The following is a 72089-nucleotide window of genomic DNA, read 5'->3' as shown; positions in this document are numbered from 1 at the left end:
AAATGGAAAGTGATGAATTTCCAGATCAGCACAGACATGCTGAGATAAGAGTCTGGATTTCTGGAAATGACAGAGCTATCAGCACTTGTTGACAGAACTGAAGGGGGGAATGCATAACCTGCTATAATAGACTTAGCTTTAGACTCCAGTTCTGCATAAGACAGAAAACTAAGAACATGTTGTCAGTATTTCAACCCCTCTCTATGAAGTTTGTGAAGATATAATAAAGGCCGTATTTGATCTCTGTGGGATGGAGCATTTTAGTTGCTAATTGCTTTGGACAAAGGTGCAACTTAATTGTCATGAACCACACAGTTCAGCTGTGTGCTGCTCAGTGCTTCTGAAAAGCTCCCTTCAAAGGTGTCCTCTACAGCTCTTTTTGAAGGTAGATTTGCTAACCAGTGTTCTCCAGCCAAAAACAAAACCAAACAAAACAATGCAGCTGGTTGTCAGGTGGCCCCTCATGACTGAGGGTGAGGAGTAGATAGGGAATTGTTTTATGTACTTTGGGATTATTGAGCAAAAAAAGTGGCTGTTGTTCACATCTGCTGGAAACTCAGGAAAAGTTCAGCCTTTTCTGAGGATGACAATGAAAAAACATTTTTTTGCTACTAAGCAAAATTTCTATGGAAATCAAATAGAACAAAACCTCCTGTGTTCTCATGCTTGTGGGAGAAGTTAATTTTTTTTCCTTTAGCAAGAAATGGTCTTTGTTTTGTTCTGCTTTTGTTTGAAAATCCCTGCTGTTTTACCAAAGCATGTTCTTTTGAAAAATCCTTTGGAAAAAGACCAGAATTTAAGTTGAGTTTGAAAATGTCTGCATGAGGGGACTTGGGAAAGCGTAGGGCATGTTCTGACAGCCCTGCTGAATAGCCTTGGAGCAGCAGATGAATTGGAGGGGGTGAAAGGCTGGAGGAGCTGGCCTGGCCAGCACCATAGGAGAGGAACTGGAGAATGAGGCTGAGACAGGTCAGCCAACACAGGGAACATAAACAGGGAAAATGAGCAGAAAACCACCTTGTTCCAGTAGACCTCAGAGCTATGAGCAGAAATGAGATGTGTGTGGTTGTTCCTTTCCTTTCTGTCAACCAAACCGCTAATGAGTGATGACTGATCACCTGTTTGGAGCTCAAACTTCTGCAACATGGACCCAGGCTTTGAGCCCCTTTAATAACTCCCCATTGAATTTTTCCATAGATTCTTCTTATTTATTTATTTATTTATTTATTTTATTTATTTATTTTTTATCAAGAAGTTATCGACCATTCATACTCAGAATGCTCTAATTCAGAAATCTTGAGAAATTTCAAAGTTAAAAAGAACATACCTCTGTTGGACTCTCTCAGCACATGCATTGCTATTCTTTTGATGGGAGATCATTGTTGTCCAAAACAATGGAATATTTGCCCTTAAACAGCCCTTCTAGACATCCAAGCAGTGCCAAGGATTATGTAAGGTACCACATATCCAAACAGGTTTGTGTCATCTGGCTCCATCTGGCACCCAAAATTCATAGGTACTTGTGACCTTCATGTCTCTCTGCCTTGGCTCTTTTTATAGTATCTGCTTATCACACAGCTGTGTTGTAACACAGATGTGTGTTTACAAAGCACTTGGATGCTATTTTGAACTCTCAAGAATAAAATAAATACTTAATTCATTAGGATAATGGCATGCAATAGATTGCATGCTGGCCATCTAGCAGCTAAAGGGAAAAAAAAGAAATATAGTTACCTGAGCATGTATATTTTAATATGTGAAAGGATACAATTGAAAGACATGGAAATAGCATGCCTTTATTTTAAGTCAGAGATGTTAATTGCATTACTTTGAGTTTTTATGGGCTTATTCAGGTGCTTAATTTGACTTTAATAAAATAGACTTATCAAATTAGCACTCACTTATTTGATAGAAATAAATTTGAATATCACACTATTTAAAATCTGACAGTCAGGAAGCATCCATCAAACATAGCGCTAGTGTCACGCTGCATGTGTTGCCTACCAAAATCATTATGCTCTGTGCTTCCCGTTTACTCACTTATTTGCTTGTGCAAGTTGACTTTTAAAGCTACTTTTGAGACTGATTCAATTTTGAGATGAGAGGGGACTTTTTTGTTGTACGCAGCAGGGCTTGAATGAGGTCCTGGCTCTGCAGTTCATTGTAGTGGAAAGGATGGAGGATTCCCGAGGTGAGCTTGGCTCCAGAGCTAGCAAATAGCAATGGAGAGATCAAGGCTCATCTCCTTCTGTCTCGAAGTGTTAGCCATCATGGCCAGTATGGGAATGTTTTTTTTCTCTTCATTCTGTTTTCTTCTTTTATTTTGGTAAGCGATACAGAGGCATCATATGTTGCAAAGATGTTTTATGAGTACTGTCTTCAGGGGAAAAACTGGAATTGTGTATAGAGACCATTTTTACCAGAAATATCTCACTGAGATGACTCAAACCCTTTGATATTTCACCAGTTCAGCCAAAATTCTAGATTGTGACAGCCTGTCCAAAGTCAAGTTAACTTTCTTTGTCAACTCTTTTCAACTCTTCTTATTTCCCATTTCCTGACATGCTTCTCAATTATTGTCATTATTTTTTTTTGTTTGTTTTAATTCATTTATGCAGTTACTTGAAGTTGGGTGGCAGAACTGTTGACTTGATGTGTCTAAGGCAAGTGTAAGGCCAGATGTGCTGTGCATGTTCTGCTGTAAGCTTAGTGCCAAGGCTGCTGGAGTGAGAAGTTCTGTAGGATTTCCTTCACAAGAATGTAACACTTCTTTGGGATTTCATGGTCATCAAAATGAATGGACACAGGGACCTTTATTGAGCTTTTTGTATAATATTTGTGTGCCAGGAATATAATCTTCCTTAAGTTCTTCATTTGTCCATATCACCATCCTCTTAGTGTTCTTTTTTTGGAATAGGATCGTTCCTTCCCACTCATAACCACACTATGTTCAGGAGTGTCGTGGAAAGGATTATATTGAATTTATTTATTTTTAAGGCAGTAATGGTAATTCATAGTTATTTGCTGAATAACTGAGTAGTAAACAGAAAATGTAGCTCTAATTCAGAAGTTTGATTAAACACAAGAGCCTGTAAGGACCAAAAATTCTGGTGGGTTTCTTGCTGTGGTTCGGGAACCTGTGCTACCAATTTGAGAAGTTCATTGGAAAAGAATCAGTCTTTTACCTTCAAACCTCTTATCCAAAGGCTGAAGATGCTTTTGAAGGGAGACACAGCTTTCACTCAAATACTTTGTGCCCCCAAATGCTTCCTGAATTGCGATATTCAATCACAAGATGGCACTTCTGCGTCACAGATAAAGTGGCTTGATTTTGGTCCAGCTATGAAAATGCCAGTGTGCATCTGGCTAAATGCCCTTTTATTTCCCAAATATAAATATTTCTTAGACTCTGAAAGAGAACTTGTTAGTGTACTGGTGGGTTTCAACTCCAGTTCAATCCTATAATGAATATACATAGTATAACTATTAATAGAACTCAGGTTGCAAAGCTGCTTAATTTTCTTAGAGCTGCAGTCCACATCATGAATTTTCATTAAAACGATTAATGTCAAAGTTGCTAAAACTTCTCCTATGGGTGCTTTTATAATTGTGGTCACAGATGAATTATCTGTTTATCTTATCTGGATGTTATTAATCTTTAGATCCTCTTCTTGCTTCCATACCGAGCCTGTCCCAGTGGCAGGCTGTGAGCAGCTGAAGGGAAGATGGTGCATTCAAAGGCATCACTTTAATGGCAGTAAACTTGTGCCATGATCAGAGCACAGGTATAACATAACTTCCTGAGTGATATTTAACAGTTGCGTTGATTTTTAGCAGGAATCACAGGCTTGCATAACTATCATGTGAGCTGTTGTAGGATTTGGGCTTTTTTCCTCTTCGTTTCTGAATTTTTTCAGTCCTTTAGGAGTTGAAAACCTTCAGCTGGTTCTGTGTCCCCTTTGGCTCTTGTCTTTGAAGTTAATTCGTTCCTCACATGAAAATCAGCTTGCTATGGCTTTGGAAACAGAAACTTTTCATTTTGGAGTCCGCTTCTGTGGTTGCACTTGGAGCACAGGAGCCAAAATCAACAAATAGGTCTTGAAAGCACTGCAGGAAAGGAGGTGTAGCTGGCTCTTGCACACCACCTGTGGCAGTACGTTATTGCAATTACTTAGTATAATTTTTCTCCCCCAGAAGAACTTGCTTTTGACTGGGGAAAAAAAAAAATAATCAAAACAAGTCACAGCGAGAAAGCCTGCAGCAGCTTTTAACTCCAATGCTTCCCCACAGTGAGAGCTTTGGTTTTCTCCTTCCAGGAAATTCGGTGTAGTCACAACTGTTCACTTGCAACTTAACAATTGTTTAAAAGAAAACCAAAGGTGACCTTTTCCACTCAGCAGAGCTGACTAAAAGCAATACTTAGCATGATGCCCAAGACGGCATCTGCCTTCAGTCAGGGCTCCAGCAGGACTGCACTTAGTGCAAGCCCTCCAACAGGGGACAGCAGGGGACATCCAGCTCTCCAGTCCCCCCCATTTGTCCTTATTTCATTGCTTCCTCCCTGAATACATATGTAAAGGCTGTCATTTAATGGTACCAAACGGCAGCATCTCAGTACCTGATGATTGTATGAGTGCCCAAACCATCCCTTTTGGCTTTTAGTCACCACTACTAGCCTGCTCTGCTGTGTCGCTTCAGCAGCTATTGCCTCAGCGCTGCATCTTGGGCTGCTGCACCCAACATAATAATTTAAAATAATAATTTGTTCACTAAACACTTCTGACCCCATTTCTCCTGAAGAGAGTGTGAATAAACTTGCTAATCCTCTATTATGATGATGATAAGGCATCAAATAGATGTCTTTTTTCACTTGATATTCATGTACTACTCATTCCCTTATGTCCCCATTCTGGGTGTGGTGGACCTCCAATACCAGACTCCCATCCCCATTAAATGGAGGCTATGGTCATGATCTCACCTTGCTCACAAGGAGTATATATGGGCCTCAGTAACTCTTAACCTAAACAATTCAGTGTGCCTAACTGCAGCATATGCTTTACTGAGAGGCAGCTGACTCATGGTGGGAGAAGCTGAGCTCCGTGGGTAGTGTGATGGGATATCACACAACTGGTAGGCACAAGGCAGTGCCAGAAGTCAGCTCTGTAGGCTGCTTGTAGCTCAAAAGCTGTCTGCCTGTTTTTTGGGGCTTTCTCAGATGCTTCCTTTTTCCTCAGAGCAAATCCAATGTTTTTCCAAGCAATGTTTGTCTAAACAAAGCCCATGGTGTGTTGTAATTCAACCTCACTGTGCTGCTATACAGAGATTACCATATTTTCCCAGCAATAACTTCTTAAAATAACTTTCTGTTCCCTTATATTCTGTGTGGATTTCTTGAATCAGGCAGAATCAATGTTTCCATTTTACTGAGCTGTGGGTACCAGAAATCACTCATTGTGGAGATGGCAGCACATGTGAGTGTTGTGCCCAGGTCAGCAAATAACCTGAACTGTGCTGAGATGTGATTCCCAGAAAGCACCACACCTCCTTCATACAGCATGAAACACCAGAGCTATGCAGAATGGCTTCAGTAGCTTAATTTGTTCACGTACTAACAAGCAGCCTCAGGTTGTGTGGTTCCTTATGCAGCTATAGACTTTGCTGTGTGGAATAAGCGTAAAACTGTCTTTGTGGTATTTACATGGCTTTATATCTGGTTGTGGAACATATGTGGTATTTCTCCTTAGTGATGCATATGTTTTTGCTAAATCAAAGGAACTGACATTTAAATTGTTTCAAATCTTGGTTAAGTTCAGTTTGACCAGGTGATGTCAAGGTTAACGTTTGATTAAACCACTAAGAATGAAAAACTCAGAGAAGTGAGATGCACAAAGTGTTTGCTTAACTTTTTGTCTTTTATGTTTTTGTTTTTGTTTTTTTGTGTTTGTTTTTTTAACTTACTTTTCTGGAGAGCTTGTATTTCCTTTTTTCCTTGTCCACCTAAAAATTCTCATGAGGATTTTCCTGCATGATTCCAGCATCCACGTCTCACGGCCTTGCAGTAAGGATAAAGTGTCAGTGCCAATAGATAGGAAATCACCCCTACGGTACCTCTGCCCTGAAGCATGCCATCAGGATATTTATGCTCCTGAGATGATGGATGATTAGACACCAGGAGCACTGGGCACCCTGCTCTACGCATGTGACTGCAGAAAGAACTGCTGGACATTGCTTGGTTTTATGAAACAGCTCAGGCTCAGCGGACTCATCTAAACCCTGATATCTCTAAACATTGTTTCCTAGTGGTAAGAAATCTTCTTTAACGATCTCATGTGGGTATTATTGTCAAAGCATTTATTTACTCACTCATAAATCAGGCAGAGGTGTAGCTTGCTGCTGGTCCTACAGGCACTGGAGTGAATGCAGGAGAAATTGGTCTGTGGTTTCTCCCCTGGTTGAAAAGGCTCCAGGCTGATGTACCTGCTCAGGTTGCTCTGCTTGTTTGGAATGAAACTCTTCAATGCTTGGGACAATATTTGAAGGAATATCTTAATCTTGCTCTACTTGCAGTGCGCGGGTTTGGATCTGGACCTAAATGACTCCAAACAACTTACATAGAAGGAGTTTTGTCCAACTCAAAGGAGGATTTCTTTCTGTGTTTCTCTAAGGTTTTTGCTTTGAAAAAATGACCTATAAATGTCCAGTTCTTTGCCGGGCAATGTTTTTGCCTTTCACTTAGGGTCTTTGTTATCCCTACTGGTAGAACAGTGTCTGAGGAACTGTTGTTTGCTCGTGGTTGATTTATAAAGCTGTGTGATGGCATGGGAAGATTCAGGCTGTTTAAACAGGCAGAAGTAGTGCAATTATTTTTAAGTGCCCCTGAAACTACCAAAAAATCTTTTTCTGGCTGTTAGATGCGTGAAACTACTGAGAAATATCAATTGGACATTTTTGCATATCTATAAAACAGATTTTTCAATCATGAATTTTGCTGCACCAACTTTCCATTGATTATTATTTTTTTTTAATTACATTTTATTTGTGGGTTTTTTTTGTTTGTTCATAGAATAGAATCAAATGAAGCTTTGAAAAACGTGTAATAAGTTTACCCTCTAAGAACAATCTTTTGTCATACCTTCTTGCATTGCAAACGTCACACATCCTGCTCCTGTACTACAACATATGCTTTGCTCCATGATTCCAAGGCTGCTTGTCAGCACAGAGACACATACAGTAAATAGTTGGTAAGAAAATAATTGTGCCATATGGTTTCAGTGTTGTTGCAAAACTTGTGATTTTTAAATCCTTCCTTTTTTTTTTTTTCCTGTTTAACTTTAAGCATATGGTAGCAGTGAGCATGCTATAACTTCTGCCATAATGCAAACATAGGTTAATGCCAAGTATATCTGCCATATGTATATTCATGGTATCATTACACCAGTATTAGTTAGAGAGATAATAAACATCCACAAAAATAGCTACAACCATATTTTTCCCCATGGAAGAGTTGCTCGTTAAAACACTGAGGAGTAATGATTGCTTGTGATTCTCTCCTCTCCAAGTTCTGCATAATGGAGTACTACACACTTTCAGTGTAAGAATAATATATCCCCATCTACATTTATTACGAAAATGACAAATTGTGTTTTCCAGTTTTGTCTAAGTGTGCTCTGGGTGTATTGCCTTGGAAAATTAGTATTTGAAAACCTGGTGTGAGGTAGATTCTATCATAGTACGTTAAGAATGGACAGCACTGTTTGATGGAATGATCTTGGTTTGTAGTGTTCTGGGCTCATAAAAATAATCTCAGCACTGATAATATTTATGTGAGCACTAAGAACCCTGACAGAGCGCTGTAACTAAATTGATTTTATTAATAATACAATAGATCATTAACGACAATCGTGCTTGAAAGGAACATAGAAATAGTGTAAATGAGGTTTCCCTCTGTCTCGCTTACCATGCTGCTGTTTTAAAATTACTTACCTTATTAAGGAGAATAACAAGTAAATACATAATGAGAATGCACACAGGCACCTTATGAGAAGTGCTGCAGAGTAATGGTGCGCTTAAACTGAGTTATGTGTGGCAGTTCCCTGCGTTTTGTCCTCCAGCAGTAGCAGGCTGCTTTTAGTGCTACAGAGAAGGCAGCTTTTCTGGCTGGAGCAGGTCTTGGCCTAATAATCTTTTTTGATTATTTCATTACTTGGAGGAGTGTATTTTTAAATGTAATCCACAGTGCAGCATTGTGGTGGTGCTGTGCTTTCAGAGGTGAATGGGAGAAATACCTCTCACAGCCTCTTGTGCTCTTCCAACTGCTGTGCCTGGATGGCACTGGGTGTTGTACCTGATATTTGGGAAAATAAAATGTAAGCTAGTGAGAAAAAAAAGGTAACAGATAACATTAACCCTTTCAGTGCTTTGTCAGGTCAGACTTGAAGCCACGAAGAATATTTTGAATGAAAAAAATTTAACTAAGGTGAGCTAGAAGGGACTCTTAAAAGGATGAGTATATGTATTGGGCTTTAAATTCATGGGCCTTGTCCAATTCCTTGATAATTAATTTTCATGGAAAAATTTATCACATTTAAAATGAAATGAAAGATTCTGGTGCACTTAGGGTTTCTTTCTTGAAGCACCTTTTCCAGTAAACCACATGTAGAAATGAACAAAAGGTTTTGGACAAAAATAGGCAAAATAATTGATTCTGAAAACTGGGCTTTGATAGAGAAGAAGGAAAGCAGACAAGATCTGACCCAGACCTGCTGAAGGTGGCCAACAGATCTCACCAAAAGCTGTTGAGATGGCAGAAAACACAAAAAGAAGTAGTTGGGGGGGGTGGGAAGGTGTGGGGAAGGTAAGGTTATGTACAGGTTATGCTGAGGTGAACACTCAAACCTCTAGCTGCCCTGTATGTTTCCAAAAAGTGTTGTGGAAGTGTAGAAAGTGAGTGGTTATACACTTCCTGAAGGGATTGTGTGTACAGAAGTGCAGAGGTAATTAAAACCAGTGTGACACTATTGATTATTTAGGGTTGGGAAAGGATCTTGGTTTATAGCCCAAGCGCAGGGAAATGAAAGAGAGAAAAGTACGTGCTGTTGTGACCTGATTTTCTGACAGCTCTAAAAGGGGGAAAGTTTAAGAACAAAAAACACAAAATGCTTCAGTCTTCCTGAAAATTAAGAGATATGTCTTTATTCACATGACACCTGTATATGTATGAGTACATTATCTCTTTATATAAACACATAAAGTGGAAGGATTGATGCATGTGTAAACTATATTCCTCCTCATGGGCAACTGTATCCAGATAACCTTGCTCCAAGTCTTGCTAGCAGTTAATAATCAGGTAAATTTGTTGACCGTATGTCATGGTTGGCACAAAATGGCACAAGTGACATCGGTGTGTCTTTGCACCAAGTACAAGATGTCATGTATATGGCCCTCGTAACTGAGCCAAGTGGTTTCATGTCTGTGGCTCAAGCCTGAAGCTTTAATCACCTTTAGGAATGGTGTCACCGAAAGTAAGGCCACCAAAAAGTTTGTACAATGTGCAGAATTAAAACTGAGCTCAGCCTCTGTGTGCTCATGCTGACTGTGGGGAGACCTTGACCTTCAGGAAAAATCCTTCCTGATAAATACTGTATGCCCCATGCAGTGATGCCATGGGTGTGGGAGTGTGATATGTCCAAGAGCCTCACTTCCCTGCTATGCAAATATTTCACATCCAGCATGCTGCAAATATTTTTCCATAACAGAATGTTGTTATAAACTACGTATTTGAAAAAGAGGGGACGAAGGCCCTCAAAAGGTGCATCTTTGTTGTCCTGGAGAAGATTCTGAAAACCAAGGTGAAACTGGGAGGCAGGTAAATAAGATTAGTGAAAGACACAGTATTATGGACCAGCACAGTGACAGAGACTGATTATAGCTGAAAAAATTCTGTCCTTAAAAAAAAAAAAGGGGGGGGGGGGTTGGGAGGTGAAAAAGTGCCAACCATTCATTCAGAACAGTTGAAAATTACACAGTAATTCACACGTTCTCTGGAGCTCTGGTACTCCTCACTCTGCCTCAAGTCTTCAGTAGATTTTGGTTTTGATGAGAAGTCTTACTAACACAAAAAAGTGCTGGGTTTTGTTTTAAATTGGTTTTAAATAAAATTCTCTCTGGTGTTTCTTTTATTTCTTTTTCTTTCCTTCTTTTCCCTTTTCTCCCCTTCCTGTCCTGTTGGCTGCATGTTGGTGACAGCCTAGTCCACTGTAGAGGAGGTGGGTCATGCCGGGTTCCACTGTGTGAAAGTGCCGCTTCTAAATTGCATCGTGGAGAGCCCTTGTCCTGATGGCACTTACTGGTTTGTATGCTGAGGAAAACGCAGGTTCATGCTAATGTTGTGATTTCCATTTGTTTATGTTTAGAAAGCCTAGCCTGGGCTTTAGATGTTAGTTCTCCAGCACTTTGCTTAGCAAAACAGGATGCTGCAGATGCAACTTGTTTTTGTTTCTGTATCTTTGAACAACTGATTTTATAGCTGCTTGAATGTGAATTTTGGCAGATGAGAGGGTTGCTTGGCAACTAGACTGCACTATTTGTGCTGGTACCTGCCACATGGCTTCCTGGCTTCCCGGGGTGAGCACAGCGTGGGGCTGCAATGTTTCTGTTCCTATTTATTGCCCATGCTGCTGTGTACTGAGGGCCGATATTGGTCCTTGCTGCATATCACGCTCACCAGCATGATGGACCCTCCTGCAGAGGTTTTATGGAGTTCAGCAATCGTGGTGCTGAATATTCCATAAAGTAGGATGGAGCTGATGGTTCACCTCTTCTTCTCTTTAAGTTGTAACCTGTCTGACTTTCCAACCAGGAAATGCAGGTCTGTGGTGATGATCTTTTGGAATGATCATTAATTCCAAGAGTTGATGTTGGGTAAATAGTTATTGAAGGAGTGAGATTACTGTTTCTGAAAGAAGACATAATATTGGATCTGTCCACAAAGCACTGTTGCCAACATTGCCGTGCATGCATGGCCAATTGGTGTACCTGTCTATCCTTAAGGAAAAGCCAATCACATAAAGACAAAAAGTCTAGTATAATGGCACATGGATCCCCTGCTTCAAGATGCACAGTACACAGTGCCAAGGGAAGTACCCTTCATGTGCTCTGTGCTGTTCCCTTAGCTTTACCCATAAGTCTTTTAAAAAATAAGAAGAAGAAGGAAAAACAGGTACAAGTGTTATTTTCTTTCTCAACCCAAGCACTTTGGTGTGAAGGGGTTTGGTAATTAGCTAGGGTTAGTTTCAGGAGGTGAACTGATTGCTACCTCCTACTTCATCCTCCTGAGGGAAATTTTGATCATAAAATTCAAAGGCTGACCTTGGTTTGAATTTTATAAGGAATATTGCATTCAGTTTGACCTTCACGATCTAGATTGAAAAAGATGAAAGGATTAGCTGGAATTGCACACTATGCCTAACGTCCAAGGAGGGGAAAAAATAGCTAAAATCCTGTACCTATAAATTATACATGAGAAGCCTTGTATGCTAATGCTGTAATCTTATGTCACCAGGCTTCTTGCATTAGCTGGATGTGTAGGACTCCTATTAGGTGAATAGTAACAGTTGCTTTAAAAATAACGCATGCAATGAATAGGCCTGGGGGGAGGAGATATAATTTTTATAAAGTGAAAAACCTAAACCGTATAAAATATTTGCAACAGCATCTAGTTTTGTAGAAGTACAAGATTTGAAAAGCATTAAAGCACTACAGCTTACTGTCAAGCTTTTTTTTTTTTTGCTTTTTTTTTTTTTTGGATAGCAGTAGCAAAATTCATGATTCTGGTTTTAATGGGGGGAATGCACTGTGCTCCCCATGCCCTCTGGTTAATGCCATCAGCAGAAGGTGGTGCTTTGCTGCTGCTGTTCCCTGCTCAGATACCTGAGGTCTCTCCCAGCATGTGTTGGCATGGTCCTAAGGAAGGTACTTTCAGTGATTAACTTAATTGATGGTCTCTGTCAAACAGCTAGTTCTGCTGTTAGCCCTGTGAACTGCTACTGAAATCCTTCATGTGAGGAAAGGTGAATAAAATCTGACCCTAAATAACTTCAAGGTCCACAGACAGCTCATGTTTTGAACAAATGATGCCCCTTCCCTATTGCCCCTTGGGTCTGGGTGGTGATGCTACTTTGAAGGGATGAATTGGTTCTCACAGATTGGATTTTTATTTCTTTTATGTACAGTTTTGTTGTTTTTTTCTTTTAAAATTGATGATACCAACATAAATATGATAACTATTGAACGAAGAGAAACATCAATGTAGAATATTGACCGGTAAGGAATAGGGGGTCTTGTACAACATCTATTGATTTGATTTATGGATGAAAAAAAGTGTTTCTGTAGAACTTATTGCTGCTTATTACAGAGAAAAACCCACACATTAAAGCTATTTTGGTACTAACCTTTTTTTCTGTTTTTCAGGGTCCACTCAGTGTCATCTGATGATAACAGTAAGTAGAGCTATTGCTCTATTTAAATACCGGCTGCTAACAGAATATCATTAATCTGACAATTTCATTTCATCACTCACCTGTTAATTTGAAAAATCTGAACTCAAATTATTGGAACCACTCTTCAGTAACTGAGGAGCAGTTCTTATTGCAGCATGCCTGATTTTCCTCTAAATCTTTTACCTTCATTATTGATGTTTATTCTCTGCACTCCAAAGCATGTCCTCCTGTCCTGAAGCCTTCTACTCCTACACCAGGTACCAGTGTTTTCGTGGAGCTGGGTGTACACCCCCAGCTCCATAGAGCTGAATATAATGTAATTCTGAAATGCAAATTGTCTGGCTGTTCTTTCTAATGAATATTGGAATAGAATGTCAGTAATTTTAAGGACATTTCTCAGTGTTTTCCAGCTTTTGCTGTTCATCCTACTGCTGTAATAACATCCAGAGAGCAACTTCATTTTCTGGGTGCAGTAGTCCAATAACTTCTTGAATCAACATAAGGTTGTGTCTTAGCCTGCTCTGTTGTGACCACTGAGCAGGCTGTTTGTCACTAGCTTGAATAGTCCCGTTTATTGGGAAGACCAAGATGTGGGACCCTCTTCAGTACTTGGGCAGGTTAAAGTTCTAGACATCGTCTTTTGGTGGACAATGATTTTTTTTTTATTTTATTTTTTTCCCCAGTGGTATAAACTTGGGTGAAATTGCTCCCACCTTTCTGCTTCCACTCAGTTAAACAATTCCAAACAGATTGGAGCATACACAAAGCCAACTGGGGGAGCACGTGAGGCCCAGATTGCTCAGTTTTCCTGTGTTGTAGATACTCCAAGTTTCAAATCTTGGTTCTATCAAATGATTGGGAATCTTGGTTTGCTTCAGTGCCTGTAAAAATGTGTAAGGAAGGTCCGTGAGATGCTCAAAATAAGCTGTTTCTTTATGCTCACTCTAAGTGATGTTCAGGGTGCTCTGGGAGATTGTTCTAGGAAAAGAAATCTAAATGGTGCAAGAAGCTGGCATTTATTTTGGCAGCCTTGCTCCTTGTGTGAAATTCTTCACAACCTGTAGATGAATATATAGGTGTATGTATTTTTTCTTTTTCTGTGAGGCTCATCTAATTTTGAAAAACTTTTGGTCTTGTGCTAATTTTGCTTCAAAATCTGGCATTTTCAGGATTTGGGATAGTGCTTGGAAAGGCATTGAAGGGGCTTTTGCTCATGGCCGTGACAGTAGTGCAGATTGCACAGCTGCCATGCAGAGGCTGGTGTTGATTTTCCTACTCTGAATAAAATGTAAGGGAATTCTGGTAGGTATTTCTTTCAAGTATTTTAAATGCATGAATTATTGTTCTGTGCTCATTTAATAACAAGCCTGTTCCTTTTGAATACCTTTTTTAAAAGTATTTTTCTTTTGAACTCCATGAGAGGTGCTCTCAAATCAATGTCTATTATTCTCTCCATTTTCTAATGTTCTTTCAAGTATATATATTTTCTGAGACAAAGATTAAAACCCATTCCTGATATTTGCCTTTACCCATTCAGACTCCATTCTGCTCTGAAGTTTCTTGAGTTCAGAAGCTAATCACTAAGTAATCATCTATCTGTTACTGCGAAGAGGTGAAAGCTGCCTTTTGTCATTGGTGGGAAATGTTCATTTGTATAAGAATAACATAAATAATGTAATTACCTGCTTAATTTGAATTTCAGATTTCCGTAATTGGAAATGAATGTATATTCAGATTTCATGTGTAGTTACAGTTGCTCTAAGGTACATGATTTCAGGTACCCTGATTCTGAGCCCTTGCATGTACCTTTGTAAACATAGAAAATTTTTTAAGTGTGGGTGAGAACCTTTGGTATCGTGATAATCTGCCTTTTTATATCTTGTCTATGTGCACAAGTCTGTTTAAAGTAGGAGGAAAATGAAAAATATTAGTGGGGTCACTTAAAGAATTCTAGTTTCAGAATTCAGAATTCACTCAAAGAATTCAGATAATGCACTAAACTGGACCAAAACTTTGCAGGCTGAACTGCACTTTACTGTACCATTCCACATCTGCAACTCAAACTGCATCCAGCATGAACTCAAAAATGGAAATGGATCAGCTTCCACAGAATTTGGACTTAGAAATCTATTTTGTTGAGGTTTCAGGTTCAAATTGCTTCAAAAATTTCTTGATTTACATCGTCCTTTGTTTCAAAAGAAAGTAATAGACCCATCCTTTCGCCCATGATTCCTAACTCTCTGCATATATCAGAATATCATGAATATTTCTAGCTAGAAATAATAATATTTGCAATTATGAGAAGTAGTTCAGAATTAAAAATGGAAGCACTTGAAGTTAATTGATTATCGAAAGATTGTCAATGGGCTCTAGTAATATTGCCTGAGATTATTTTTTGTGGACATCCAAAAAACCTGTGCTGCTAGCTCACACCAGAGCCATCGAGATCTGTTGGCACCAGAGTTTCTTCTTGTGGAAGAGAAAGTTAATGCAAAAGATAAAAAGAAATAAGGTCAGTCAGTCCAACTACTTGAATTCCTGCTTTGTTCCCTTAAAAAATAGTCCAGACACTTTAATTCTAGTCTGTATTACTAGAAAAATCTATGGTAATTCATATTAAATATAACTGCAGTGTTTCCATAGAGATGATGTTTAGCATAAAAATAGCTGAAACATTTTGACATTGATTCTGAGGCTACAGTTCATAACATCTTATTTTACTACTGTTACCCTCAGCAATGCTAAAGTATAGAACTAAATCCTTTTCAAATGGTATAACAAAATGTGTAAAGGTAAGAAAAATTAGCAAAATAATAACAGATTCACTTGTCTATAAATGGCTGTACGTAACTTAGCTTCTTAGAACAGAGATGTGTTAAAATGAAATTTTAATGAAAATTTTCTCAAATTATAGGTCTGTGGGGTTGGACAAGGGGAGAAAAAATGTTAGTTAATAGAGACATATGAGTTTTGTGGAAAAAGTGAGAAACATTGATTTTGGTTGGTTTGTGTTATTGGCACTGACTGCAGGAATATTTTCAGTATAGCTTAAGGTGTTTCTAGAGGTGAAACAAAATTATCTCCCTGAACAGTCTAGTGAGCAGCCGATGAGAACAGAGAGATTTTTTGGGCTTCATCCTAAAAAAGGAGCCAAATCTGATGAACGGAGGTGAAACTGAAGACTCAGTGATTATAATATCATTACACAGGAAATTTAGTTTGGGCTATTTGCATTTCATGGTAGATTTTTAGCAAGGTAGAGTTGGAAAGGCAAGCAGAAGGAAATCCACAAAGTTAAAGTTATGGGACAAAGAATGTCTCTGAATCAGAAGGGGATGAAATGAAACCTGCAGCGTTGTGATGCTGCCAAAAGGTATAACCAGGATATGAGAGGCTGGTAAGAAAGGCTCTTTTAGACTTCATTATTAGGCAGCTCAGGGCTTGGGTAGTTCTTCACAGTTGCAGGTGCAATTGAATGACGAGAATAATTTAAACAGATTCAACTCTGATTAAGTAAGGAATAGAGAAATGCTGAATTACTGATGGAAGTACTTTACCATAATTTTTGCATACAATCCATAATTTGTATGCATTTGAAAAGCCTGGCTGAAATTTAACAACACATACTTGGCTGAACCACGTGTATGTTCAACCAGTTTTGTACAGGTGCAAATCTGGTGGGAAATGGTTTATAAAATTTGGTGTTGCTATACCATGATGAATCTCTAGTTGACTGTAACAAAGGGCTGTTTAATTTGCTTGCATTAAATACCATACATTCCATATATAGTGCCAAACGCTATACCAAACGTTTGCATACTGTTGTAAATAATACATTCTTTAGGAGTAATGCCGTGTGATTTAAATACCCACTCTGTGCAGCTCTTCTCAGTTTCAGCAAAATGTATTGCACAGAAACAGCTTAAGCCAAGTAGCAAATTGACTTTTCTTCCTTTTGAGTGCCAAAGTACCTCCATAATTCAGGCTGTCAAAAATGTTCATAGGTATGTCAGCAGTATACCACTGTTACTTGGATGCGTGTTTTTGTTTTTTTTTCCATTATTTGCTTCACTTTCAAAATGCCACAGTATTCAAACTGAAACTCTTTCCTAAGGAAAAAAATGCACTTCCTTTTTTAACTACATATCCTGATTCAAACTAATATCCTGCTGTGCACAACTCCCAAAACTATGAATTAAATGGTTTTGGCTTCAGGACAGGAAGACCGTCAAGCCATTAGTGGACTGTACAACTCATTAGGGCACTTGACTTTCATTCCCAGTGAACACCAATGACCAGTTAATTTCTGCATTTGTGAAATAGATGCAGCTATCTCCAAGGAACTCACCAAGGGTGCCATAAATGCTTTGGGATCCCTTGTTAGAACACTTCAACCTCTGTTTGTCCCATCTCCACTTCACTGAAGAAAGCAGGAGAGGTAACCTTGTTTGAGGACCAATGGGAAATCCAGTTAAAAAAAGCAGGTGTTGGGAGAGCACCTCCCCTAAGCTCCTCCTAGGGACTGAAATTCTAGCTATGTGCTGACAAACAAATTGTGCAATCTTGTTTACATGTGATTTTTTTTACTGTTCTCTGCAATGATTTCACTTAGTTTTCTGCACTTGACGTATGCATGCTTCTCATTGCCTTAGATATTGACATGCTGGACGAGGTGGAAGCAGATCCAGGAAGTATTTGTACTAAAAGTATTCACTATTTGACTTTTTTTTCTTTCTTTCTTTTTTTTTTTTTTTTTTTTGTAATAAGTTTTAAGTTGAAACTGAATACAGTCCAAACTGTAGACACCTTGAAATGTGTAGTTTTTAGGAAAAAAGTCTGAAAAAGCCACTAATTAAGGCTGAAAGCAATGCTTTGCTGACTCTCTTTGGATGCAAAGGGGGGCTCCACGAATTCAGCTTTTCCAGAATTGAGGTGTGTGCTTATTTATAGTGATCCTTGGTTATCTGCAGTAACAATGCAGATAGGTAATGTAATTGTGAAAGGTTCAGCTGTGTAAAGCATCAGAACTGCAGGGTTTGAGGTGCTGGGGCTGTGGGTCTCCCCTCTATCTAAGGATTTCAAGAAAAACAACAGATCCAAGCAGTATAGTTAGGAAGCTTTCTTCTATTAGTCTCAGAGATTGCAGTGTGATGTTGAACTGTTTTCAACCGAGCAATGAGAAGCGCTGTGCCTAAAAATGCACAGCCATTTTTTCCTCTTTATTTTTTTATTTTTATTTTTTGTGTATGGTAATGCAGTTACTGGCATCCACAGCTCCTTTGAGATAATGCAGAAGAAACCCTGTAGATACAGTGACAGAAATGGCAATTATATCAACACCGGAGCAGAGACGTCTCCATCAATCACATCATGTTCAAGTGTCAGGAGCTGCAGATTTGGAAAAGGTGCCCCAAGGGAGGGAATTGCAAAAGGAAAAACAAGTGGCTAGATTGGACCATGAGGACCAAATGTCTTTTCTTAGTGATGAATTCTGTGCTGGCAGATGTGGGGAAAAAGCCTAGCACATGCGATACAGAGCAAACTATACAATGTGGTGCAAGAAAGGCATGAGTCTTCATAGGATTAGGTAAATGAATTCAGGGAGTATTTCTTAGGCTGGAGCAGGAAGCGAGACTCTGAAGGAAGTTCTGAGGATCTCATGTGAATGGAGTTCTGAAAAACTTTGGGGAATTTGTTAATGAAATCAAGAAATACCCAGAAATTCTACAGTTGGCCTAAGTAACATACATAGGACAAACAAACAAATTTCTGTTATAACTAGATGGTGGAATTACTTTCAAGAATCTTTATTCCATAAACCTGATTTTGCAATGACTGTAGCAACTCTTTAAGTGGGCAGCTCCCTCCCATTATTGCAAGCAGCTCTGAGGAATTGTGCATTCCAGGACAATAGCAAGACACGCTGTCTTTAATATTATGTTTTGAAGTGTCTTTTTATTAACAAATTGCCATCACTTGTTTTTTAAAGTGCTGGTCAGCAATGATGAATCTCACAAGCCCAGGGTTATTGTTAAAGCAGAGACAGTGACCTTCTGCTCACTTCATTTGTAGGTTCACCCACTGCAGACTCCCTTGGGATGGAAGATTGTTTCCATGTCAGTTTTGGGAAGTATCACAGCTCCTGGTGAGCTCAGCTGCATGCACTGGTAATGCTGCAGCAGGGGCTGGCTGGCCATCACTGCTCAAGCACTGCATTTGGTTGAAATAATTCCCTGGAAGGACAAACTCAGGGCCATAACTGAGCTTGGCACAGTGAGATACCTGGTCCTTTTGCATAATGCTGCTTGATTATTGTTTCTGAACTGTAGCCTTGAACTATGCTTTCCTCTTCCATTTGCCTCTTAACTTGCTGCTTGTGAGACTGGATGAGAGAGAGCACAGGCGCTCCCTTCTTAGGAGGTACAATTTCTGCAGCTGCTTCTACTTCTGTCCTAGAAGCTTTGAGGAAAACAATGTAGAAAGTCTCCTTGTGATAGCTGTGTGTAATTTGTGCTACTGCCTCAGGAGTTCATTTGACAAGCTCAGCCTTTGCTGCAGCAGAGGCTCCATCTCACAAACCCAAGCATGTCCATATGCTTACATGTAGATCTGACACACTGCAATGTTCCTGCAATTAACTTCACTGTTAAGATAAAGCAAGTTAGTACCCTTTAATTTGGTATATCTGACTTTGACTATTATCAAAAATTTAGTGTGTTAGTAAATAATAAAGTAGCTTTGTTTTCTTCCCAGCTCCACAGAATGAAGAGATGGGGAGAGGGTGAGGGGAAACAAGAGCATTAATTTTTAATCTCTTTTTTTTTTTGTCCAGCCTGATGGGGAACAGAAAGGGATGAATCCAGGGAGCTCAGTCAAGAAACAATGCTTTTCCTGCATATTTTTATGCATGCTTCTCCTGCACTGGGTATGAGGAACATACATAGTGCTGAGGCTGGGGATCTGGCTGAGACAGGCAGCAGGGCTTCCACTTGCACTTTGCAGCAGAAAGTCCCCATTTTCCAGACTTGCCTCTTGCTCTTTAACACATCCAAGTTCAAACAACCTCAACCAGGCTTAGCAAAAGGAGAGTGAGTTACATCTTGTTCCAGGGGTGAAAAATGATTTTTCCTATGTTCTTCTGGCCCTGACTGTGGCCAGTCAGAAAAGCCAGTGTCCCTCTGTGAGTTCTGCCACAGCTGCTGTCTGAAGGCCATATCTATGACTCTGATTTTTGCTGGGCTTTATCTGCTTTGACCACCTTTGAATCAGTCTGTGCAAGTAGTATAAAGAGTAAACAGGGATATTATACATTGATTTTTATATCAAATCCAGTACTACCTCAAGTAGAGAAGGCTTTTTATTATTATGAAACTGTAATTTTGAAATAACCTATTGGGCTGGTGTTGAAATTCGGTTGGTATTGGTCTGAATCCTGACATCTGGTCATAGAGAGGTGGGTCATGGATGCTGATGCCCAGAGCCTGAGAGAAGTGTTTCACCACGTGGGACAGGGAACCCGAATCTTGCTGTTAGTGCTGTGCTTGGAGCAGGCAGCTCGTAGAGGTAGGGCTTGAGCATATTCATTGCTTTCATGTGGCCATGATCCATATCCATGAGTTCCATATCCAAGTTAGCAGTGGTGAGTTCTCCTGTATGGGTCCTCTCGGGGCTTTGCTGTATGAGACTGACATAGGAAGCAGGCACATGCTGCCATGTGGGGAAGTCCTGAATCTGTGCCTACCACCAGCATGGTTAAAAGAAGAGCCAGTAAATAAATATATATTTTATTAAGAAAAAAGGCTGGGTGAGGTCAGCGCAGTGGCAGCCCTGGTGCAGCTTCCTGCTTTGTGCAGGCACTGCAGTCTGTGAAACTGGGCTTTTTATCCTCTCTTAGAAGTTATTTTGGCTCTGCTAGAAAACAGGTCTTTTAAAGAAGAAACGAAAAGAGTGAAGGAGCAACCGTGAGAATGATAATGAGTTTCATATTCCACAAAGATCAAAGTCTGATAGACTTAAAAAAACCATCAGGTACCGGAACATTTCAGGTATTTAAAGATGATGCAGCTGTAGTTCTGTTTGGAGACAGTCTAATTTCTTTGTAACCAAAACATCAGCTCCTGTTTGAAGCATTTTGTCCAAAGTATAAAGATGTTTCCCACTCTGGCAATTTCCCATAAGCTGCTGTTTGAATTGCTCAGTAGCAATACACTGTGCACTGCTGCTCGCTTTTCAGTTTGTACGAGCGGGCATCTGCATTTCCTTCTGCCCACTGCCTCTACAAATTGCTTTCCCTGTAAATCAAAGTGAAATCTGAGCAGCGATTTTTCTGATTCTGTTTACAGCCCTGAGGTTTGTGGCCCTTTCTGGATGTCACACTTGCAATGTCTTTCCCATGAAGAATGCAGAAGTGCTTGTCTATAGCCACAGGGAGCTGCCAACAATATGTGCGCATATATAGATATGTGTATATGTATATTCACACATATATTCCCTCTCCTATTGGTAAAAATAAAGAAGAGGTGTACTGCAAGGCTCTAAAAGTAGCCTAATTTGTAATTTCCATAGTTACTTAGTCTTCCTTGTTATTTCTTTATGCACTAATCTGAGCTTGGTAGAAATTAGATAAGTCTTTAGATGATTTCAGCAAGTTTTAGATTATTTCTTCAAAGCAAGATTTCCTGAAGAGCTGCAGGATAACCATTTGTTGTACAGTTATGGGTGAGGTCAAGCAGAGAAAATGTAGTGAAGAGAGCACAAGGCATGGGGCAGAAGGATGGGGAAAGAGGGATCCCTGTGGTGTCGTTTACAGAAATAGGAAAGTAGATGTCAGTGCTCCACCTGTAAACATGATCCAATCTGAGTGTATAGGTTAGACAGTATTTAATTAGCAGTTGGAAGTGCATGAAGGACAGAGGCTCTGGGAAAAACCTCCCAGGAAAAGCTTATTCCTTTTTTCTTCAGTGGAGCGATTTATGAGTTGTTGAACCTGTTCCTTTGTGATGCTTCACAGTTTGTGCGGTTTTATTGATTAAAACAAGCTGATAAAAATTTATGCTTGCTTAGTGGATGGTCCAGACCCTTTCACTTACAGATATCAAGGTAAAATGTAGGGGGAACAGTATGTGTCTGAGCTTCAGGGAGAGCTAAGAATACAGCATACCCATGCAGCACAAATCCTGATTTGTTCTTTCTTGGAAGGAAGTTCTCAGTTCAACAGGTAATATTTACTTATTTTTTTCTAAAAGTAAAAATACATTTTTAATTGCAACCAATCTAGTTTGATTGCTTTTATTTTAGAGCTTCTGATGATGAATCTTGCTGAGATAATTGGCTTGAATAAACTGCCCCTACCTACCTAAATAAAAGATGGAAAAATTGGATCTATTCTAAACATCTGGCTCTTAGGCAGTAGGAAAGCTTCAAGTGATCCTGAGGCTGAAGTCTAAGATTAGTACTCAACATCAGAACTTATTAGTGCTCTTTTTATTTTACTATAGCAAAATATGCTAGGGAGGTTTTCACCCTTATAGTGATCGGCAGTGCTGTAAATACAGCCATCATCCCCATTGAGCAATGAGTAAAGTCTAGAATAAGTTCTGAATATTGTGCAATTGCCCTCCTCTTCCTAAACTGTTGATAATGTGTGTGGGAGACTTGCTGAGGACAAATACTGCTTAGAGTTTTAGTCTACGATGACTTGCTGCTGAAGGTTTTAATTTTGTGGGGGTGTATTTATAAGATTTAAGACCATTTCTGGAAATCTAATCACAGTGCACTAATACAATTTTATTTTACTTTAAAGTTTGAAGGGCTGTCAAGGCATTTGCAGACTTTTCTCCTTTGCATAGAAATTAATTTACTGTTCCTGACTGAACTGAAGATGACCACTTCCAGAGAGCCCAATTCATGTAACAGTCCTCATCTCCGTGTGAACAAACAGCTCCAGGTATTTTCTAAGCATGTGAAGTACAACTGCTGTTGTGCAAATGGTAAGCACAGCTTTTGTTCTGGCACCCCTTGTGACTGCAGCAAGGTTCTTAACCTATTTCCACATTGTGACATGCTACTTCTATCTACAAGGCATAAATGTGTTCCCAGCACAGATCTCCTTCCTTCCTTCCATGCAGGAGTAGTTTAGGATACAGCTAGAACGTGAAACATAAGAAGCAAAGCTGTTAGAGGATGAGCATCAGAGATTATTCAAGTATTTCTGGAGACAAATGATTGGAATTAAAGATTTTCAGATAACCACTTGTGTTATGCTGTGATAATAAATTCTTTGTGCACCTTCTTAAATCATTATATCCTACCTGCCTTTTGTATTAGAAATCTTAGGTGGGAAGGCAGCAAAATCTCAGCATTTAGGATGAAGTTAATGAGCTGGACTAGTGTTATATGAAGAAAAGAATACTCAGTAGATGACAAATTATTAGTACTAGAGAGTGGGTCCTTTTCATAATTATTTTTCTTTGCACAATACAGGAGAGTCTAGAGGTTCATAATAGATTTTTATAACAATAAAGGGAAAATTTAAATCCTTACCAGTAATCAAGTGATACTGCTGTACAGTAATGTGATAAATGAGGTCTGAAAGGAGAGCTATCATTCTGAGCCAGCAGCCCCATGAAAGATTAAAATAGCTTAGATAGAAAGCATCAGAAAGTCACGACTGTGGATGAATGAAAAAGGATGAATACAAGTTACCTGCCAAATGAACAGGGAGAAATAGGAAACAGAATAAATGGCAAAGGGAAAAGTAAGTGCGAAGAGTTGAGAAGGATGCTGGAGCTGTTGTACCAGACCTAACTTGTGATGGAAATGGAAACAAGATCACATGGCAGTTGGTTTTAATAGCAATGGTTGGCCCAGTGCTTGCAACTGTATTTGCTTTCTAACAAAATACAATTTGATTGATTTCCTAGTGTGCTGTATTGCAAAGAATAATTGCTGAAATGTAATGCAAGTGAAACTGGAGTTGAATGTGTGGTCCAACAGGTTTGAAAGTCTAAATTATTTCTAGGAGAGGCTATGTCAGAAGGTCTGCACAATCAGGTTGAGCTTAGAGACCATTGAGGCAAGAGCATCAGCTTGTGAAATAGTGTTCCTTGCTCAACTATGGGATTTCATGTTTAAAGATTGTCGATGCATTGAATGCAGAGCTGATATTTATGGCTACATACAATTTTCACTTAAAAATCCTTCCTTTTTCTGGTTTTTCCATCTCAATTGCTCTACCATTAGGGAAATGAGCAGAGGTATGGCAGCAGAAGCCTCTGTACTCCTGGGCTTGCAGCATCACCATGAAGCCACTGGATGGTCACAACATGAGGATGTCCACCCCAGCAACAGGTATGGCTGCATCTGGCCTGTCAGCACAGGGGGACACCTGAGAGCAGAGGCTCTCAGGACTGGTGCACCAGGAGGGTATTTCAGCAGGATGGCAGTGCAGTTAGGTGGTTGGAATCTGTCCTTAAAGTTTCTGCTTTGATGGATGCTGACCTTAGAGAGAGGGATTGAGCTGTTGGATACACATGGTTCCGGCTCCTTTGCTTCTTTTATTTTTTTTAACCCAAATGGGTAAAATGCTGGTGCCTCTTACAGGACTGAGGTAGCCAGTGTTTGTACACTATTCAGGCATACCTTTGAACAGGGGCTGTGAAGCAGGGCTTGAAGCTCACTCTTTTAGTCCCATTCAAAATCTGTCTATTCCTCTCGGTTCTGTGTCAGTCACTTGCATTCAATTTGTGCCTCAAAGACCAAATTGCTGAGTGAAGGGCTGGAGAGCCTGGCTTAGACAGTCATATGTGTCTGTGACTAAGCTGCGTGCGAAGAACTGAAATAAATGATTTTTTAATTTGATGTTCTTCCTGTTTGAATTCTGAGAATCATTTTCCTCTTTATTCACCTTTGGTTTTTTTTGTGTCCTTTCAGAGACCAGATGAATAAAGAGCTGTGGCAAATATTGAAGGTTTAGAATTCAGAAGGTGGTTCATAAAAGTATCTCTCTGAGTTTATAAATTGTATTGTACATGTGAAAGATTTTGGTCTAATGACTTGAAACAAATGGAAGTCTGAGGTGTTTTTCAAGGAGTGTTCGTTTTCTCTGTGAACAACAAAATAGCTGAACACAGTACTGTTGCTTTCGGCAGCAGCTAAATACACTGAAAGGAGAACAATTGATTGAGAACCCCACATGTTCCATGTCCTCCTTCAGATCAATGAAAGAACTGCTGAAGATGTCATTATTAACTTCAAGTAGGTATACTGCTCTTCCAGAAAAAGGTGGTTTATGCAGACTGAATTATTTCTGTGATGTTCTTTTCTTCCAACTAACTTAGCCAGCTCCTTTGTACATTACCATCATTCATTGGAATGGGTGGCCAGTGTCCAGCAGCTACAGCTGGAGAAGAGGCAAAACCATCATGGCTGTGGCATCTGCACGTGTGACCACTGCCCATCTGAGCACTGAGTAACACCCCAGTGTCACAAACAGCTGCAACTATGTGTGAATGTGTTTAACATCGGATCTACATCAATTGCACAGGTTCTGTTTCATACAGCAGACTGTAAGTAAAATCAACAGTTCTGATTTGTGTTAGGAGTTGAGAGCTGCTGCAAACTGGATGTTTTAACATTCCTTTCCTCCCACGGTTGTAGAATTGTTTGAGTGGGAAGAGACCCTTAAAAGCCATCAGTTCTGTTTCTTTTAATGCACAAGGACGCCCACAGCTCTACCAGTGCTCAGAGCCCATCCCCTGACTGTGGGCATCTGCAGGAATGGGGCACCCACCCCTCTGGAGAACTCTGCTGGCACTTCACTGCTCCTATGGTAAACATCTTTTTCCTTATACAATCTAAATCTTTCCTCTCTTATCTTCGAGGCAATCTCAGTGCAGTCCTTTCAAATACACTGGAATAGCATTTCACATTCATTCGCCACCTGGGGTTAAAGCCCGCACTATCCATTAAATGCGCACATACCCTTGACCCAACGCTTTGTTTCTGGTATGAAACCACAAGCACAGTGATCAGCTGTGTCTGCTCCTAATGTATGAAGCGTTTGAGTTGATTACATGCTTTAAAAAACAAAACAAAACTGGCAAATTGTTTTGAAGTGTGCACTTATGTGAGACACAGAAAATACATCCTCAAGAACAGGTTGACATTGCACAAGAAGTGAGCAGGAAGGAGAGTGCTGGCTTCTGAGAGAGGTAACAAATGGGGTAATGGTATTCACGTGTTATTTCTTACATTTTTCTACAGACAGAGCATGTCCACAACAAGGAGATAATAAATCAAGCTTTTTTGTTGTTGTTTTGTTTTGTTTTTTTGTTTTGTAGTTGGGCACGAGCACATCAGAGAAAAACGTAAAGAAACTTGACCTCTGTGTTCCCTGTCCCAGCTTAGATGTTGCTGTGGCCTGTGCATCATCAGCACCACCCAATGGTGCCTGTTCTTCTTTCTTTCCCTTTTTTCTGCTGCTCCCACAAAGTTCCATGTCACTGAACGCATCTTGTCCATAGTGCTGATGTCTTTTCTTCCTGAGGACAACAGCAAAGTGGTCCTATTCTTCCAATGCTTCGGTCCCAGCTGAGAGATTCCAGCCTATTTCTTGGACCATGGTCTGTGATTCTATTTAGTTATGGATGCTGCAGTCACTTCCCTACTGCTTGTGATGCTCCTGCCAGCCCTCTGCAGCCTCTCCAATGAAACAGCTTCTGTGATTCTTCCCTTCACCTGTTTCCACCATTAATGGAAGTCTATTCTTTCCCTGATCCGCTGATGAGTTATTTCCTTTGAGGAATTAAGATCAAGAGCACAGCTCATGGAATGTGGCAGTCTGCTTTCTGTCCCGAGGAGCTGTGTGTGAGTAGTGCATTGTCAGGATTTAATTGCAGCTTATTCTTAGCCTCGTCTCAGCAGCTCTCAGGATTTTGATTGAAGGCAGAGGTAAGAGGGCATCAGGGAAGGCAGACAAATGAAGTCTCTACATGCAAAACAGAGAGAGCTCGATAACCCTCAGAAAGCACAAATCCCCCTGTGTGGAATTCCTTTTATTTATTTTTTTTAAGGTTGTCACAGCACAATTGATACCAAATTCATTTTTTTGCACAGGTCTCAACTTAACTCTCCTGGCTGATAAAATCATGAAACGAGATCAAACCAGATTTTCATCACGGTCAGTTTTTTGGGTTTCTTCTGCTGTTTATCTGTTGTCTATATATCTTTGTGTGTGTATTTATTGGTGGGTTATATTTTACTTGGTCAATTTCTTGCGTGCTTGTCTAATTTCATGACTAACTAATGTTCTGGGCCACTGGGATGGAAGTAACAAAGAAGGTTCTGTGCACACCACTCCCCTGAGTTTCTTGCAAGCCTTATGAAGGATATTACATCTCGATGAACAGATCTCCATGAGGAAGAGGAGGCTGTACAATGAAAGAAGCTGGTGATGGTGGTATGGCCGTGAGAATCTGTTTGAATTTGTCACTGCGTTTTCCTTAGCTGCAAGGAAGTGAAAGGAAACTCAATGAAAAATAGAGTAACTTATCCTATAAAATAACAGGAAATGATGCCCTGTAGCCTAATGATGATGGGAGGTGAAGCTGAGTGACAACCTAGCAGCAGCCAATTAGGTCAACCAGCAGGTTTTCCATTTATTTGTTTTAGGCAACCTTTAAAAGAGGATGAGAAAGAGGATCCGTATGGGAATTGCTGCAGGAGGAAGCTGTAACTTGGCATGGTGGATGAATGCAGCGTAATCAAATGCTATGAACAAAATTATCATTAATAAAGAGAGATTTGACACTTGGCTGAATCAGAGTGCACAAGTAATAATAAACTGGAGGAATGAAAGCTGATGTATTGAGCAGATTCTCCTGGAAAACACAGGAAAAAATAGAGGAGTATGGAGGCAACAAGGCTGGGGCAAGGAGGAGGAACAAAAAGCAGGTGAGGAGAAAATTGAGGTTATCTCGGTGGTAACCATTAAAATGGGACTGTTGCCAAGACCTCCTACTGTAAGATAGGCAATGAGTTTTCTGGACCAGGAATGTTCTTACATTCTTCTGTACAGCACTCCTACCAATGAGCAGTAGCACTAAAGATGCACCTATCAGCACTCTAAAAGTTGCTAACGTGGAAACATTGTGGTATTCTACGCTCATTGTTTTATCACCATAGCAGAGAAGGATCTCAAATGACTAAATTGAAAAAAGAAACAGTGGCTATATTTAGCTCTTGCACAGAGTTCAATGTGGGACAGAATAAACCCAGCATATTTAGGAGAGCCCTGAGGCTTTTCCAGTGCATGAAGGATGCCTGATGCACATTTTGAAATTCAGCAAATAATGTTTTTCCATTGCTGTTAACAGTCTAAAGATAACTGTGCTCCTCCCTATATTTTTTTTCTTGATGTTAGTCCTGATAAGTATGTATTTCTTGTTAGGACTAGGACCTAAAGGACCAGTCCTCCTGAAAGTTGCCTTATATATGTTTTCAATTGCAATTCAAACAGTCACAGTCCTATCAGACCTCATGCAGCACTGCAGCTATTATGGACGGAATCGGTCATCCAGGAAGCAAAGGTAAGTTTTCTGTATGCCTTTTTGTGCTCTAGTCATTAAGAACACTTCACACGTAATTTATCAAATCTGGTAGTGAAAATTAACCACCCTCAGAATGGATGAGGAAATTATTTGAAACCTGATGACTTTGCACAAGATGGAACAGCATGGCAAACTGTTTCCCTGGGACCACCTTTCTGCTCTCTCCTTCCCCAAAAGGTCAGAAAGGTGATAGAGGGTTTGCTGTCCCTTTTCCCTAATATATACCTTTTTTCCCCTCCCTGATGCGAGTCAAAATTCCAAAGCAGACTGTGGTTGTCTTTAAAGCTTAGAAATGAAAACAGGAAGACTCCAGCAGCGACTTCTGGGATCCTACATCTTTTTGCAGTAACTTGAAGTAATACCATGTTCTTGCTTGCTCTGCTGCTTATAAGAACAGCAGATTTCATTGCAAAAGAAAGCAAAACTGAAGAGGCGGGGATGTTCACAAAAAAACCACCTGCTAAAATTCACATTGGGCAGAGAACCAAATCAATACATTATTCACACAGTTCTAGTTCCAGGACTTTCTTTTTAAATCTGGGAACAGTTTGATTTAAATTGCCTGTTCTGCAAAATATTGTTGGTAAATTTATCTTGCACAGGATGGAAGGTGCTTCAATAGAAGACTTACGTGTGACTCCTTGTTATATTTTTGTTAAATACTTCCTCTGTTATTTGGTGGGAAAATTGGTGGTTGAACACAAGTGAACAGCCCAGTTTCTTGCCTGCATCTGTTTGGGAGGAGGTGGTTGCTTGGCCATCTGGAAAGTGATGAGAGAGGATCTGCAGGGCCACAAGCAGTGGAGCAGATGTCAGGGCTGTACAGAGGGGCTGGGAGATATCTATCCTCCTGCTCCTGAGGAGACTGTACAGCTGGCATTAGGGTTTTTAAACCTCTCTAGGACTGCCCAGCTGCTAGGAGTAGACAGCCTCAAGATAAAGAAAGTTCTTGGATTATTAAGGGAATTTGTCACCGGAAATATATCCAAGAGAAGTTTGTTTCTTTGCTGTTGTGGAAGGGAACAGGGTTGCTGGGTTTGGCTCAGTTGTCTGGAGAATTCTCACCAGGTTTGGCACAGACCCCCTACTTCTTCTGATGTTTGTAAAGGGTGAAGTCTATTTCGTTACAGTACACATTCTCTTTCAACAATCAGAAACATTTAATAATCCAATAGAAATCTACAAAAAATAAATACCAGAAGGATTTCTTTAAGTTTCTTTAGGAAAATCATTATGAAGATGTGTTTTATGTCGATATTTTGATAGGATAAACAGTTTTCTTGTATTATTATTATTTTTCTTTTTGATAAAAGATTGGAGACACTGTATGCCTACCATGGAGATCTATAGGGAGAGTCAAGAAAGGTTATTATCTACTCTTGTAATTCTACTAATGTTGTTGCTTTTGCAATTTCTATTCAATTCAAGCAAGTGCTTGAAGTTTTGAATACTTCTTTTATTTTTTATTTTTTTGCCATCAATAAGAAAAGACACACAGATTCCAAACATCTGTATGCAGAAGGGCTGCAGGAAGCAGAATGAGCTCAGCTATCCTCAGAGAAGGGCCAAGAGTTCTCTGCCCCTCTTTGCAGCAGCCCCTTTCCCGCTAAGCAGTGTTTGTGCATCCCATAAAGGAAGCTCAGACACTTACTAAAATAGAGCCTTCTTTTTTTTTTCTGTCTTCTTACATGTAAGCAGTCAGAAAAACACACTTTCCTGAACTGCTAATTGTTATTTTCTTTAAAACCAGGTGTGTAAATACATTATTTTTCCATGAAAATGTTTTAGACGTAGCACTGAATAAAACTGAATTTTGCTTGAGAAATGAGGATTGGCACAACATGTAGAGAATTTGTGGTCAGGTCTAATGCTCTGAGCCATCTTTTTACACATATCTGTTAGGGACAAAGGAGAAAGGTATTTTTCTGGAAGGTTAACTTCATGCTGCTGCTAAGCCTGCTGTTTGGCTTTTATACAACCACTGTAAAAAAGAAAAGACAAGTAGCAATACAAATAAAAAGGAGTCTCGTTTCTACTTGTGCTTTGTGATTAATGTGATGGAAACTGATTCACAGCTCTCTGAAATCAACACAAAATACGCCTTTATTTTTTTCCCCATTGATTTCAACAGATGCTAGTTCTAGGTCCTTAGGATTTCACATTGGGAAACCGACTTCTGTTATCTTTTCAGACAAAAAGAAATGACCTGTTCTTAAATATTAAGTCAATTTGCTTCTAATATTGTTAAGAAGGGTAGAACATAATGTCTACCTGCCCAAGTACTCATCTCTGTGGTCTGCTTTGCTATTTCTGAGTGACGCCTGTCAATTAGCTCAGGGCTGCTGCACTGGCTGACTCACAAAATGCCATTGCAGGGGAAAATACAAAAGCATTGTGGATAATAATATTGATGGGAACCATGATCAAACAGTAGTGTCTGGAAAATAAAGCTGCACGTTCAAATCCCCTTAGAAAAGTTTGGTAGAGGACACAGGAACTGGCTGACTTCTTTTAGTGGATAGGGACACACTTTGTTCTTCTGCATGCCCTTGCAAAATAATGTTTACTTTTTGAATGCCTTCTAAAATTACTTCGACTGGTTGGCTGTTTGCAACTGCCTAATATTCTCCCATTTGAAGTCTTTTTATTTCTTCTTCTGTTTTATTTGTTTATTTATTTATTTATTTATTGCATCCATTCCTCTTCTTTTGTTTGTCCTTGGTAAGACATTTCCTTTTTGTTCCAACTTCATATTCATTTCCTCAGGAGAGATGTTATATCTGTTTTTATTTTCTTGTCTGTTGTTTTCCTAAGCTAATCTCTTTGTTTTCTTTTTGGTTTGTCGCTGTCTTTGCTATTTATACTTGCTCTTATATGTATCTTCACTTACAAGCCTGCCTTTATCCCATTTTCTTTAGAAGAATTGCTCATTTTGGGTACAATTTTGAGACCGTGTCTATTCTTGCTTATATATTTTTTTATTACCATGGCAAATCTTTTTATTTAATGGTGTCTTGTTAACAGGAAGAGCATCTTGTTATCTTTGTTGCTGCATGTCCTCAGTGGGCTTAAGACTTCTCTACTGAGTTTGCTCATGCATATTGTATCATCTTCTGCAAGCTGTAACTCGTGAGGGATGTGCAAGTTGACTTGTGCTAACCAATAACATCTCTCTCTGATTTTTCATTTAAAGTGTATGTCTTTGAATTATCTGCTGCAGAAATTGTGGTTATGCAGGCGCTAAAAATGGGCTTGTGCATTGAGTAGAGGAGTGTGATGACTGTCACATGGCCAAAATGCTGAGTCAGCCCTCAGTAGATATTCACATCATTCTACATGCTAACAACTACCTAATCAAATTTTAAGCAAAAATCTAAACGCTTCCTTGAAGATCCATTCAGAAACGTATCCTTTCTCTTAACGCTGAAAACTTTCCAGTTTTCTTTTTGTTTTTAAGTGATTATTTTCCTTAATTTTCTACCCTATGTCCATTCTCTGTTCTTAATTGTTTTTCTTTCTTCTTTTCAATTCTCAGCTCTAGTTACTTTCAAGAGGCAATCAAAGCTAGTGTTGAATCAGAAAAGACCTTAGGCTCCACTCTTTTGCTCTGCTGGGAGTGGTGAAGAGGCAGTGTAAATGAGGTTAAATCATGCATTCAAAATTATGAAACTCCTAATTTATAAAATAAGTAGTGCACAGAATTTTGGGTTTTTTTCGTGCACAGTTATTCACTTCTCTGACTTAATCTTGTGTAGGGTGGATAAAACACTTGGCTTAAGCTCAACCAAATTATGATGCTTCTGATTTGCTAAGAATCTGTCCAAACACATTTTCCTACATCTTGTATTGATCTCTGATTTCATAATTCATTATTGAATATCTAGTGAAGGTTTCACGATTGGCTTTTCTTGTCTGAATGCAACTGTGTAGTTTTTGAGAAACTTTTATGACTCAGCTTCCATAAATATCCATTTATATATGGTATTTTTATTGATAAATATGGTATGCACATAATGCACTCCTATTTAATTATTGTCCACTTAGGAAGTCCTTACTTCAAAACAGCTTCATTACTAGTCTGATTGTATCTCTCCTTTAATGATTTTTTTTTTATATGCCTATTCCCACAAATATAAATCTAAGCACTTAAATATTTTGATAAATCAGGAGTTGCAAATGGAATTATAGGGAACACTCATGCAAAGAAGACTTTGATAAACAGTGCTTTTAAAGGAACTGTTGGAGGGGAAAAAAGTGTCCTTTAAGTTGTACAGTGAACTACACTTGAACTTAACTTTACTGGAAGTTCATATTATCATGCCCAGTGCCATGTGAAATGGTTCATTCTGGTGGTGAAAATGAGCCTGTGTATCTTCATCTCTGGCTGCAAAGGAAAAAAGGGTTTTCAGCTGCCTCTGATTGTGTTGGATATAGTTCACAATAATTTATTTTAGCCAGCACATGCAAAGCATACATATCTATTGGAGCAGTGAGTACTGAGCTAGGTCTGGCATGAAGCAGCATCAGAAGCTTGAGGTTTTTACTGCAGAAATTGAAGCTCACATCTAAAAGATGTCAAAATTCTTCTGGAATCTCACAATCTCACATTTCACTTGCTCTCAAACTAAAGCCCTTATTCAAACAAGAACTTTTATTTTATTAATGTTTTTAAGGCTTTATTAATGTTGGGTGAAACTTCAGTGTTTATGAAACACGAGGGAATATTGTAGCTAGTTTTGTGACCAAAGTTTTCCCCTATATGTTTAGTACTGCTGGTTATAGCAGCTCTTTGCTCTCTGCCCAGTCTGCAGCTCAGCTCATTGGTGTATGTACCAAGGGGACCTTGTTCCTCGAGGTTTCTTTATAGACATGTTGGGCTTTGTCAGGTGTTAGGCTCATTCCCTGATGAACAGCCTGTCATATTTCGGGATCAATGTGCAACGTGTGAGAGAACAGCAATTTTGTGATGTGGAAATTATTCTCAAGTAGTTCCCCAAATGAGCAACATATCTGATTGAGAGGGAATGATCTCTCTGTACCACAGGGCTGTAACCTCAGTGGGACATGTTGAGGTGGCCAAGGTAGCACTAAGAGCTGGAGATGTGCTGCCAACACCTCTGACAAGATGAGCAATGAGAGGAAATTGGGCTCCCCTGTTGATCAGCGGGCTGATGAGAGAGCTGCCATGGAAACATGGGAAACACATTGTTTTCATCCTTCATTCACCTCCCTGAGCTTGACCCAGAGTCATATGGGGTGCAGAGGTGTTTGTTCAGTTCTTTTCCACAGGATGTTCAGCAAATACTTTAAAATATAATTGCATTGTACTTTGTCCTTTGAACTCTTGCACATCCCATTGCACGTCTCATTTCAATTCTGTTTTGCTGCCAATGTGATTTATAAAGGTGCACTGAATTGTTTCCTTGTTTTTTAATTTGTCTCTGAAGCTGTAGCTGTTGAGGACTCCTTCAGACCAAGGAGAAGCTGAAGTCTGGGAGTGACCTGTCAGCAATAAAAAGGGTTTTCTCATAAAGCCGACAGGTATAAGGTCCTGTCAGAATGACTGCTCCTTCAGAAAAATCCATTAATTAACACTTGTCATCTGTGACAGTCACAGGTAATTCTCACGCTGACAGGTCTTTGCATGCGACAAATGGATTCCCGTTATTCCTTTGACAACTGGACCATGAAATCTAATTTTGCCAGGACGGTAAATGGTATCACTGTTTATGCCAGCTTTTGAAATTCATCAAAATGAGCAGAATGTTCTTGCAGATGGAGGAAGAAGAAGCTGCAGTGCACAAGGAACACAGGATTGCTCTTCTCAGGACAAAAAGCATCTCTCTGACTAATAGCAGCTAGTAATTACAAACGGTAAATTGACCTCACTGGATAAGACTTGAGGTCACAACAAAAAAAAGAAATAACCCAAATTAAACCCAAACCTAATGATTCTACAATTTCACTGACTGATTTTTAGCCACAAGGAGTTAATAAATTAATGTATGCTTAAAAAACCAACAGAAAACAACATTTCCATCCCTCTCTACTTATTGTGGGTGTGCAGCCTCATCTTGAGTATCGTCTGCCATTCTGGTCTCCACGACATAAGAAAGGATGTTAAGGTCTGTGAAAGCATCCAGAGGAAGTCAAGGAAGTTTTACGCAGATATGGAATTAACAATGATGTAAGTAGAAATTCAAGAAAAATAAACTGTTGTTTGCAGGATCAGATTTATGCATCTAAAACCATACATGTAACCTACAAACGTTGCTTAGACACTACAATTTCAAATATCCCAGCAACATCTGAGAAAAATTCACACCCCGTTGAATCTGATGAATTTTTGTCCTTGGTTTCAGAAAGGCCAAGATTGCCTTTCTGAAGTGTATGCATTTGTGCTGGACTTGGGTAAGCTTCAGAACCTTCAGAAATAACTATGCTCTAGTCCATGCAGTCTTCCCGAGGCTTAATTACCTTTGTTGTTTCATCAGCACTGGCTTTTTCCCTGATATAACTGGTCAGATGTGTTTTGGAATGCTTCCAATTCTTATTTCAATTTATAATATGCAACTGAGTGCATGCTTTTGATTCTCTTGAAGAACAAGTACAGCATAAGGGCTCAAATAAGGCACAAGCATGTGTTAACTACACTGATGGAAACGGCATGGGCATGAGCTTCTTTGCATGGATAACATTGCTTTTCTGTACAAGTTTGTATTTCAAGATGCATGATGCAACTGACAATAAATTTGGGATATTACATGGTTATTCTGTAAACCAAAAGACTATTTACTCTAAAAGGTAAGATCTAATTCGTAACAGAGCTCTCCTGAGGATTTTTCTGAAGGACGAATGTCGAGGCTTATCCTAACTATTCAGAAGGGAGTGAAATTGGACAGTAGGATGAAAAAGTTCTTCAAATACTATTGTAAAGTGACTTTCTACTATATAACTTCTCTGTAATGGATTCTCTGTTCTCCTTCGTCACCTATTTCTTGGTGTGCCTATCTGCACTGGTGTCTTGCAGATAGGTATTCTGATGCTACATGGTACTCCTGAAAAAACTAGTAATACAACACTGTATTACTCCTACAAGACAGCTGATGCTGGATTTGATACATTTTTCTACTTTATCAGTATACTAATGCCAATGCTATCTCTCTTGCACCTACCATCATAGTTATCAGCAATTCCTGTAATACGTGGCTTCACTATTCCTTTTCTTGTCTATTATTTCTGCAACTTTCAAGTTTTCCCAGTGTTAACTTTATCATATTCCATAAGATAGCAACTTTGCACTTTATATTTTAGAATTTCCTAGTGCTGAAGTTGTAGCAGCGTATATATCTTATATGTGTCAGGCATAAGTATACTGCTGCCGTCCTTGATTGATGTACTTCTATCTCCTTTAAATTGTTGCATCTTGCTTACTTTCTCCCCCCTCTGTTTTCATGAACAGGAGAGACTGGCTACTTCTCTCCCATAAAAATACTTTATGTATCAATCAATGATATATGTGAATTTGGTCTTCACATCAGTGAAAAGTGTAGTCTGTGATGATGTTCAGAGAATGTCTAAAACTGCCTAAAAGTTTGTTCCAACCTGCAGCCCATATATATCTATTTTCCCCATTTATATGTATGTGTGGTGTGTATATGTGTGTGTTTTGTTATAGATTTACAATGCTCTATCTGAGGAACATAAGGGCTCAAGTTACTCCATAAAATTTTTGAAGGAATTTCTCTTAATCCAACTTTGATTTCTGTGTGTTCACCTTATTTTTGCGCTCATTAATGCTATTTTATACTTTTTTGTTTTGTTTTGTTGTAGTGTTCTTTATTTCACTAGGAAGGTGGATAATTTTTCTTGCTTTTATATGAGATATGTGTGTGGATTAAAAAAAAAAGAATATTAAGTAAAAAATAGAATATTACACTTGCCCCAACCTGTTTTTCATTTTGCCATCTGCAAGCCTTTTAAAATATCTGTACTGTGGGAAGAAGGCATTCATTTTGCAAAGGCAGTTTTTCAATTAAGTTTCTTGATCAAACTTAGCTATTCAGGACTTTGCTGTCTTAGAAAAGAGACTTTATTGAAAATCATACTCTTTGGAAATTCTAGAAATACCTGCTACTCACATCATGCAAAGGTTTTTAATATATTTCTGAAATTCACCCTAAGCCCTGACATATGCTATGAGGCTTTTTTTGAGACAGAGTGTTATGATTTATCTTAGAGGTAAATCAACCAGGTAAGAAGAACAAAGCAAAAAGGACTTGTGTAATCTTTGATTTTTCCTTCCTTGCATTTTTTTCTGTAGCATTCAACTATGCTTCCAGGCGTTCACTGCATCATATCAAAGATGTCTAACAATATATCAATTAAGAGAGTGCTGAAAAACAGAAGATACTGAGAGTTCACTGATTATTTTTCTGCATGATGAAGGTTTCAGAAAGAGAATATCTAGTTTTCTTCTAGGGTATCTGGGTTTAAAGATGCTTTTAATAAACTGGGGAAGAACGGCTAACAGTAGAAGTAAAAAACCCACACTTTACAATTAATTATGTTTATCTAACAGGATGGGAAAAAGATGCTGGAGAGATATGGAAGAGCTGGAAGAAATGGTAGGAGGGTAAAACAGAAAACAAGTGCTGCTAGAAAAGAAGTTCTTATACACTGGAAGAAATGATTTGAAACACGCAGTTACCTTTTACATGGTTATCACATGGGTAATGAATTTGGAGTGGAAAAATGGACTGGCAGTGCTGGATGCACAATAAGGTAAAGATTTTTTTTTTGTCTATTTTAATGCTGCTTAGAAAAATTAACAATGTTTAGACAGCTCATAGAAAGGAAATAGTACCTCAGTTATTATAGCTTGTGAATCAACAGCAGACCGTTTTCAATTCAGAAAAACTTAAGAAAGGTGATACTCATATTTTGGAGGTGTTTGTGGTAAAAAAGAATAGAAATTTCTCATGCTTGCTATGTTTTATAATTCAGGAGATGTGGGAGACCCAATCTGAACAGCAGCAAGAGTAAGATCAATTAAAGGATATTTTTTGCAGTGACAGTGGGAGATGTAACAGATTTAGGTCAGAGACAGATTCATAATCCTACTGTCTGAAAACTACTCTCATATCTAGGACAGGCAATCATTCTCAGGAGCACGTGCAACATCACAGATGGTCAGTGAAAGGTTCTTTCTCTTTTGTAGATTCTGCCATCTCTTCCAGGTGTTGTCATGACCTCCATCCTTGAGCATGTTTCTTCCTCCTGCACACCAGGTCCTTCTAGAATCTAGACACAGAAGATGCTAGTTGGATATGAGATTATCTGCTATTGCGAGTGCCCCTATTTTTACAAGCCTTGATTTTAGCTTCCCCTAAAAAAGATATATATTTTTTGTTTTCATGACAATATAATGCCATGTTTCTTCAACTGCAACAGATGCTCCTATTCTTTCATCCTGTGATGGCAATACTTACTGTGGTAAAATTGCTAATTCAGTGAGCTGGTGAAAGTAAAAAGAGGTAAAGAGATGTTGAGATTTCTGAAAACTTAGTAACAGCTATTGGGGTTTATTGAGTTTTGCCTTATGATCATGCTTACCATGTCCTTAGACTGAATAATCAATAAGAATTGTGGCTCATGTCTTAGTATTTCTTGACTGCTTTCTAGTATTTCACAACTGTAATTTCTCATGCTGCATTTAAATTTTATTTTTAAATCTGTGTATTGAATTGTTGGGGTGAACGTGGCTGTTTGAGATCACCCTTTGAAAAAACTGGGTTTAAATTCCATGTGAAAAATGTTTTTCTGCGTCCTGCAACTTGAGGTCATCTAATATGTTCAGCTGCTATTTTCAGACTCTTCTCAAAGACTTTAGGATTCATCCTTGAACATCCAAAGAGATTTGTAAAGCAAATAGACAGAATTCCAGTATATACTTTATAAACGCAAAGTAGAAGAGTCCTTCAAACCAAAGAGTTAATCTGTCATTATCAGAACAAACTACATTTGATACGCTTGGGATAGCATTTTCATGCACAGCTCTTGATCATTACTTACCTTTGCTATTAATTTTGATTGAGTTGAGTGGATAATCTTTAGTTTTGGAAAAAGCTCTGTATGGCTTCATACACTTCCTAGCACTGTTCTTAAAGAGCCAGTCTTTCAAAAGGTATTTGTCTGATTTGTTTCGTTGAGTCTTTTCCCCCATTCAAAACATCCTGTGTTTCAGGAAGACTGTAAAATTGTAGAATCAAATTTATTTCATTATTATTATTATTATTGTTGTTGTTGTTGTTGTTATTTGTAGCTAAGTCATCTCACCTCACTGTATTTAGCAGAATGCCATGCTTCAGAACTGGTAAAACTAATTTGTCTGGGCTTTCAACAGTGCTCAGTAATGATGAAAAGAGTTGCCTTTAATGCATTGCTTTTTCTTTTGCACAGTGCATTCTGTCTTTATAATCTCATGAAAGTTTCTATAAGTACAATTATACACAACATAATACAACTAGAGGAAAGCACAAAGTGTTTACATGTATTTTACAGTCATACACACGCTGTTATTAAAAACAAAGCAACTTATTTAGAAATGTGGATTACCTATTGCATTTGTGTAATTTTCAAAAAGGCAGAGAAGCAGAGACTACAAGAGACTGTTATTTAGATCCAGACTGTCACAGTCTGAGACGAACCTAAAGGATGAAGACAAATATGCAGCTGCATAAAAATAAGTGTTTTGACCCCTTCATGTGTCAGTCATTCATCCTGTCTACAGTACAGCAGCACACCTGACTAAATGCTGAGTTCTATTATTCCATGAGGTTACTTTCAGGTGCTCCTAAATAACTCCTGTTCCTGCAGATGTTAAGTCTCACCTGATGGGACATACTTGGACTCAGTTACATGCCCCTCTCACAGGGGGTGTAATAGGAAGGCAGCAGCTCATCTTTATGGAAGGGTAGATAACAGAATGAAAATCCACAGTGTTGGTTGTGTTCTATTACTGAAGGAACTGTGCCTTGCCTAATTCGTATAAAATCTGAAATCAGAGAAGAAAGGTTAAGTATTCTGGAGTATCTGCTAAACTATGCAGTCCTAGATCTACTCTGGAAATAAAAAAAAACATTCAATCTGGGATATATGAGAAAATAGTCCTCTAGATATTCAGCCCCGTATTTTGACATACTCATCTGTAAAGGTTAAGGGGTGCTTCATGCCTCCTGTGGGCAAAGCTTTTTTGAAATCATAATAGAACAAAGGTATCTTGAATAGCTAAGTTTGGGGACACAAATTAGAAATGTGGGCAGAAGTTAATTATTTTTACTATTATTATTTTCCCTGTCTCCATCAAAGTTCCCTTTTGAGAGCTGTCCCTGTGATTATTTTCTAAGATTGTTTAAGGAGTTTGTGTCCTGGTCTGTGTAACTGCGTTTGCCCTTTGAGGCCGTTTCTCCTTGGTGATTTTGATGTTTCAGGAATTTGACCTTTCTGAGTAAAAGAACGCATCATCTGAATTAGATAAGGTTTTTTTAATCCTCTCAGGGAGGTTGCAGAAGCCTCTTCAATTGGCAGAAGAGATCAGGATGGACGAATTTTAGCTGGGGGTACTGGTGCAATTTCTGTAATGGTGATGAAGGGGGAAATAAATGACATCCTTGATTGTCCTCTGGCAACATCAACAAATGATGTTTGCATTTCCTATATCACAGAAGACTCTGAAGAAGAATCTTGATTAAGTAAGAACTGCTTATCACGTGAGACTTCCCATAGTTCTATAGAAACTTGTTTAAAACCTCTCAGGTTCTTTAGTCATTGGATTATATCTTCTCATAGTGATGGAGTGGTTTTTTTTCCTAAATAGTACAAATATTATTTATTATTGATTTAAATTTTGCGCATTACTATTGCCACATATTTCTTTCAAGACCAGCTTGATTTTTTGCTTACACATATTTATTTATTTATTTATTTGTTTGGGGTGGTGGTGGTGGTGTAGTTTTCACTGAAAAGATTCCCCAAACAATCATTTTGTAGGTAGGTAATGACAGTCAGAACTCCTGATTGAAAGCAGACCGGTGCTTTAGCTCCTGCAGTTCTCCTGAACGCATTGGATGGCTGCCACCAGCCATAATGTCCCTGTTCAGATGTTCACTTTCAGTGTATGAACCTGCCACATTTTCTCAAAACGTGCAACCTACAAACTCATTTCTTGTCTGCGGATTTCAAGGGATGTACAATACAGAAGGGTGTGAGTTATTTATGTGCATTTACCCTTATGTAATGGAGCCCTGAGATTATAAACTCTTCTGAACAGCAGTTTAATTTTGTATTACTGCCAAAAAAAAACACTTTACCATTCTTTAAAGTGTCCAGAAGAATGTAATGAAATCCTACAGGTGGCCTTGCAGGAGACAGCATTGTGCTGGAAAGAAATGAGGAAAAAAACCATTGGCCAACTACAGAATGGTGCCTCAAGGGCCTGTGCTGGGCTCCTTGTCATTTGCAATGATGTTTCCATACTTTTCTCAGTGTGAAAGGGAGCACTGAGAGTATTTTCATCCTTTCCTCTTCTGATCCCTGAGCACAAAGAAAGAGATTACTACAATCCTTTAAAAGGCAGTGTTTTTCCTTGCGCTTCTGTGTGTTTACTGTTTACTCCCATGTAAAAAGCTTTTATATATTTTACCATAGATCAGAACAGTGCAGAAACAGCGCATTTAATTTGTTTCACTGAGCTGTTTTAAAGAACTGATGCTTTTACAGGACTTGTAGGTGAGATGAACAGCAAGCATAAATTAGAATATTTACTTGCAAGAATAAGGTATTGTCTGTAAACAGTCTGTCTATTGGTTAGAGTTATATATTTGCAGGTATAGCACAAGAAAAATGACTGTTTAGCTATTTTCCTCTCCACCTACTTGAATCACAAAACCAGACTGAATTGCAACACGTACCTGAATTTAAAAATTAAAATAATTAGAGCTATTGTTTTGAATGGATGGATAAACTGTTGTGACTATTGCATAGGTATTCACACATAACAATATTAAAGTAATGATAGCCTGCTTTCTTATATAATGTTCTGTTTGTTGTTCCGGATCTGCCGCTATAAATCATGCAGGATCAGGATCTTCCTTCAGCTGAACTGAGATACACTGAAGTAACTTTTGCTAGGCTGCAAGTTTAGGAATTTGCTTTTGCCAAAAAGCAGCTGGTTTACATGCTAACATTCACCAAGTGGGCATGGCAAGAGGAAAGGGTCATTATCATGGGAGCTGTGTTTAGTTATTTGTACAGAGACCTTATTGAAAAACATGAATATTGCCAACTATTGCAGAAACAGCACAGTGAGTTGGAAGCAATGGATTACATGCTCAGCAAAAGATCTTGTGGAAATAAAAACTTAAAGATTGAATTCGAAGTACTTGTTGCAGCAGTCGGAAGGAACTGTCTTTAGTTTACATCGTGATCCATTCTTCGGAAAGGCCTAAGAATGGCTACACTGCAACAAAAACAGAAGAGCTCTCAATTACCATAAAGGGTCCTTTTGTCTCCTTTATGGCCCATAACAATGGCAAGTTTCCTTTTCTGGGATGGCGTAGGGGTGATAGAAGATGTAACAGACTAGTTACATACACCCTGAGAAAAAGGGCTGGGAAATGACTGCAAATCTTAACAGGTGCTCCTCTTAGACCAAAAAAGTAGATTTTATGCCAATTCACAAAGATTGCCATACACAATGGGCACATGGTCAACCGCAGAAACAACAACCTCTACATGATGCATAAAGGGATTTTGCAATTAAGAAGATAAAAGGCTAAAATAATGGAACCAGGCAGATGTTAGTCATTGCTAAAATCCCTGGTTGTTGGGTGCTCCAGTGATGAGGATATAAAATATCAAATTATTGAAGCACTTAATAAAATGATTTCTAAGAAGAACTTTTAAATGTAATCCTAAATCTGGACACATGAGGGTTTAGAAGGAGCACAGGAGGAAAGGAGCCAGGAAGTTTCTTAAGCTGTTTGTTCCCATGTGAGTGATGAGCCGTTTTGGAAAGATCTTCTTTCCAAAACAAAGCAGTGCTGCCTTGTGAATTTAGAATACAGCGAAGGTTTGGGAGTTTTGTCTTTCTTACTTTCTTTCTGTCTTTTTTTTGGTGTTTTTTTTTTTTTTGTTTTTTTGTTCCCAGGGATTTCAACTCAAGCAAAATATCGGGGACAAAAATGTACCACTGAGGACTTCAGGTACAATGCACAATAACAATTAACTTTTATTATTGGAAATAATATGAGTAATGCATCACTGCTGACTAACTCAGCCAAAGTTTATAGTGGTTTCATTTTCAGCCATTAATAAGCAAGCTACTTATTAACAGTCATTACTGAGAAATGTATTGGATATTATATTATTGAGTTATTATTGCTTTACATTATTGAGTTGTTACTCTGAATACACAGCATGCTAAATGTGGTATTTAACTCTAAATTACTGCTTCGTTTCTCCATGTTCTAAAGATGCAGTCCAATATCTCATAGCTTGATTTTTGTTTTAATAGTTTATGCTTCAAGTTTTCCACAACTTATTTCTGATAACTCTTTTTCCAGTGAACCTGTGTTAACAATCTCACTCCAAATTCCTGTTTTGAAGGCAAGTGTATGAACTAAAAATGGGAAGGTGACAACTTGATGTTTCTCAAAATTATGAACGATGCTTTGTTCCTGTGCTAGGAGCCATCATGAATGTGTCCAAAATAGTTAAAGAATTTAATATCTGTTTCTATTCTGGGAGATGAGTGATTTTAGTGCACATTAGCTTTTTGTGGAATGACAAACTGATTGCCTGTTCACTTGTAATAGCATGATTTTAAGTCATTACAAAATTTGCAGTTAATATTTTATTATTTGTATAAATATAGATAAACTAGTTATTATGTTATTTCCATTTCAGATTAAGTTAATGAAAAATTATGGTTCACAGTCGGTGGGGTACTAAAAGTCATTAGGTTTCAGATTTTGGTTCAATTTGGGTGTAAGTATTCCTCAATAAAGTGGGTCACAGAATGAATGCTTGGAACACAGGCTGCAAATTTCATCCATGCATTCTTTGCAACACAGGAAATTTAATATCTCCCCACACTAGAGTAAAGTTTTGAGCTTATAAATTGATTACATATCTGCATGAGGGAATATTAAATTCAGTATACCATCTGAAGGCCAAGGCTCTCAGCAGATGTGAAACTCATTATAATATGACTGTTGTTCAGTTGCTTGTGTTAAATGCATTTATGGTCTTGGTCCAGTTCTTAGCTCCTGATGGGAGCATGGGTCACTAAACCACATGTCATATCTGCACCTTTTATCTTGTTCATTTCAGCAAAGAGGAATGGATATGGAAAATGAATTAAGGTGTTTACATAGGAAGCTGGCGTGACGAGCAACAAACCTGATATGCATCTGTTGTGATGTGTGGTTTAAATTGCCTTCCCTGGGGAGTCAAGTGGAGTGCCTAATCTCACTCCAGTGCACATGGAGCGTTTTCAAAGTCTAGGAAGCTAAGTGTTGACAGTTAGATTTCATCTAAAAGTACTCAGACTGGCGATCCAAGCAGGAAGTGTGCTGGGGGCAGTGCAAGAATGTAGGTGGTTCGTGGAGCTCGGACCTCAGTAGTCTTCATACTTCTGCTCCATTCTTACATGACTACAAAGATGAAGTCACTGAAGGAGTAGAAAGCAATAAAAAGAAGGTGAAAAGGGAGATATCTCTCGTCATAAAAGTTGCAGGAGGGAGATGACTTCTTTTGCTGATGTAAAATTCTCTGGGTGCCTGAGTGACTTCCCTTCTTAGCCAGAGAAATCTCAGGGATATCTGAAAGGAGTATTCTTTTAAATAAGGCACCAAACTGTGAGGTGCTAAAACTACATTTCCTTTCCAGTTCCTTCTTTAAAATCAAGAGTTATGGCTTTTCCTTGGGTAAATTAACTATGCTTGAGGTATTCTCTTCTGTCTGGTCTTCTGCACCACCCCTATGGGAGGTCTATTTCTTAAAAATATGAGAGATTCTGAGAACAAGAAAGATTTTGGTTGGTTTTTCTTTTTTTGCATGAGTGTATTTCTACACTCCTGCAGCATTTCAGGGTCTGCTTCCCTTGCATACCAAGAACATGGATAAGGCAGTATGCTACGTATCTCTGCAAGGGAGCTGGACTTTTATCATTGTAAAGCCTCTGGAGTTGTCACCCTGTTTAGTGCACAGCCACAGTGGCAATCTGGGACAATTTGTGTCAGACCCTACAAAGGCCTGTCCCCAGGTGGTAAAGCCTAGCCCAAAGATAGGAAAGAAAATAGAATACCCCAAAGATGTTCAGGAAAGTCTCAGCAATTTTTTGCCTATCTCCAACCCCCTTTATGCTTTAGTATGCACTTTAATACATAAGCCAACACTGCTTTTCCCCTCCAGACAAACTGAGCTTCTTTTTTCCAAGGTAAGTTCTTAGAAGTTGCCTTGTTTTGATATTCTCTACATAATAAATATCCCTATATGCTAATAGCATAACACTTCAACGGAAATGAACTGCTGGTGCATGAAAGGCTGCTACTGGCAGTGTAGTGCCACTCGCAGAAGCTCCTTTTCTTTTGAGAAGGCTCAATTACCTTCCTGAAACCACTGGGACATCACAGGGATAATACTCCCTTTCAGAAATCTCTCTCTTCAAGCCTCCTGCTGATGGAAGCCCTGAGTTGCTGAAAGGTGGCAATTAATCCTTAAACAAAGATATCTTGATTGTCATAAGTTCCTGCTGGTCTCCAGTTACACAAGACACATTTCTATCTGCTTAAATCTGACTTTCTTATGTTATTGTCTACTCCTATCTCAGAAACATCTGACATACATTTTCTTCCAAATAGGATTTTTTATTTTTTTCATTTTACCATTAAGGCAGCTGTAGGAGGTGTTTTTCATTTTATAACCACATCCCTGGAGATAAAGAGCTAGTAGTGAGGCTAAATTCCCAAAGCAATTTTCTTTGATATCCACACCCTTTCCATGTCCTATTGGTATGATCAGAAGTTAGAGATGGGTGAAAGCTATTCACTGACAAGTTCATCTTCTGTCAGTGCAAAAGTAGTTCTCTGTAGCTTATTTCCAGTGTTTTGAGCACTGTGTTATATCAAATTTTATTGTAGCTGTATGTTATTTTTTCTCAGAGATTTTTTCTGCCATTCTTCAGCCTAAATTTTCATTGTCCTTTTTCTATGTTATTGTTATTATTATTATTTTATTTTTTTTAGTCTCACTCTATTTCCACTTTCCTGAAGCGTGAAAGTAGAGAATCAAGTGCCATTAATACAGAAATAAGATTTCGTGGACAGAAGGTAACTAGCTGTGGAAGTCTCATGTAGTTAGTATTAAGTTTGAAAAATTTCATTTCTAAATCTTAAGACAAAACCATTTTTTTCCTAGATGTGAAATGAAGACTGATAGGACTGTAGACTTACGATCCTGCTGGTCCTTAAATCTAAGCTAAGCAATGTGAGACAAATTAATTGGACAAATGTTGGCTTCTTCATGGGTTTTGTGGAGTTCACTTTCTGTTTGTGGGTGATTATCATTTGTGCTCCTCTTCTAAATGTTACAAGGGTAGTATTACACTATAAAAATGAGAAGTGGAGGAGAAATTTAGACTATTCTTTCCCATTTCACTGGCATCTGTAAGATAAGTAAATCTTTATGCCAAGTGTAAGACAGGGCAGGTCCTTATCATATTGAAAGCTTGTTGATGCTTTTGGAAAATGAAGTTGTGGAATAGAACCTCAGCCATGAGCCCTCCAGATGAGTCCTTCTGAGAAGGAGCAGAGCTTTCTTCAAAGATGAAGGGGAGAGGAGAAGTACTTTCAGGAAGTTGAAAAGCCAGACCTTGTCTGTGGACAATATAGCGGAAATGTGGGTGCAATGTAAAGTGAAGAGGTTAATAAGGAATGAGTGATGAATGAATAAGACATCACAGCGTGAGGAAAAAGTCTGTCTATCTTTTTCAGTCCTTTGGTTCAGATTTGTTAGCTCTGGTTGGTCTACCACTTATTATTTAATTTTTTTTTTTGCAAATCTATTCATAGCAATTTATTTAACACTTCTGTTTGCTTTAAAAAATGAAAGTACATCAAGGCTAAATATAAGCATATCTTCGGGTCTTTTGTTCTTCTTTTCAAAGGCTGTAGCTAGATTTGTTCACTACCTTACACATTTGAGATACTAATTACACATGTCTGATGAGGTGTGGATTGCCACCACCACCATCAGAGAAGAGCTTTTTTGAAGCCTTACACCTTCCCTCTGCAGGCTGGAAAAACAATAGAGGTGCAAGACCCACCTATCTGCTGGTACATTTGAGAGCTTTCTAATTAAAACATGAGAGTGAAAAAATGCACTGGGAATGCTCTCATTGCTTTTGATGTGGTACTTTCACAAAGCTGGTCAACTCAATTAACAGCTCCTGTTCCAATCCACCCCTGTGGAGTGAGGTGAGGTCAAGTACTCATACGGCATTCACCCAAGACATGTGCAGGCTCACCCCAATAACAGTTGTGACGCTCCTTTTTACCCTATTGCAGGGTTTGGTAGAATGATGCTGGCCCATGCATTCCTTTGCAAGGACCTTGTTTTTAAGAACTCTTTATGTCTTGCACTTCAGCATAAATAATAAATAATTACAATGATTATCCTGTATAAGTGCTCCCTTTGAACATAACTTGCAGCACTAAGGAAGCAGAGAATAGCAAAAGTATACCATTGTACATAGAGAAAAGGAGCAAAATTTTGAGTCTCTGAGAAAATACTGGGGCCACTTGTGTATGAATCCTTTACCAGGGATTGGATTTAAGCCTTTGGGAAACGTATGTTATAGTAAACAGGTTCAGAGGTGATGGTAGTTACAGAGCTGCATCGATTTCATCTTTGAGCAATGAATATTATAAATGCAAATTGCCATTATAAGATGCAGTAATTGTGATTTCCAGGAGTTACTCATTCTTGTTTTGTCGCATTGTTTATACCCAACCAAGAACTGTAGCAGTGTAAAAAATACACAGATCTTTCTTCTCCAGCACTCGGTAATACACTCAGTAATTCAAATTGTTTTTAAGTAGCTTTGTAAATTCAGTTTCATTTTGTTGTTTTTGGATTTATTGCTGCTTTAGTTCATAAAACTGCTGGATTCCACAACCTGAATTGTGGTACCTCTATTTTTCTTTACTACAATAAGTTGTACACAAGTATTCTTGATTACTTTCCTTAAGGTCCTTGTGAAATAATAAAGTAATGGCTTTTTATGCTCTATTTAAATGTTGAGTGCCAGCCAAGATCCTTCTCTCCCTGTTTTAGCATCAATTTAAAGTGAGTTTTCTAATCAGCTCTGCCCTCCACATCATAAAGTCTCTCTTCACTATCTTTGCTGATAACTCCAGAGATTTTTCAGGCTGGGAAATTATTGGTCATGCTTCCCTAGTTATGCTTCCCCCAAGAATCTAGCCCTTAGGAAATTCATGCTCTAAGTTCCTGCTCCCTCATCTCAAGAAATACTATAGATTTCCTGAGCAGATGGTTACATGTAATTTTAAAGGTCAGCATTTAAGAAGGTTAGAGAACTTTCTCTGCGTATTTCGATATTCTACAACTTAAGTCACCTCTGCTTTTGGTGAATTTATTTCTGAAACTCTTTGAATGCTGTCCCTTAATTTACAGTAAAAAGCCAGCAAGGACAGCATTCCATTTTAAATGCAAATGTTAGTTTGAAACAACACTTCCAAGGGTTTTGGGTAAGCAGCCAACCTATGTGTTCAATACACAACAAGAAAGATTTTATGCTTATGATGAGACTGCAGTAAGCAGAGATATTCTTGTATGCATGTGCATGTAGAAGCCTGTGCACATATATGTAGCCTGTGAACTTTTCCAGATGAATTTTTGCTCATAACCAAGAGTGCTTCTACCCACAGCTCTGCAAAGCCCTTTTCACCCCTCCTGGGGCTCCTTGTGATCCCAGTGTTTGCTCCTCCAGCTGTGCTCAGTGGAAGCTGTGCTGCACAGCATCTCCAGTTCAAGTCATACGAGGTTAAAACAAGGCAGTGTGACTATGGAAGTCAGAACATGAGTGTGGTAGCTCAAATGAAGGGGAAAATAATGCAGAACTAAGAGTAACCCCACTCGAAAGTGTGGTAAGTTGGGAAAATAGATTCACCCTCGAAAGCGTTTTCTTGAGATGAATTTCTGAGAAATTTAAATCAAGTAAATTGAAAGCTAAAATGCCCCTCCGTGCAGCATGTTTTTTATTATATTCCCTAGTGGGAGCATAATCAGCAATGGACGGATGTAACAAATGAAAAATTTGGATTATAACTGCGAAAACACTCTGCAGAGAAAACATCGAGCTGCATTCAGAATCAGAAAATGGTGCTTAGCTCCAGCTGTAAAATGAAAAGGCAGCGAACAGCTCAGAGAGCGCGTTGTTATGGGCTGCATTATTATGCTCATATCTGAACTTATCCAGTGTTCCAGTTTAGATGCAATTTTTAAACGTATCCATAAGCCTGTGCTCTCAGAAGTGGATTTACTGTTAGAAAACACTTAGATGGGTATGTGCCCACAACAATTTGCTGGGTTTTCTTGATCATTTGTCTCCTATCCTGTGATTGTGGCTAAATACCATCAAGACCCTTATTCGTAAGACTTTTTTTGTTTTCTGAGATATGACAAGAGATGTTTCTATGTTAAGTGTGATATCAGCTGTAGTACTGGGGTTGGTATTTGTAGTTTAGCATCTTTCTGAGAATCTGTTTCTTTCATATAATGGCTAAAAGCTGTAATTGGAATTAGTCTGGTTGATGCTATGGATGTGATTTTTTCTCCAGCAGCACTTTAAGCAATCTTCTTTGATTCTACAACTTTCAAGGTCAGTTTGTTCTGTGTTTAGAGAAGCAAACTTTGTAAAACCTCTCCTAACAGACCAGCGACTGTTTGTTTTGCTCCTTGTGGAGCTAACATCTTTATTTCAGCCCAGTTTTGTTTGGACTTTGCAATACTTGAGTGTAAGCAATTTTTCTAACCTACAACAAGGAGAATGCTCTCCTCATTTGTGTTGCAGAGATGGGGTTAAAATGCTTTTTGTGCAGCGCATTTTGCTGCAACTTGCAGTTTCCACCTATACTCAGTCCTTGTGGCCTTTCGCTCTCCTTTGCTGTCTTGTACAACTGTTACTCTCACTTCAGCTGGTTTCATCCCTTCCCTTTTGTCTTTTGCGTTTGAAGGCAAGGTCAGCGAGCTGCCAGGCTCCCAGCAGAGCAGGAGGTGGCTTACAGGAAAGCCACCGTGCGGGGCACAGGGACATTTGAAAGCAAAGTTCTAACAGGAAGAAAGAAAGCTGGAAGGACCCAAAGGTTTCAGGCATAGCCCTTTGAAACAAGAGGTCAGGTAAAGGTTTGAAATTGTATATAGTTTTCTTCTGGCTTTGATGGAAAGTTCCTTTGGAGCCTGGCTGGAAGAAAGGATGCAAAGTGATGGGAGGGTTTGCCAGAGTTCTCAATTTTCTGCCTTATCATCAGTATTGCACACTTTGCAGTAGCCCAAGTCTTTCCCTTTGCTGTTTGAGAGTCTGTGGAGAGAAGAGTAAATTATACTCTTCAATGACAAATTGACTGTGTGAGTAAAGTGCACACACAGAAAATTAATTATAGCAACATTAACTCTGAAGCAACTCTTCTTCCTTCTCTTTCCCAGAGAAGACAGAGGCAGTGCTGCCTGCAGCAGCTGGTGGCACTACTCCTTCTCACTTGATGGAGCTACATGTTGGGCTTTGAACGCAGGTCATACAGTGTGGAGAGGTGACTGTTTGAGCAGGGATCTGGGAGGACTCCACAAGAGCCCAGGGGGATCTTTGCTGAATATTTAAATAAAAAACTGTGTAGTCATGTGAAACACATCAGGCAGTTCATTAAAAAGTCAGAACTACAGCCTCTGTACCACAGAGTCTGCTTTGGCAACTTCTTTTCTGTTTTTTTGTTGGTTTTTTTTTTGGGTGTTTTTTTTTTTCTTTCCTTCTTTGTTTTTTCTCTTTTTTTTGGCAACAGTGCTGCCAAGTAAAAGCAATGCTCTGACATTTTACAAAGGATTATAATCTGGTTTTCTAGTCCAAAATGAAATTTGGTTTCAAATATGACCCAACAGAGATAAAAAAAAATCTTACTTAAACTTGTCATATCTCAGGAAAAAATACTTTGTTTTATACACGCTGACATTTTTAACCAAGATGTTTGATTTGTGGAAGTGCTCTTGATTTCCAGCTTTTTCTAATGGACCACAATTGCAAAGCTTTAGATATGCTATTGTCATAGAATCGTAGAATGGCCTGGGTTGAGAAGGCCCACAATGCTCATACAATTCCAACCACCTGCCGTGTGCAGAGTCACCAACCACCAGACCAGGCTTCCTAGAGCCACATCCAGCCTGGCCTTGAATGCCTGCAGGGATGGGGCATCCACAGCCTCCTTAGGCAATCTGTTCCAGTGCATCACCACCATCTGAGTGAAAAAGTTCCTCCTTATATCTAACCTAAAGGACCCCTGTCTCAGTTTAAAACCATTCCCCCTTGTCCTACCCCTGTCTAAGTAAACAGAGATCACTATACACGTGCAATATGTTACCTAACTAGATCATGTTGTTTTAACTGTTCATATCTTTTGAGGGTCAGACAAGATATTAATTACTGAAATTATACAAGCAGTACAGACCAATGAACAAATTCAGACTGTGTACAGAGAAACCCCCAAAAAGTAAAGCCTGTGTGGTTGTGATCTATCCCATTTTCTGTTCACTTTATAAGTGAAATGCTATGGTCTGCTTTGCTTATATCCACTATGAGACTCTGTCCGTAATGCCTGACACGTTTTGCTGATAACTCTCAGCCAGTTTTTTCTCTGTTTGTTTTGCATTGCTTTTGTGAGAATTGCCAATTAATAACTTATGTAAAAGTATCTGGGTTTCTCTTCTGAAGCATTTTTTGGGAATGATGCATTTTTGTTTTTGGCTCCTCCACCAAAATATCTTATAGGATTTAAATCAATTTCAGGGAGGAAAAATTTAATGCTTCCAAGCAGACAGCTTGATATGCATTGCAACAAATTATTCCAACCCACTGCAAATGTTTGTAATAAAAATGACAACTGAATCTTAACTACTCTGGAACGATACAGGATGTGGAGGTACCAATACAGCCTGATAGACCATATCTTATGAAAACAACGTGCATACAGGGCATAATTGTAATCATAGAATCACAAGGTTGGAAAGGACCTACAAGATCATCTACTTCAACCATCCTCCCTTTACCATACCTACAGAAAAACCACTAAACCATATCTCCTATCTCCCCATCCAGATGCCATTTCACTTCCATGGGCAGTAATGTGATTGCTCCCAGACTGCTTCAGAATGGTGATGTAAGGCGGGGAGCCCTGTGATTTCACTTGGGCTGCAGGAGATGCATGTAAGACAGCAGGGCTGTGTGTGTCCTGCTCACGCCTATGCACAAAAATAGGAAGTTCAGCTGGCTGTTAATAGAGTGTTAATCTTGTTGCTTTTAGATAGTACTACTCAAATTGTTCTTGATAAATAATTTATTAGACAGATTGAGCCTTAAATTTACATGTCATGTCCTATCCGAAGTTATGCATTCATTATTCACAAGGGTTTGATGAACTGTTTATGAAAAAACAACCAAACATTAACTATGCATTTTGTGGGATGACTGACTTACCATTGGTGACAAAATTGCTGTTGGTTGTTTTTTTTGTGATTGAATAGCTAACATAGCTAACATATCTAAACACAGTGGTGCTGAACCTTGTTATGCATAAGTGCTTTTGCTCAGATGGCTGCAGATGTTTATCCTAAGAAAAAGCCAGTTACCTAAGACTAGTTAAACAAAGAGCTGTCATAATCAAATCTATTGAGTTTGGGATCTATGTGGCCATGTTTGTGCTGTATTGCAGCTTGGAAGTGAAATATGAGATTGGAGCCAATCAAACCCTGTAAGTGAGCTGAGAAACTGCAAATAATCACAGCAAACTAGTTATGAACAACAGGGAGACAAAGCAGTGTTTGCTTTTGAAACGTGCTCCCATGGTGTGCCTTCGTGCCCTGACGTCACAGGGTCCTCCAGCACTGCTTGGTGTCCCTGTGGGTGTCCTTCTGGTGACAGGGTCCTCTGCATCACCTTTGGTCTCCTGTGTAGATAGAAAAGCTCTGTCTTGTGCTCATTTGGCAAGTGCTGAAAAAAACACTGCAGGTTGAAAGCAGAGATACGACTCTTGCCAGCATTCATCTTCTCGATTATCCCCTGAAATCCTGGAATTTGCTACACACTGCAGCTTTCTGGTGTTTTATCCAATCATATATTAAGTTATCTAAATTATAGGGTTGACACTTCTTCCCTTGAGAGACTCTCCTACAATCTAATATGTCTCACTGACAGGGAGATTTCTTCACATTACTTTAACCTATACCCCCTTAGGTTAACCTACATATTTTTTCCTACTTCAGCTCATTCATCTAGTATTACATTTATTTTGTGTACTTTCTAACTCATTACACAGCCAAATTTTGCATACTTAGCCCATCTTCCAGCCTTTGAGTATTTTTCCTAGGGGTTTATTTTAGCTCAGAATATGATTTGATTGCTTTTGCAGGATTTTTTTCAGATTGATATTATCCTAAATTTGATAGGGCAATATCTGTACTTATTTATACCTTATGCGGTGTCAGTGAATTCAGGAGCATTAGATAATTACAAAAATTTGTCTGTAGGGCTTGTTTTAGTGTTTTGCAATATGAAGTGACACCCAGCTGAAAAACAGCAAAATGGCAGTGAGACTGTGGCTTAGCAAAGGCATGTTTCCTTCTTTATTTTTGTAGAGGTAGAAAAGTAAGTCTTTTCTGTGTTTGGCTGGGATAGAGTTAATTTTCTTCCTGGTGTGGTGCTGTGTTTTGGAGTTAGGATGAGAATAATGTTGACAGCACCCTGATGTTGAGCTGTGCTGCACAGAGCCATGGATGCTTTAGGTCCTCATGCTGCCCTGCCAGACAGGGGTGTAGGGGGCACAGCTGGATAAAGGGATGTCCCATACCATACAGCATATTGCTGTGTGATGAAACTGGAGGAAGCTGTGTTGTCAACAGAATGAAACACACATGTTTGTATAGATGTATCTCTGTTCATAATCATTGACATAGGGATGATACTGTGCAATGGAGCTGCTAGCTGAGAGAGTGGGTCGAGCACAAAGTAGCGATTAGTAATAAGTGATCTTTTGCACACCTTTGCTTTAATGTATTTGCATTCCTTTTGCTGCAGACAGAAAGAGAAATGCATGCATTCTGCATTGTTTTCTTGTTTTCTAGTGATTAAAATGTGTTGATACCTGATCCAGCTGACCTTTCTATGCTTAGAGAATGGCAGCCTGGTTGCTGTGCCTATTCAGAACCTATTAGAGGAGATCTTTCTTATTGACTCCATCGGCATGTGAGCTGCATGCAGTGCTGTGCTGAGCAGCGCAAACTGCTGAAGTGATGTCCTCAAGCTGATGGGACTAAGTGTGGCTCTTTGGTGAATGGGGTGTGTATAGTTCTCAGGTCTAGATATCTTCTCTTTCATTAACAAAATCAAGATGATATTTCTCTGGAATTCTGCAAATCTTAATTATTAGCTTTGAAACAAAGCCTTTGAATGAAGTGCTGTGTGGATAATGTGCCTGGAGCAGGACGTGTGAGGGAAGCCAGGCCTGGGTGACTTGGGATGAAGGGAATAAACTTCTGTCAGTTTCTCCTGATTCTAAATCAATTATTTCTTCAGGCATACAGTAGTTTTAATATTTCTCCAAAAAAACATCTTGTAGAAAGAGCTGGAAAGCTCAGTTTAGGAGGTAAAACATCTTAATTTACCCAGCAAGGGGAGTTACCTCAAAGCTCGACTCTTTGTTGGGTCTCAGTGATGCTGTTTTCCTCCCCATCTTTGATCCCTTACATTTGGTAGCTCTGTTGCTTATTGGTGGTGGTGATGTTTGTTTCTTTTTCCCACAGCAGCAGCTATGTTGCCAAGTCTGTAGGTAATATCTTCACTTGACAGAATCAGTAAATAAAAATGAGAAAATGTTGGCAGTGTTGTCACTCCTGATCCATGTAAATTTTCTCTCTATGTCTAAAGAAAAATAAAGCAAACAAAGGAGTTGCTGACCTTTAAGCTCACGTTCAGGGTTCGTGATGGGGCCAGTGCTTCAGGGAGAACTCTCTCCCTTGCACTTAACTGGAGATAGCAGTGGGTGCAGGGGCAGCCAGCACCCCAACCCATCAGCTTACCCTTATGTGTTGTGTTTTATGCTGAGTGTCGTGTGCTTGGATAGCTCCATGAAAATATATGTATGCAGTGCTACGGTTATTATCTAGTGTTATATTTTCACCGGTGGTTATGAATATTGATACCCAAGGTAAGAATTAGAATATGCTAATATAGGTGTAAGAACAGATGCAAATATAATTTCACATCATTTGTGTTTGTTTTTTCCCTATTCCCCACAGAAAGAATGATCAAGGAGAAGGGTGTGGGAAGGGAACAGGCTTCAGAAGAAATTATTTCCTTCATTTATTTAGAAACCAAATGAAACTGGCTGTGGGATATTGGGCAAGAAACTGTTTTCTAGCACTTTCTCTAAACAAATGAACAAAATACTAATAAGCTTTCAAAAGGTAAGTGAGAACAAATTGTAACTATATTTTACTAAAAAAAAAAAAAAAAAAGAGGAGAAAAAAAAGAAAGAAATCCTTGACTTCCTCTTCTTTTAGGGGAGACCACACAAGAAATAAATATAAATAAGTATGTTAAATCCTAAGGTTGTCATGGCAAATTGATTCAAAGATTCCAAGACAACTGAGCTACTTTTCTATGCGCGTACTTTTAATTCAGCTTTTTCTTATGTCTGAGTTGAAATAATCTTAAAGTATTTTCTGTAGTTACAAAGCCTTCCATGCATCTTTTGATCAGTTCTCCACCTTTTGAGTTGTTGATCGCCTGTAAAACATCAGCTATAAATGAAAAAATAGAGCCCTTTCAATTTTGGACCGGGTCGGCAACGTTTAAAATGCAACATAAAGCTTTTGAGAATGGTACTTCTAAAAAAAGAAAGATAAATAAAAGAGTTTGGGGGAAAATAGAAGAGTGAAGAGTTTTTAATGTCGGACTGCAGGAAAGCTGAACATATTCAATTTAGGGAAAAGGAATGACAAAAAAACCAACAGGCTGCAAATCCATAAAGTGATTTCATGGGGAGGAGAGGGACTAATTGCTCTCATCAGTTTCCAGTGTTAAACAAAGGTGTTGTGGGGCTAGAAGAGAGAACACAAGATGGAATTCTGATGCTGTACCCTTCCCAAATGTCAGCTCTGAGCAAAGCATGTGGGGGGCTAAGCTTTATGGGAAGGAGCTGTGGAAATGACATGGTGAGGTTCTCCAAAACGGGGCAATACCAACAAGAGGCACTGGTGCTTCCTGCTGTCAGGCTGAATTTTTGGTTATTAAGAGCTTTGCTGCATATTTGCATCATGCACTAAATTATTTTCTGATAGTCTTGTATGGCTCAGGCCATTTAAAAAGCAAGTTTTGGTTGAAATAGCCCACTTTCAGTAATGACTGGGTAAAAAGTTAATGGAAAAAGAAACCATTTTTTAACAACAGTGTTATGTTAAAATGAGGTGGATGCATGCCTTCAAATTAATTCTTGATATACTTTCTGTTTAATTAAGAAAGACTCCCTCCCCCCCCCCAAAAAAAAAAAAAAAAAAAAAAAAAAAAAGGCAGTTCTTCAGGGAATAGCAAGAAGATAACTTTGCATGTTCTGAAAGTGCTTAGAAAGTTAGGAAGCAGGAATAAAGCAGAAAAAATAAATTCCCTCTTTCCCTCTTTCTCTTCTTTATCTTTCTCAATTTTTGGATCCCTCAAAGCTTCCAGGGCAACGCATTGACAGTAAACATGCTTTTCTTCGTTACCTCCAGTGCCTTAGTGGTAATCCGTGGCCCCCTGGGGATCTGCAAATCGTGGATTGAAAGCAGCTATCTAGCTAATAAAAGCTGCAGGATAACTCATTTAAAAGTTACGCTGCAGAAATTATGATTACTGGGTCTTGCAGAAATATACATATGAATTGTCTCTCGACTTCGATGGAGTCAATTAAAGCCACTTAATTAGTGCTGTTAGTAATCATCTTCTAAAATTACAGACTTTCGTTTCTGTTATGATTAGTCTATTTTAATATAATTTTTTAAATGACCCTGTGTAGGCAAATTTAGTTAAGCATTTTCTTTACTTTGCAGCTTGGTTATGCACAGAATTACCATTTTAAGCATTCAGCAGCTCTCTTATTACTTAGATTTCTTACAGCAACATCACTTCTTGTGCAAGTCTCAATTTTTCCATTTGCTTATGCTTCCTGCTTTTATCCCTTGTTGTCACTCACACTTAAACCTTTTGAACAGTGAGACGTGCATCCTCAGCTCCTTTTTTTTTTCTTTTTTTCTTATAAATTAATTAATCACGAAAGGCTAGAAGTCTTCCTCTATGGGGGGGCTGTCCTTGGATGTGCCAGATTAGACCCTAAGATGGCACTTAGAATGGTTTTATTCCAAAATCAGCCTTTCAAACAGATTTGGTGCAGGCATACCCGATAATCTGCTATTTAATATATATATGCAGGGAGGGGAAGTGTGGTGGAAGAAGCAGACCCTGTAAATCCCCTCTCCCATCTCTGTGCTGGAAATGGGCTCACTTTGCCAGGGGCAGCATGGGGGTATGTAGGAGGACACTCTCGCTATGCTGGGAAAGGGAACTGTAGTTATGATGCTTCTGGATATTGATTCCTCTCCTCTTTTATAGGCAGAGAGAATGTTTTCACACTTAGCAGGGATGCTGTTATTATACCCAATCTGAATGCTTATGTCTAATGTGTCACCTGTAGCATCCCCAAATGGGCAATTTTTCCCTGACTAGAAAATAGTTCTCCAGCACACAAAGTGCTCCTGTCAGACTTGGCTTGTGTTCAGCTTCTGGGGTTGATTTTGTGATGACAAATCCCTTTAATTTTGACTTGTTCTTATTTGTCAAACAAGTGGGAATCCAAAATATTGCAAGAATTATTTTCAAGCAAAGTGTTTGTTTTGACAGTATTAAAAAAAAAAGGAAAAAGAAAAAAGATATTATCCTGTGACAATATATCGTTTTGTGCCTGATAGGCACTGATTCACAGCAGAGGCATTTTCAGCTCTTCACATGCAATGTATGCCTCAAAGACTGTTCAGGAGAGCAACATGGTCACTGGGGTGGGTAGGGTTGGGCTTGGTGATCTTTGAGGTCTTTTCCAACTGGATTTATTTCTCCTTCACAAAGAAAACTGTGTGCAGTAATCATTGGAATAGTATGTATTTGTGTTAAATGCTATTTGGTAACAATATACTGATGGTTTTTATATAAATAAAATTCATAGAAATCTTAGTTATACTTGGGAAACTATTAAATCATTTTCAAAAAGAGATTTGTTATTCCCTGGGAACCTGCAGGTTGCTTTTTGGGGACCTTCAAAACCTACTGACAGTAAGTTTGTGTTCTTTATAGAGTTCTTCCACTGGAAGATATCTAAAGAGATGTCCAGAAGTAAAGGAGCATTGTGAAACCCCAAAGGTGAGGACTTTTGAAAATTCTACTTTTTAAGTAAAGATTTTGTAACTAAGATTGAGAAAAATAGCAGAGCTGCAAATATTTGATTGTCCGTTTCCAAAACATTTTGGAATATAATGTCCAGGTAGGAAGAAAATGGTGCACTGAGAGGAGAAGGACATGTGGCTTTTTAGTCTGATATATTCTATTAATAGACAACCTAAAGGAGGAATAGCCTGAGGGGAAGAGATGTTAGAAAAACAAACAACAACAAACAAGCAAGTAGAAAACTCAGGGACAGGCTACTAAATAATACTTTGCAACACCATTAAAATCCCTAAAAAGCCTTTTCTGAAATATTAGTATACACAGATACAGTATTTCATACCCTGTGCATATGCTGACTGCATCTCCCTGTAAATCTGTTATCTCTATTTACTAGTGCTCTCATTTTTTCCCCGTACTTATGACTGACAAGCAGAAGTAATATAATCTTGGAAGTTATAAAACATTACTCGATGGTTCAAGAAGTTGCTCCCAGTACATCCTGCAAGAGGCAGGAGAGCTAGGTTGCCAGCCTTTTACTCTCTTATCTTCCTTGCCTTCAACTGATGTGAAATCATTTTAATAAAGACCATTGATTGGCTTTCGGCAAACGTGCATTGCAGCCGAAGATATCAGTGGAGAAAGTTTTTTGATGCTAACATCAAAGGATATTCATTCTTCTATGAGTTGATATTGAAATGAAAACTTATGCTTTGTTTTTACAAATTAACTGAAGACATTTAGTCCTTTCCCCCACTGCCAGCTCTTTATGGACACAGGATGTTAATTTGTTGGTAGTTAACGATGTAACTGTAGCTGACCTTATCTGCCTTTCCCAGTAAATTGAATTTAACATAACAGCACATAACAGTAGTGTCATTTATGCAAAGGACTGAGGAGCATGAGCTGGAACAAAGCGAATGAAAGTGCTGCCAACCTCCTTCAGGATGAGTGCTCCACGGTGAGGGAGAATTTCCCAGGTCATTTAATGCAGCCATTGCCATGCAGAACACTTACCTCTGACCTTCTCTTTCTTTTGTGAATTTGGCTCTGGAGTGCAATGCAATCCAGAGGCCCAATGAGTGTGCTTGCTCCCTCATTAGCAGTAATGAGGAGGCTGTCTGCAGCCTTTCTCTGTGCTCCCCCCTCAAATTAAAATAACACCCTGCCCCCCCAGGCAGGAGCCATAATCTTTTGCCTGAATATATCCATAGTGTTGATTCTGTACCATGGGGACAGATCACAGATTAATGTCAGTTGCTTACAAGATGATGGGACACTATTGAGCATGTGTCATAGCAGGTCCTCTGACTGAGTTCCAAAATTGTCCAAGCTTTCTCGTCCCTCTCGTATATTGCTCCCAAGCTACCAAAAACTGGGGTTGCAGTTTGAGGCCAGTGCAAATGCTTATCTTTGGTAAGTGAAGGAGCACTACATGTACAGGCAGCATGACATCAAGGTCTCTTGCTTAGTTCTGGCCTTTCATAGCAGTAGGGAGAGGGAAAGAATTTTGTCACTAAATATGTTATTATTATGCTTTTCCTCAGGTTGCATTTCATGTCTGTAGGGCTCATTTACTCCACTGCAATTTTACAGAATCAAAGCATTGTTAAGGTTGGAAAAGAGTTCTAGGATCATCTTGTCCAACTGTCAGCCTATCATCACCATGTCCACTGAGACATGGACCTAAGTGCCATATCTACTCTTTTCTTGGAAACCTCCAGGGTTGGTGACTCCACCTCTTCCACAGGCAGCCCTTTCCACTGCATTATTAATTTATTGCTCTGGCACCAAATGACCCAAAGTAATACTTCCCCCAGATTGTTTTATGTGATGCTTTCCATTAACCCAAAGAAAAAAGAAGAGTTTCTGAGGTACAAACCTATCAAATGCAACAGCTGCATAGTCCAGTTAGAAATAGTATTAATATAAAGCACAGTGGTAATAAATAAGAAAAAAAAAGGTGTATTAATAATAATTTATCTTTGGTATTTTCCAGTTGCCTGATAACTGCAGATAGGGAGGCTTTCAGTGTGGTGATTCCCAAATGTTACCGTGTGAAGCCACTGAAAGTAAAACCTGCATATGTTTGAAGTCCAAAGAAGCTGAATAACTAGAAGTGAGATTTCTCTCTTGTGTTGGAGTACAGTTCTCAAGCTTGAATTTTTAAGAAACTCTTTTGATCAGATACCATTAAGGGCAAGGTGATGCTGAGCTTTGTCCTTATAATCTGGTATTTTAATGACAGTACTTCAGAGCCTTGCAAGCTTTCCGTTGTCACCAAGTCAAAGATATGAAAGAGTAGGAACAGCAGGGAGATTAGTGGGGCTGGAAACCCATGGGAAATCTGTGGCTCTTTTGCTTGAAGGGCTTAACACTCATTTTGTATCTGGCCTCATGGAAAGAGCTGATGTTGTTTGCCTCAGATGATGACGTTTACTTTGCAATAATATACTAATAGGAAGAAAAGAAACTGCATGGGTTTGTTAATTTTAATAACTCACATGTAAAACAAAGCACTTGGTATTATTTTTCTTGTCTGTAAGTTTTATTTACGATACTATTCCTTCTTCCCTTGCAATGTCTATCATCTCCTGTGAAGTTCAGTGCCAAAAAGAGAAAAAATCCGTAGCTCTTCCTAGGAAATTCTCTTTCAAGTTTAAGCATTCTTCATCAGACTGTGTCTGTTACTCCAACAATGTAAATACTCCACTTTGCCTTTGTTCACCTTGGATATTTAAGTCACAGCTTTCATATGTACGCAAACAGTGGCTTTGTTGGAAAGCAACAAGATGAGAGTGCAATACGTGCATTATGAATCAAAATCAGCATGCTTTTTTTTAATTATTTTTTTTACATTCAAGCTCAATGTTGTATTCTTAAGGAAGAGCTTCTTCACATTGTCAGGGCTTTGCAGAGGCTACCAGAGCCAGAACTGCTCTCTAAGTTTGCAGTAGTAACTTCAGTGGCATCCCTTCCTTGTATTCTGTCAACTGCCCCACACAGTCTTGGGTAAATATTTAAGTGCTTATATTGATCAGAATAAATTTTACATAACCATTTGCTTTTTGTGCTCTGCTCCTTATTTGTGACCTGCCAGCTGAGTCACCTTGCGCTGCCTGACTGTACAAGCTGTAAAGCTTGTCCCTTGAAAATACTTGATGCACGAGTATGAATAATATGCATTCTTGGTTCTGGTTGTAGGAGAAAAGTAAAGTCTTAAATCTTCTGCTAACTCGAATAAAAAAGTTCAAGATCTTGTAAAGTCAAATTTGTTGCCATTGAGAAACATCTGTATTAGGGCAGCCATTAACATGGTCCAAACTGTATTCCCTTAAGCCTGCCTGTGTCATTCAGCCTCAATTAGACGGGTGTGAGTGAGGAACAGGGCAACCTCTGCACTGGTTTTAAGTTGCCTTTTCCTTTTTACTAGCTATAAATCCAGAGCATGCACTTCAGCAGGAGGTCTGGCTGTCTGGGGGCAATCTTCATGATTAGAGGTAGAATTGCACCTGGAAAGTCAGAGATGTGTTGTTTTGTATCTATTGAGGTATTTGCATTTCCCAATTTTGAGGCTTTCTGACCTTGCTGTGGGCAGATTTGTGGCATCTGCTTTACACAGACAAATGAACAAAAGCATTGTTGTTGTGCTGTGAAAAGGCATGCCTGGATGGAAAGCTGGCATAAATTGTAATCAGAATGTAGAGTTGTGTCCATGCATTAAAGCTGCTCGTGATGTACTGCCACTGCAAACAGGAGTTTCCCAAGGTGGCAATGTTTTCTGCACAAAACAGAAAAATACAGACTCATTTTGAATTACGCTGGTTAAAAATGGCAAAAGCACGTGAGCTTTCAGACAGAACTTGAGGGCGGATCTGAAAAACTATAGCATGACTTTCTTCCTTCCTTTTTTTCTTTCTTTCTAATATCTAGCTCTGGTTTTCCTGTGAAGGAACCACTTTGGGCTGTGTCCCACCTCAACTGCATGGGCAAATGCATTGAGGGGACCCACTTGAAAGATACATGCTTCCAGGTAAGGCAATCTAGGACTGTTTAATTGAGATGGGTACTGAACAGGGACTGAAATGGGCTGTACAGGGAGCTGGTGGAGTCACTGTCACAGGTGTTCAAAAAGCATTTAGATGTTGTGCTAAGGTGTATGGTTTAGTGGGGAAATATTGATGGTGGGTGGGTGAAGAATAAATCCATCCATCCTTTCACAAATCCCCACCTGAAGGCAGGGCTGCAGTCAGTTCACTCTGCTTCCAGTGCCAGACACTGGATGGATGAGGGAACTGCAATTTGTCTACCAAATGCAAATGCTTAATAGTATTTGAGGATGAAAACCTCTAATCAAAGTGCTAATAATGGTGAGGTCTCTTTGAGAAGAACCAGTGGAAAAACATGAAGAGACACAAAATTGTTGTCACACATCAGAAAGAGTAATTGAATTTTTATCACTTCTGACCCTCTGTAACCAGAATAAATATAGTGAAATTGCATGAGTGCAATTAAGATTTTTACTTGGGGCTAAAAATTAGCATCAGTAACGTAAAACTAATGCTTACAGTCATTTGACTGAGATGGGATATTTCAGAATGTACACTGGAGCATGAATATTTATTGAAGGCATTTATCCCTTGAATAAAACATCTGAGCATTGAGCACATGTAGATTTACGCTTCCACATTTTAAAAAATCTGGGCCAAGCACAAACAGTTAAATGTTTGGTTTAAACTCAGGGCTGTAATGAATAGCAGTTAGGGTTTACCTTTACCTTGGGAGGCAAGGCTTTGACTGCAGATCAGGCTCTTGAGCTTCTGTGTGTGGATGCTGAGGGTATGTGAAGGCAGTATTTAAATAATGCAGAAAAGACCAGTTTCTTTAGCTGGCTCTTGTGTTGTCATCAGCTAAGAAGCGAAATGCAGCAGAAAGGAATGATGTCCTCCTGATGTGTGCACCTGGTTGCCTGTAGGCTTCATTTTGCCTGAATGCTGCTCATCAGCTCCCTTGTTTGGACCACATATGATCACACGTGTGGTACAAAGCTCTCCATATATATTCACTTTCTTGAAAAGACTCACTGTGGAAACAACAGTTACAAATACATTAATCTTAAAGCAATTTCTTTCTAACTGTTCATTCTGGAGTATGTAATGAATTTATCTACCAGTCTCATGGGTCTGATCTGAAGACTATTGAAATCAGTGGACCAATTCACTGTGCTTTCAGGGAATGTTGGAAATGCATTAAAACGATAGTGGGGCATGTTCAAGTTGAAGATGTTTCCTGTAAGGATAGTTGAGCAAAATGTCTGTGAATGACAAAATCCACTGTCAAGAAATTTTAGGTTAGAAGTTAACATTAAGGATGAAAACAGTATAAAAAGAGAAAAAGAATAAATCAAAAGCTATTTCATATTCAGGCTTCAATTACATAGTGGAATTACATAGGAACTTTGCTCGCAAGACACCTAATTTTTCACGTCTGTAGTCCATGAACAGAGCTTGTGGCACTGTATTTAAACAGATTATAGGCAATCTGTCATATCTCCTTATATAATGTATTCTAATATACTTAAAGTGGGGGAGCATTCTGTAAGTTATAGATAGGAGCCTCATCATCAAATTCTATTTGATTTTTGGATTTCTGTTCTAATTCCTATGAATCCCTTTGTAAATGTCCTTTTCTTCACTGAATAATGTCAAACAAATTTTCTGATTGCTGGGTATTGTTTCTCCTGGAACACAATGGATTTCTCTGAGGTAGGATTTGTCAACGTCTTTACATCTGCTTCTCTAATTGTGACTGACAGTAACAGAAATATATGGAGTTTTGCATACTTTCTTTGTCCTTAGTTTCCTAAAATATTTCCTCATGTTAAACTCCTGAGGTTTTGTTAGTAAATTGTGAAGTAAGATATCTGATATCTTTATTTTCAGTCTACAGTATGGAGACTGCCTAGACAGCGGGGCTGTAGCTATTGACAGTTTCCTTTCTTTATAATTGGGTGATGCAGTAAGAATTGCCATAAAATACCAATCACAGAACAGATGCTGAAGAGTAGACATACTGTACCAATCCATCTCTGAAAATCATCCCCACTAACCTGGTCAGCACTTATATGGTGGAAACTTGTGGACTCATTGTCCCTGGAGGTGTTCAGGAACTGTGGGCATGTGGCACTGAGAGACACAGTCATTGGGCATGATGGGATGGGTTGGGGTTGCACTTGATTGTTTCAGAGGTTGATGGTTTGTTGCCAACCTAATGATTCTATGATTCTAAAGCAGTATGAAATGCTACTATGCAATGATAGTCCAGATGTCCTGTGGTAGAAAGCATTCCCGCTGCACTGTTATTTAGATCAGACTGTTCTCTTACATGGTTGCAAAGCCTCTATAACCAATAAAGTTCCATATTGCTATGATCTGTGCCACATGGGGCACATTGCAGAGCAATACTGGTATCGTGGTGGATGAACCATCTCATTGGATGGCCAAGATTGTTTTGAATTCAAACAAATAAATGCTCTTTTAATAAATAGTTTATTACTATTACTGTGTACTATAATTTTCTTTCTACCTAATCTGAGCTTGCTGACTCAGGTCTCTGCTACTGCAGACGTTACCCAGTGGGGACATGGACTATGACAGTGGGACTCATCTAAAAGATTATATCTTCCTTTATTCTCTGGAGTATACTGTGCCATAAGCCATCACTTTATCCTGGCATTTTGTAATACCTTTAGGTATTTTTAATGTTTCCTTTAAACGCCCCAGTATTTGTCAGACCGTCTTACTTTGCAATTGTGATGACAATTCACAGAACAGAAGTCACAACCTACATTTTAGAGTTTATGCCTTTTCTCTTAGAAAACATGATTAAAACTATGTTCTCACTGTTCTGAAGCCTTGATTTATTTGTCTTTCACAGACAGATTATTCAAAGTCCCTAATATTCAAATGTAAATATTCAAATATAAGTCCTATTTGCTGTAGATCTTAAAATGAAATCTTTGTTTCTTAAATCTTTGTTTACAATAGTGGAAAGTATCTTATGCTGAAAAAAAAGAAAAATAGCTTTTGGATTTCATCATTTGGATAAGACTATTACAAAGATATTTGAGGCAAAAATCCAACATAGAAAAATGCATATTTTATTGCCTTAGGTATATAAGGATGAATTACAGGATTTGAGTCTTAGTTATTTTCTGTAAGAGCTTAAGAATGTTAAAGAACAAGTTAAGAAGTAGTCACTTGTTTCTTTGTTGTTGAGGGGTTTGGGGGGTTTTGTCTGCTTAATTTTTTTCTTCTTTTTTTTTCAACTTTCTCTAACCAGAGCATAAAAGTAGGTCACTGCAGCACAGGAAGGGCCTTGCACAGCAGAAAACAACCACACAGCCACTGGGGATGGAGCTGCATGAGGAATGCAGAGTCACGCTGTGGTTTCGAAGCTGCTTCTGCATGAGCAACACGGTTCAGCAGATCCCAGCTCTAGAGGTTGTAATGTTACTCATGAAGATGCTGTGTAGGCATTTCTGCAGCAAGGCTCCTTGCCTGTTTCATGCAGGGCTGAGGAAGGCATTCTCATAAGCTGGCATCACCCCTTGGTCTGCTCTGCTGAGCCAGGGTGCCAGGAAGGAGCAAGTGAGCTGCGCTTGGGCAGGAGCAGGTAGTTAGTATCACTTTGTATCTGCTGTTTGTCAAATCCTGATCCTACTAAGATCCAAGATTTCTCTTCATTTTTAGATGCCTGATAAAGTGGATGAAAGCTCTCTGAGATTATTAGCATGAGGGAGAACTGGTTATCTCCATTTAACCTATTCAAACAATTGCTTCAAATCGGAGGGGTTCAGCTACAGCCCATCCATAGACTGAGCAACAAGATGTTGGTGACATATAAGTAAATGCATGTAACTCTTCAGATTTGCTCAGTGTCTGTATACAGGGTCTGTGCCCTTCTTGCTGGACTGGAAGGCTCACATAATTCTGTGTGGACCACATGATAAATTTTATTTGAAATCTTAATTTAACCTAGAAGTTTTAACAGTAATGCTAATGGTAAATATTAAATCAAATGGTTTACACCGAGGGCAGAAATTGCGGCAGCTCTATGAATTTTCTTTTCATCTAATGGAAAGACTTTTTTGGAAATATTCCTAGAAATTCCCTGTCCTGAAGTAGTTCCTGGTAGAGATAAATTAAAGGTCCAGTTCTGTTACATTTAACAAGCAGAGAAATATTTTATGAGTCTGAATAAATTATCAGTAAATGTTCTATATTTTGTTTTAAAAGTGTGTAAGAGTGAGGAGAAATGAAAGAGCAGAATGACAGCTTTCTTATATTACATTTTAAAAATTCATTTTTGGAAGCAATCAGTTTACAAATTATATTTTCAGTTCCCAAAGTAAGACTGTTACTTTATGACCATTTGAATTTCATCATAATGAATGAATTATTGGTAAACTCTACCCCAGTTTTACTGTTTTGGTTATGCCTCAAACTTCCCTTCAAATATTTGCGTACTTTCAAATTAATTATTTCAGTCCATCCTCTGCCTTGTTTTCCTTGCTGATGTTGTCTGTGTGTGTGGACGCTTGTCCACCAGCCGCTGTACTGACAGCCCCAATTAATCTCATTTCTGCTGCTACCAGCCGCCAGCCTTGCAGACCCAGCAGCCACAACTAGAGAAGGAATGATGGTTTCTTGCAAAGGGCTGCTGAAAGCACCAGGGTCCAGCACAGCAGTGAGATAGCAGAGTTGACCCCAAAAAAGGAAGATAGCACAAAATGTTCATCTGTACATGTTAAAAATCCTTTTTTTGTGTTTTCGGATATCATTAGAAATATTCAAAACTTTCATCTGAAAAGAGGGGTATTACTGTAAACTGTTCAAAAATATATTTTAAAACCCTGTAATATACTTTCAAAATATAGAATGAATTATACTTCCTATCATGGGCCACTGACTAACACACAAGTGAAAGACAAGCATTAATATTTAAATAAAATTAAATGGCAGGCAATGACTTCTGCCATCCATGGAAGTACTTCATGCATTAACAGCATGAGTGTTTGCCTTGGAAGTATACAAAAATCCCCTTTGGGATCGTGTGGTGTGGAAACTGCAGGTTCAAAGGTGAGATGATTCCTCCTTGTAAAGACTTAGCACAGGGGGCATTGCTTTGTCCCTGAGTCTGCTGGTTATCTTTCTGACAAAGTCTCGCCCGTAATCTCTCAGCAGACTGTTGCAGCTAATCTCTCTATTGATTTTTGCTTAGAAACACCTGGAGCTATTCAATCACTAATAAAATCTGAAGAGTTCAGACTTTAACTTGTTTGGAGGCACGGCTTATTTATCGTCTGGTGGGCAATCGAAAAGCTCTGCTCGTTTCTAAGTAAGGGGATCATACAGACGACTGACAGCTGAATCAAAATCCACCCTACTACTCTGAGCTCCAGCTCAGCAACTCGACTCATCTTGGCTCTTTAGTCTTCATGCATCTTTATTTTTCTTTCCTTGCTTTTCCATATCTTTTGGTTTATTTTACCAGTTTAATTACAAAAAACACTGGTTTCCTTACCAGTGATCATTGCCATCGTCAAAACTGAATGGAGAATCTGCGTGGACCTGGTTTGGAAGTCTTAATTTTCTGGTTGCTTTTTCATTTGCTGTAATAGAATGATAGTATGAAAGGGACTTTTAAGGGCTGTCTGGTCCAACACCTTGCAATGAACAGGGACACTCACAGCTCAATTAGATGCTCAGAGCCACATCGAGACCCTTTGGTGTCTCCAAAAATGAGCACCCACAAGCTCCCTGGGCAGCCTGTTCCAGTGCTTCATTACTCTTACTGACAAAAACTTTTTCTTCATATCCAATCTTTTAGTTTGAAACTATTTCCTTGCTTTCCCTTCTGTCATTTCCTCCTTCTGCCTTCAGTCTGCTGTGTCCCTCTGCCTTTCTCAACCCCCCAGACTTCTTCTCATGTCCTTCAGCAATCACCAAACACTGAAGGCAGAATCAGCAAGGAAACAAGCCCAAGGCACTTTGTCTGGAAGAAATGAAATCATTTCTGGCATAGTCAGCAGCTTTGATATGTAAACAGAAAGTATATGGGGAGACTTACTGCCTTCAGATATTTTTTCACCTTTAATTAAAGCCCCTCCCCACCCTCCCCCCCCTTTTTTTTTAGTGAAAAATAATGTTTTATTCAACTGGAAGTCCTCTGGGACACTGTAAGAAGTAGTAATATTTCATTGTGTAAATGATACCTAAATCTATATTGGATAATGTGATGAAATGTACTAAATGATGAAAGATGGTTTATTATTCTGAAGGTAATTTTCTGATTTTTTTTTCCTTTAAGGTTTCTTAACAGTGTTAACATTTAGACTAGGAATAAAATAAGACCAGCCAGCAATAAAAGATTTTATTGGTTAAATTTTAATGTTATTTTTAAGCAAATAATGAATTAACTTGGCTAATAACTGTACAGCTAGACATGATTTATTCGCATAATTAGGTTGACATTCAACATCAAATCCTGTCATTTCAGTTCACGTGGCTATTAAATCTTCTCCAGTTCAGCCTCATGCTCAACTGTGTCCGTGAAGTGTGACTCACTTGTTGGGGCTTTGCCTCACTGTTCTGCTCTGCTGGTAGCATCCTCAGAACAACTTCTGAATTGCCAAGCTGTAGCCATGGTGGGTCAGCACCCAGCCCCGTATCCTGCTGGAACCAAAGCTCAGGAACACTGACAAGCTGAAAAAGCTTTCAGCCCTTGCAGATCATGGCTATTTTTGGAGAAGTGGCTCAAGCTGTCCAGACTTAGCTCAGAATCAATGGCTCTCAGAGGAACTCAGCACAGCCAAAGCACTTGCACTTGTTGAGTGCCTGCCAGCAACCCTCATGGGGTTAAGGCGATGTTATGTGCCTTTTAATTACAGCACGTATGGCTGGAGGAAAGAAATCCATTATATTAAAGGTGGGACAGGTGGGTAATTTCTCAAGTGTTGGCCCTTATGACATTGAAACAAAGGATACATTGCAAAGCTTTGTTGTTTCCTCTATTTCTCAAAAGCTCTCCACCCAGCAATAATTTTCAATGTTTGAGGTAGACACAAGCCTTAGATTATTAGGAAATTGATTTCATTTCAGTAACTTCCTTTATTAACTTGTATTTTAGAAAAATAAATCATGTATAGCAAGATGCTGTTTATTCTGTAGCTAAAAATCTATTAAGTGCCTTTGATCATGCTCACAGCAGCACTATGTTACTTGAGCCTTCTTGGGTGTTCCCATGTCAGCCTGCAAACTGTTTGTCATATCGATGTGTAGAAATAAGTACTCATTTACTATCAAACTGCATAGTTTGTATAGCTTTCTTTTTTTTTTTTTAAGAGTACAAGCTTGTTGGTGAGTGCTCACAGTATGTAAGTGTGTCACTTAATCACACACTGGTGCTGTGAGCCAACATTCATTGCTCCCACGGCAAGCAGCAGTGCTCCTCTTGCAACAACTGGGTCACCTTCTCAACTCAGTTATTATACTGTAGTTCACACTTTTGCCTGTTGACAGATTTAGAGCACTTTGTGAAAGCAATAATTGGCCTGGGAATATAGCTGGCATGCTTCCCCAGAAAAGAGCTTGAATTAGATTGCCTTAGGTCTTTCATTAACTGGTAAAACTAACGCAATGTGCTATTGCAATCGCCGTGCCGTTTCAGGAACGTGCCGAAGTCCTGCTGCAGGAGGATGGTGTGTACCATTCCACCAGGGGAAGGTGACTGGAATTCCTGATCACTCGGAGCCTGTGGTACATGCAAATGGTGGCAAGGTGGGGAATGTGCCACTGCCTTTCAGTGGATGTTGTAGTGCTGAATGGATGCTGATGGTAGGCAAGGAGGTCTCCTCCTGTGTAATGCTCCCATTTCCTCATCAGGAAGGAAGGCAAAGAGACTTTTCCAGTGGTGAAGATGTTCAACTGGGTTTGGGGCTTTTTGTTTTGTTTAGTATGAGACTGGCTTCCTTTTTTTTTTTTTTTTTCTTTATCTCCAAAGGAGTAAAATTGCTTTTCCTGACTGTAGAAAGATGCTTCAGGAATTTAATGCAATAGGGTCATATTCTGGCTATCAATATTAATGCTTTAATCCTGGATTTGGAAGTGCCTTCTAGAAAGAAACCAGAAAATTCTGCATTTATGAAGAGTTATTAGTAATACAGGAGGAGCAGAATGTATCACATTTGAGCTCTATATGTGAAAACTCCTACTGAAACAAGCATGTCTGAGATTATTTAAAGCTCCTGAAAGAAATCCTGTATAGGTAATCCGTAGATTTATTGTTAATTGTTACCAAATAGGTACCTAAGGAGCTAAAGATTTTTATTTGTGCAATTGCTTTATCTCTTCAAAATGATGATGTATTGAAAGCAGTGAAAGATTAAAAATAGAAGTATTATGTAAAATTGTTTTGGAAAGAAAATAAAGTGTTTTTCCATCTCAGCATCCCACTTTGTTCCGTTCACTGTGATTCTCTTTCCTCTGGAAAAAAAAAAATCCCACTGATTATACACCTTATGCCTAGTTTCCTTCACGGAAGGTAATTTTAGGAAATTAATTTCCCTCATTAAGTTGTATAACTCAATATTAATTTACTGAAATGATCAAGGGAAGGGGAGGTAGAATCATCTTTAAAAATTAACATACATCAGTTAGAAACTTGGGATGTTTATTGTTTCTGTCAGTTGGGAGAATTTTGTTAAGTCGTCTTGTTTGAAGGATGGTCTATAAAGTCCCTAATAAATATCTTTATATTGGAACACCTAAATATGTTAAGGCTGCTTTAGTGTATTACACTCACAGATATGTTACTGGATGAATTAAAACTAAGCACTTGCTCTTAGGTTAAAATACGTCTCTAATTCAAAAAAACATTTATGTATATATATATATGTAAGAAATTCATTAAGTAAAAGTAGTAAATTAAAGCCAAAGTAATAATTTATATTCTGTCAAAGGCAGTAAGACCCCGTGTATACCAGGTGTGCTATCCAGGCCTCTATGTGTACAATAAATATACAATATGTATTAAATTCTTCAACCCAACAACACTGAATCAGAGAGAGTACATGAATTTAGAAGTCTGATGTGAGATAATAGGTTATACTGCTTCTGTAAGTAAGTCCCAGAAGCTTTATATTCATGTTTTTAGTTATCCTACCAAATAAATAAATGAATAAATAAATACAACATTAAAATAAATATTGCTGGCTAAGAAATTATCACGAGCTAGCTGTCTCTGAAAATTATCTACTCATGAAACGAGTTTGATTTTAATAAGAGATATACACAAGGATGTACATTATTAAAATCCTCAAGTCTTTCCAAAATACTTTTCTGATACAGCCCTTGTTGGGTGTATAAGCAAAGAGGTTATTAATTATATTTTGGGTGCTGGAGAAAGCCTTTGGTACAAGTCTTTCAGAAGATGATATTGTAGAATCTACTTAGATGCGAAGCAGAGTTTCAACAATATAGTTTCAATCAATACAGGATCCTTGCTCAACGCGCACCAGTTTTCAAACAAGTCTTGTGTGCACAAACATAAACACTGCAGTACAGCCCAGGGAATAGATGCAGCTCTGTTGATGAGGGCTAGATGCTCACTGAGAATATTATGTTAATTGCTGGTCGGTCTGTCAGAAAGAAATAATGTAGAAAAAGAAATAAGTAGTGAAGCATTTCAGGCAGGCAATGCAGAGCACTGGGTTTCTTGGAAGGCTGCCGCAAGAGCTGAGTGAGGAGATTCAGGTAAGCTGTTCCAGGCAAGAAATAAATCAAAGGGATATGCTTAATTTATATATTCCAATAAATAATTGATGAGGCAATGAGAGTAAACTATCTGCTGATATTTACTCATTTAATAACACAATGAGAGCAATTGGTTGTCAAGCATGCAAGTCACTATGGAAGAAATACCAATGTATTAAAAAAAACAATGCACCAGTAATATTTAAACTCTATGTGCATTGAGGCAAAAGATTTAATTGGGACAGAAAGCAATACCTCACACTCTTTGGGTCTTGATCTACTCTTGGTTCCTTTGAAGATGTATGCATTCTTCCAGGCATATTTCACCCTCCAGCATTGGGCTAGAGGCTACTTTCCTCTA

At 38.8% G+C, this 72089-nt stretch overlaps 2 long non-coding RNA genes across 3 annotated transcripts; both read left to right on the top strand.

Moving 5' to 3' along the window:
- The first annotated feature begins 12449 nt into the window (after positions 1 to 12449).
- On the top strand, positions 12450 to 27458 carry LOC116653847. The gene is made up of 5 exons (XR_004308411.1): positions 12450 to 12497; positions 13667 to 13799; positions 18570 to 22486; positions 23739 to 26676; positions 27168 to 27458. It is a non-coding gene; the product is annotated as an uncharacterized LOC116653847 (long non-coding RNA).
- Positions 27459 to 27489: 31 nt separating this feature from the next.
- On the top strand, positions 27490 to 70420 carry LOC107318434. 2 transcript variants are annotated; one of them, XR_004308410.1, is made up of 8 exons: positions 27490 to 28084; positions 33553 to 34292; positions 36687 to 36889; positions 42315 to 42369; positions 54746 to 54913; positions 57828 to 57893; positions 61848 to 61947; positions 69645 to 70420. It is a non-coding gene; the product is annotated as an uncharacterized LOC107318434 (long non-coding RNA). The 2 variants fall into 2 exon arrangements; XR_001557351.2 differs by lacking the exon at positions 69645 to 70420 and adding an exon at positions 65256 to 68046.
- Positions 70421 to 72089: the final 1669 nt, after the last annotated feature.

This window comes from Coturnix japonica, chromosome 9 (assembly GCF_001577835.2).
Source record: "Coturnix japonica isolate 7356 chromosome 9, Coturnix japonica 2.1, whole genome shotgun sequence".
Classification (NCBI taxonomy): domain Eukaryota; kingdom Metazoa; phylum Chordata; class Aves; order Galliformes; family Phasianidae; genus Coturnix; species Coturnix japonica.
The sequence above is the reverse complement of the archived record's forward strand: the minus strand, read 5'-3'. Positions and strand labels throughout refer to the sequence as shown.